The sequence below is a fragment of the Magnolia sinica genome, chromosome 2, assembly GCF_029962835.1.
Source record: "Magnolia sinica isolate HGM2019 chromosome 2, MsV1, whole genome shotgun sequence".
Classification (NCBI taxonomy): domain Eukaryota; kingdom Viridiplantae; phylum Streptophyta; class Magnoliopsida; order Magnoliales; family Magnoliaceae; genus Magnolia; species Magnolia sinica.
In genome coordinates, this window is record NC_080574.1 from 126,144,630 (window position 1) to 126,216,718 (window position 72,089).

General features: G+C 39.5%; 2 protein-coding genes across 5 annotated transcripts; both read left to right on the forward strand.

Annotated features, from left to right (window-relative positions):
- The first annotated feature begins 32,485 nt into the window (after positions 1–32,485).
- On the forward strand, positions 32,486–58,259 carry LOC131237569 (receptor-like protein 4). Of its 4 annotated transcripts, none has more exons than XM_058235402.1 (9): positions 32,486–32,628; positions 33,024–34,067; positions 34,517–34,667; positions 40,271–40,342; positions 45,950–46,018; positions 52,701–52,769; positions 54,010–54,087; positions 55,771–55,979; positions 57,782–58,259. In XM_058235402.1, exons 1-9 carry the CDS (start codon positions 32,568–32,570, stop codon positions 57,886–57,888), a joined length of 1,860 nt encoding a protein of 619 aa, XP_058091385.1. In that variant the 5' UTR covers positions 32,486–32,567; the 3' UTR covers positions 57,889–58,259. The 4 variants fall into 4 exon arrangements, with proteins under 4 accessions (XP_058091385.1, XP_058091386.1, XP_058091387.1 ...); XM_058235403.1 differs by having other exon boundaries at positions 57,791–58,259; XM_058235404.1 differs by lacking the exon at positions 54,010–54,087.
- Positions 58,260–64,878: 6,619 nt separating this feature from the next.
- LOC131237570 (large ribosomal subunit protein uL24z-like) lies at positions 64,879–65,602 on the forward strand. Its single transcript, XM_058235406.1, has one exon. The coding sequence runs from the start codon at positions 64,934–64,936 to the stop codon at positions 65,393–65,395; it is 462 nt and encodes a 153-aa protein (XP_058091389.1). The 5' UTR covers positions 64,879–64,933; the 3' UTR covers positions 65,396–65,602.
- Positions 65,603–72,089: the final 6,487 nt, after the last annotated feature.

Genomic DNA, 72,089 nt, shown 5'->3' on the forward strand with positions numbered 1-72,089 from the left:
ACACATCCAAACTAGGACATATAGTTTAAACAATTAATTTTGATTTATTTATGTTGTGAGGAAAATGGACTGACCAATAATGAGAGGCTAGGTGGGAACTTCGTGCCCTTCGCTAGGTTGGATGACAATTGAGGAGGCTAGAAATCCGCACCTTGATCTTAGACTAAGCCAGAAACAAGGATGAGCGCGGTCTCTCGTCAGCAGGTCAGAAGCATCTATCTGATGCCAAAAACAAGTTCGACTACTCGCCAGAATAGATAGGTTGGCATGACTCCAGGTAAGTCGACTAGGGCCACCTCGGCCGTCTACTGCATATCTTTGCTGATTTCGAATAATTAGATTTCATTCAAGAAGATCGTTCAAGAATTTCTCCAAAGATCTCGGAGAATATCTGTGACACGCTCAGAATCTCGATATCTTCGCCAAGATCTCAAAAGATTCTCCTACGCGTTCCGGATTTAAATCCCACTACAATACATCTATACTAAATAGTGAGATCTCATCTATAACATTGCGTCTCTTTTCTTATAAGTAGGGGCACCTCTAATAGTAAAAGGTACACACAATCTCTAACCTAAAATCCCTTACTTGACCAGACCCAGATTCCTTAGCTTGACTTTGGCATCGGAAGGTCTCCTGCTTTAGTCGGGGTCTTCTTTATCTTCTTCCTATGCAGGCACACAAAGGTTCAGGGAAGGCTAACCAGTTTTCTGCATCAACAACTTAACTTATATTAGGGATACATAATTTCTAAGTAATATATAACCACCTGTGTATCATGTGTCACACTCTACCAGAGCAATTGACCATGTTCTTACAAAGATAAAGTTGGGTGGGTTTTCGATGATATTATAGTCCATGCTTTAATGGGAAAGGGTGGACACAGGCACTTGAGGTGACTGATAGAAAACAACATTTTTTGGCCATTAATGGCCCACGGTGTTCTCTTTTATCAAAGTCATTGAACAAACCATCCACGGTCACCTTCTCATGGGTCCCATTTAAAACATCTCCTTGTCCAGACAAAATAAAAGTTTCACAATCCACTTCTACGGAATATGGATCCCAACGGTGGTTTGTGTTTAATACAAGAGACAATTTCAAGAGCGTCTCTAAATATAATTCCAAAAGTATTTAAACACTTCATAGACTGAAAAATATCAGCAGATATATACATTTATTTTGTTTATTATTCATGCTTTTGTGGAATAAATTTTGACAATATTATCCTTGGTTTTGTCATTTGTTTTAAATCCTTATGTTTTAAATTTACCATTGTCGGCATGGATAATTTTTGCAGTGGAATATAAGATATGCATGTAGAGCTGTACATATACAACTATATGTACTATACAGGAGAGCTGTACATGTATAATTGTACATGCGATTAGATAACCATATGAGTGAATTCATGTATATCATCTGTTGATGTTGATATGTCTGCTATATTGAGAGCTAATTCGCCGCCTATTATTTTATGTAAAATAGATAGTTGATTTCTTTGATTTTGTTGAATATTTTTCAGGGCATTTTTTTTGGGTTAGCTTTTTGGTATAAATGATTACTAATACGACTATGATAAATTGAATCGGATGTTACGCTTTTTTCTTATGACTTGATACGAAATGAGCATTGAAGAGGTTTAAGAATCAATTTTCCTTTTATAAGAATAAAAAATGAATTACTTATTTTCACTTGTTGACCAAATATTATTGGGTGAATCTCGAAATATATGAATATTCTCCCTCCAGGCTGTACAGTTGATTTTCATCTAATATGACTTTTCACATAATTCTATGTGTATTTATAAAATGAGTATAGAATTTTGTTCACTCACTTTAAATTGATGAAACGAGGAAGGGTGTAGGGAGGAAGATCATCATTTACTTCAATTATGTGAGAGCTTGAATGCACAAGGTTATGCTTGAATCCACAAGAATAAAAGGGAATAAAAGGAAATTTTGAAATTTTATTAATCAATAATACTTAGACTTTTCAATTATATCACTTATAAAGAAAAAATATGCAAAACTCCAATTAGGAGTTCTAAGTCAACTAAATTAGAATTTATCTAAAAAAGTAAATTTTAATTAAAATAAAATGTCATAATTTAATCATGTCAAATAATTCTTAGCATAATTAGAAGTAATTCTTCAAAAAAATTGCATATATTAAACTCTAAAACAAGTGAAATAAGTTTGAATCAAAGCTTACTAAAAATTGCAAGTTTTCTTAAAATTAGGATTTTGAATTAGAAGGAAGTGTTTTCTCGTGAAATAGATTTACACAACTTGCTTATGGGGTTGGTTGATCTGAATGACTTGTTATAGTAAAAATTCATAGGTGGTGCGTCCGTTCTGTAACAATTATGGTTGATTTATGATTCATACTTCAAACAACAATTTCTTCCCATTCTGAATGAATTTCTTCGAATTGCTTCTACTTTCATTTGGCCATCTTCTGGTCGAGCCATGTTAAGAATTTATCTTGCCTTCACTTACACCAATTGAGTATATACTTCCTATAATCATGTCGGTAATAATAAGCCTCTCAATGCTCGTATATATTATGAAAACTTTTATTATTGGTTATGATATTCTCGTACAATGGGCCATTTTGTGGACAGGAAATATTCAAATAAAAACTATGGTGTTCGAATACCATCTATTTGTTCGTTTAGTAATTGACAAGTTCATCCACATTTGAAGAGAAATGATTAAATGATCAAAGGGTTAAAATAATCTAAAATATTATCTCCCATTCATTGTGAGATCATCGTATAAACATCTTGTTCATCCAAACATGACACTAGATCCAAGCTTGACCCACCTCGACTTGAGTCCGCTCGACTTGATGTACAGCCCTATCAGTGGATGATCCGGCGCAATATGATAGTAGTCAAGATATTATTTTGTTGGGCTCGCAGTCCAGGGTCAAACCATGCACTTAGCATATCAGATGATGCACAATAAAATCCTCATACCTGTCTTAATCTAAACCACCCAAAATATGGGGCTAATCATGGTCATCCATCCATCTGATAGGCCCGATGCACATATACTCTGAAAACAATTGGATAGATAATTAAAAGAATGGTAGCTTCTTCATTTGATATTTTAATAAAATAAAGGGTGCCTGAAAATATGGGAGTTCTTTGATACTCTAGCTGCATACGAAGCTTGATACGCAAGAACTTAGACATAGTATAAGTTGTGTATATTAACCTAAATTAAACCAATTAAATTATCGAAGTTGTTGAGTTTTTTCTAAAAAAATAAAAATAGAAATTCAAGTTGATTGAACAACCCTAACAACTGAAGGCATTGGATGTTTCTCATGTTTAACTGTCCAATAAATGTATAGCAGTCTAATATTTTGATGCCCATTCCCAGCCCATCTACTAAATGGTTAGAGAAACTTGTCCCTAATTCAATGTGCAACCCGTTGCCAGTGACCCAACCTTCAAATGCCCAGGAAAATCCCACGTGTGCTTGCAAGCTCCACACGTGTATAGCCTATAAATGTGCAACATAGGTACACGTGAAAGACTCCAACGGACATTGGGTGCATGCAAGACATTTTAGTAAAAGTAAAAATATATAAATATATTCACGCTGTACAATGGAGACAAGTGCAACATCCAAACCGTCCAACATGTGGGACCTAGCTTTTAATATGCTCTCACCAGAAACGATTGGACGGCATTGAAAGCTGGAACCAGACTGCGTCCTGCCCCTGCCTGGACGGAAGTTGGTCTAGACAGGAGCTCTGTGGGACCCATCGTGATGTATGTGTTTCATCCATTCCGTTCATTCATTTTTACAGATCATTTTAGAGTGGTAACCAAAAATTGAGGCAAATCCAACGGTCAATTGAACCACGCAATAGGAAGATGTGATGATAATGATGCCCACCATTGAAACCTTTCTAGAGCTAACCGTGATGTTTAGTTTTCATCCAACCTGTTCATGAGGTCACAAAAGCATGGATGAAGGCGAAACACAAATATCAGCCTGATCTGGAAACTTCTGTGGCCCCAAGAAGTTTTCAATGGTAACCGTTCAATTACCACTTTGTGGTCCACATTAGCTTGGAATTTCTTTATATTTATGATTTCAGGCTAAAATTATCTTTTGTAATGGATTAACGGAGTGGATTGAACCTATACATCACTGTGGGCCCCACAGAACACTGCTTGGACTGATTCCGTCCAGACGGGGGCAGGACGCAATCCGCTTCCTAGAAAGCTTCAACCGTACGTTTTTTTCTGGTAAGCTTTGGTCCACTTGATTAGTGAACCAAGCTGATTCTTGGGCCAGGGTTGTAGGTACAGCTCACGCGTGTGCAGTTTTCTCAGTACAATCTTGAAATGTACGATAAATCCTCGACCTGAGGATATTGACAATATCCTCGAGTTTTCACCATGTAGAAGTGGGGCCCACAATCTATAATCCAGACCAAGAGCATCCCCGATTGGAAGATAATAGCCACTGATCATGGACCTTTTTTCTCAGTTTAACATGGACTGTTCCTTTATTTTTCTTCTCAACCGTCTATTCCGGCTAACTCAAACTCAGAAAGGCTAGAATCGTTGTATTGTAAACAGATTTCGAATAAGCTCCATCCACGGCAGTTCTCAGCGAACCAATGGTCTGGATCATCGAACCATGGGTCCCACTTGTCCAAAATTACAACCAACTAGAGCATACCATTCTTATCAGGGGATGGAGTATAGTAGGTGCTGGGACATGTTTGGACCTTTATTATGATATTTTCAGATTAGATTCTGCAGCTTCTGCTATTTGTTTGTCCGATGGAAATCAGACAATATAGGTACAATGAGGTGTCATTTCTATTGTCTCACTTTTGCCCTTTGATTCTACCCTTGCTCACGTGGCAAGATCTGAACGGTTTATTCGAGGGCTCTAAGTATGGATGGGCCACAGACCAAGAATTGCACTGATCAGGCAATTCTAACCGTAAAATTGAAGGATTTGTAGTGAGAAAATTATCACCTGTGAAGCTTTGAACGGCTTTTTATTCAACCATCCAGTTTCGTTCTCAGAAGTCCTTCACTCCAACGGTTGGGATTGTTCCATCTGTATGGTGTTCCACAGAGGCCCATCCAGAGGAATGTCACGTCATGCAAATGTAACAACAGGCAATGTAGTCAATGCTCATACTGAAGGATTATCCACACCGTTCATCTGTGTAGGATCCTCTATATCTTCTGGGCCCTACCAGTACATCTGTGTGCCACGTGTGCAGAGATAGAACGCTGAGATCTGTTATAGGATCTTATACGTTGAGATTTTTAGGTTCATGATGCGAATTGCTTAGTGCACCGGACAACAGGAAGTTTGCATGCTTACGATTAGAGCTGTGTACGGGACAACTCGACTCGGCGAACTCGACTAGTCCGACTAGTTTAGATCGGACTTCATCCGAAGCAAGTGAGTGAATCGATCCGAGTTGATTTGACTTCGTTCAATCCAAACTCAAACGTTCCCATTCGAGTTACCCAATAATTCGACTAGACACTATTCAAAACTCAACTGGTACATATATATTAGAAAAAAATAAAATAAAATTGTTAGATCTAAGATGTTGATGGAAAGGCTTCAATTCTGGCAAGTGAATCTAGGTCTTTAGTTGTGATTTCAGCCCAAGAATACCAATAGACCCAACACAACTCGGTGCCAACATGACCTGACTCGATACTTGTGACTGGATCAGACTGGTCCTAATTAATATAGACCAGATTCGAATTTGGATCGGGTCAAGCATGCTGGGCTCGGTATCGAGTCGGGACGGGTTTGAGTCAAGCATATTTCAAAATCGGATCGAGTCGGATCAACCCTAACTCAGTTTGGATTAATATAGGCCAAATCCAAATTCGAATCGAGTTAGGCATGCTGAACTTGGTACTAAGTTGGGTCAATTTTGAGTCAAGCATAATTCAAAACCAGATCAAGTCGGACCAGCCCCAATTCAATCGGATTCAACTCAATGCCCCACCTTACTATAGAATAGAAGCCCAAAATAGCGAATCCAAAACTCAAGTGGGCCATGGCACCTGAAAAAGTGAGAATGAAAATATCTACCATTCAAACCTTCCCATTCCAACCGTTCGTAAAGTTACTGGCACTCGATCAAAAACACAAATCACCAGATGAAAACTTCTGTGGCCTAATAAATGTTTCAACGGTGGAAATTCAACCCTCACTCTTTCCCATAATGTGATATATTGAGTCTTGGATCTACCTCAATTTTTTAGCTCTTTCCCATCGTTAGCTTACCAAACTGATTGAATAGGGTGGATTTATTACCGACATCACATGGGCCCCACATAAGAACTTACCGTTGGCGTTGGACACAGTCAATTCGCGTCCCTAGGTGCATGTCTCGGGTCAAAGATATGAAATGACAAAAATAAACTTGGATCGAGAAAGACTCAACAGCAGTCAACACATGCGAAGGGTAGAACATGTGCTTGTGATTGAGAATCTTGTCGTGTACGGTAGTAGGTGGTCTCCACTCTCATCCATTATCACGTTCTCGCCTTCAATCACGTTCGTTTATCTATTCCGTTTTTTTCTAGACAGGGAGTAATTTTTAATATTTTATACTCTTCCAAGTTGACCGTTGATGCGGCACGTATTTAAAAAATTGTACACGTGTTATGCATTAACTGAATTAGGCCCACTAAATCATGGAACCTACTTTCTCTGGGTCAGTGTGAAAATCAGATTCGTTGAATAACCCTTATGGAGTGGATTAGCTGTTACCCGGGTAATATCTTAGTGGGTGTTACCCTTACATTGTGGGGCCCACATTGATGAATTTCTTTCATATCCACGCCGCTCATCCGTTTTTTTAGATCATTTAAAGATGTTATGCCAAAATTTAAACAGATCCATTTCTCTGGTGGACCACACTACTGAAAAATGTAGTGAATAACCATTAAAAGCTTTTCGTATGCTATAAAAGTTTTGGGTTAAGGTTGCATGGTAAATAACTATCATGCATCTGCCTACCTTGGGCCTTGGGAAGTTTTTAATGGTAAGCATTGAATAATTACTGTTTCGTGTGGTTAGGTCCACCTTAAATTTATATATGATTAATTTTTGGGAACCTGTCTTAAAATGGGTTGAAAAAATGGAAGGACAGATTAGATATACAATATATAATCAAGGTGGGCCCTATAGTTTAGTCTTTTTTTTTTCTTTTTTTCTTTTTTATACACGCACGCACTCAAGCTGCAGTGGAATTTCACCACCTAAGGATACACGAACACTTAACCCAGGGTTGAAACTCCCGAGAGTCTACCACGAGAGTAAGGATCAGGTGGTAGACTCTCTGGAGTTCCTGTACCTGGTCAAGGGTTTCGAGTACCCATTAGTGGTGAAATCCCACTAAGGCGTGAGTATGTGGTGGTGTAAAAAATTTTAATAAAAAAAAAGGTGGGCCCTTTGTTAAGGATAACACCCCCAGCCCTAACCTATTATTCATGGGCACTTATCCCTTGCAATAAAGCAGTTAGGTGCATTTCATTTTTAGATGTCCAAATAAATATCTACCAATTTGATAGTTAGATAAGCAAATAATGATAATGGTACTTGGAAGGTAGCTCATATGGTTTCAAAAGTTAGCAGTTTTTAATTAATTTTTAAGCTTATGAATATCATCCATCATACTGCGGCTTGAAGCCTACTATATGTGTAGTCGTGTGTCTTAATTGAAGCCCAACGGCTTGAAAGTCCTGAGTATGAGATTCATGGCCCAATGAATTTTTGTATTAAGGGTTGGAAGGTTTGGGCTTGGGCTCAACTCATTTTAGCCTTACCATCCTTAGCCTAACCAGTGCAACCTGATTGAATATATACATGTGTTGTATCAACAATTCCGCCCTTTGCTCTGGTTCTTGACAGTGGGTTAATTATCGATTAGAAATCCATGCTTCTTAGATACATACCACTGGTTTCATTCCTCTATGTGTCTATTTCATGGTGCATAGGTGATCCACTTGATCAATGGATAAATTAGAAACATTTAAGTAATATATATATATAGGAATTTTATATTTTTGGATTGGGTTGGTCGGGTTAGGCCCAAACAGTTTTCCCAGTTTTAGGCCCAAGGCCTTTAAGGGTCAGTCCAAGCCCAAATATATATATATATATATATATATATGAATTTTATATTTTTAGATTGGGTTGGTCGGATTAGGCCCAAACAGTTTTCCCAGTTTTAGGCTCAAGGCCTTTAAGGGTCAGTCCATGCTCGGGCTTTGGTTTTTATTTATTTATATATTTATATTTTACCTGTAAGTATGGCATCAAAGGCTTGGCCAAGAAATGTAAGGCAGAGGGCTCAGAAGCCAGAGGTACGTGAGCAATCTCTAGAGCCGAGGATGGAACGCTAGGTTTGTATCGAAGTGGAAGAATATTAGGATTGATACATCAGCACTTTGAAATTACTTAAAAATTGCATATATATGTTATATAATTTTTAATACTTTTATAGAAAAATTCCTCATAAATTTTTTAATTTGCCAAAAAAAACCGTCACAAGATAAGTGCCTTTTGAGAAGGAAAGTTACCAAACTACTGTCATATCTTTTTTTTTTACTAAAGGTAATAAAGTCGAGCTACCTTGTTGTACATATTGTATGTCCACCTGATTCTTCTTCTCTTTTTTTTTTTTTATGTTTTTTTTCAGGTCATGCTATGGTAAGATTTCAAAAAACAAAGCGGATTCAAATCTCTAGTGAACCATGAAATAGGAAATAATAGATATTGAATGCTTACTGTTAAAAATGTTTTAAGGTCCGCTAAAATGTTTATTCATCACTTAACTTGTTGATAAATTTACAAAGATGTGGATGAAGGTGTATACACACACACACACACACCTTATAGCTTGATCCAAAATTTGTTATATCTACTTCTTTTTTAGATTCAAGTCCTAACATTACCTGAAAATACAGATGAACAACATGAATATACAATACGTACATCAGGGTAGGCCCCACGGTCAGGGATGCACCAGATTGTGTGAGCTCTCTCTTTGTTTTTTGACCCATTTTTTGAGGTGGATTATCCGCAAAAAGCTTTGGCTCCTTGGTTGGGAAGATAGGTGGGACTGCATAATACTCTGTCACCCATTCTTTCAGCTTATTTTATGACATAAGATTAAAAACAAAAAAAAAAAAGTCATATCCAACGCTCAAGTGGGGCATACCAGTTGGCATGGCCACATAAATTTTGTATCAAGCTAGTTTTTTATGTTTTTACTTCATGCCATTGGGAATAATCATATAAGCATTTTAAATGCATATAAACATCAAATTGTAGTTAAGAAGGTTTAAATAGTAGGAATTTATTTCAAGACGTTACCTTCTCAGATGTCTTACTTGAGTTTTGGATCACCTCCTTTTCAGTCTCATTTATTAAAATGAGTTGGTGAACTCAATGGACTAGGTGGATATATCATAAACATAACCATATATAAGTTTCACCTAACTTCCCATCATACGAATTTCCCGCAACCAGCTCCAACCACTTTTTTCAGATCCCACTTAAATGTGCATGTGAGATCCACTTCGAACATCTCTCGTGATCTCATTCTAAGTCTAGATCCAAAATATCAATTGACATATAATTCATGTGGACCACATCAATGGAATAATTGTGATAGAGACATTCACCCTCATTTTTATAGGGCCCATAATTATAACTACATAAAATCCACTGCAATTATTAGATGTCATATCAAAAGTCCGGTCAAAATATCAAGCTTATACATTATTTAGCTATATTAAGAAAATCATTCTAGAAGGTGAGATTCTTTTATATATACACTCTTTTCAGTTGTGTTAACACTATGGTAGGGCCCACTAGATCCCCAACCCTTTTTCAAGATATTTTTTGGAAGCTAGCAGGAAACAACTTGTCACTCTCCTAACTTTGATTAGCATTAATTATTTCAAGCTGTGAGACTTTGTAATATCTAATAATGGTGGCATTATTTTGTAACATACACTTTTCTTGAGGGTTTTGGGGTAAAAAGTCCTTTAAAATATCATCAACTAAAACTTAGGCTTCTAAGCACGTGACTACCGACACTTACTTCAACGTTACAGTGAAAAATATCCAACGTTCCATCAAACATGTGTCCACAACTGACTTAGAGACAGTGGGTTCCAAGATTTGGTTTATTTGAGTCGATATGTGCCACGTGTACAGTGCCTGAATGCCTGCTTATCAACTTTGTACTATGCCAGAGTATCAAATGCAAGGACGAGTGCATCTTGGGACGCGGTTTGCCTGCAGTCCTAAGCGTGTGGGGCCTACCCTACGTGATGTAAGTATTACATCCACTCCAACCATCCATTTCGCCAGCTCATTTTAGTGCATGATCCAAAACATAAGGCAGACGCAAAGCTCAAGTGGACCACACTACAAGAAAAGGATGGAAATTGAATATCTACCGTTGATACCTGTGTTTTCCTTTGGCGAGTGCTACGAAGGTTTAAAAGGTCGGCATACGTGGAAACGGATCGGCTACGCCACTAGCCAATGGCTAGTGGTCAGTGTTCTATGGGCCCCACCGTGATGTATGTGTTTCATCCATGCCGTCCACTCATTCTTCCGGATCATTTTATGGTATGAACCCAAAAACGAGGTTGATCCAAATCTCAAGTGGACCGCACAGTGTTGATTGAACGACCACCATTAAAAACTTCTTGGGGGCACAAAAGTTCTCGATCAAGCTGATATATTTTTTCCCTTCATCCAAGTTTCTATGAACTAATCAACAAGTTAGATGTTAAATAACCATTACAGTGGGCCCTTGGAGGTTTTTAATGGTGGACATTCAATCACTACTGTTTTCCCATGGTGTGGTCCACCTGACATTTAGATCTACCTCATTTTTGGGATCAAGCCCTAAAATTATCTTTTAAAATGGATGGACGGCATGGATAAAAAAATATACATCATGGTAGGATCCACATAGCACCAACCACTAGCCACCCGGTGGTAGCATTACTAGCCAAACCGCGTTCGGCATCTTTATCCCCACTATTTCCTGCTGTATGGACCACTACAGTTTTGGATTTCCCGATGAAACGGATGAACGGAGCGGATATAACAAACGCATCACAGTGGGTCCCATAGGCTTGGGATTGCAGAATCCCCTCGCAGGCAATCCACGCCCTATGTGCCAATGTCTAATTGGAAGATGACCACAACAGAGCGAGCAATGTTATGGATGCATGATCTAATAACCAGAACTGTCTATATTAATATTGACATAGGAAAGGACGTGAGGTCGAGCACCATCTTCCTTAAAAGGATAACTATGGAACTTCTCTAAACTTCTCACAGAAACTTTTCAAATTCATGAGGAAAGAAAGCAGAAAATAGAAATAGATTCTAATAAATTCAAAATTGATTAACGAATAAATAAAAATGAGTTCACAACCTTTTAAATAGCGGTACCAAGCAATGGAAAAGAAATCAGAATCAAACTACAACTAAGACTCTTAGAATTCGCGACTTACTATAAACAGTAAACTTACTATTTATAGACGCTCGTGATGTCTACTAGTGGGCAAGGTTTTCAGCCAAAAATAATAAGTGTCCTATTTGGCTTCATCAAACCGTTCTCCTAATTTTTCTAAGCTCTTTTCACGTTGGAGGCAACTCAATTAAACTAAAATTTACTATTTATAGTAAAAACGAAATTAAAATAAGAAAACGACAATCAATCTGACAGTATTTCATAAATCCGGCTTGGGCAACCCAACGTAGCAGGGTTGGTTGGCTAAAGTAGCTCGTTCTACCCCAAAATCATATATTTTACATCAGATAACTCATTCCGGATTGCGAGATATGCCTGATTTAAGGTCCGATGGTCTGGATCACTTCTATCATCAACCAGGCCTTTTCTGATCCATCTTGGCCATGTAACTGTCTGCGACCAGCTCTGCATCAGATATGGTAGAACCCCACAGTGGATGGACGATTGGTCGACATTTGGCGAGATATGACCCTCACAGTTTGATCTGCACCGTTCAAACAGAAGGTGGTAATGAAAACCGGTCAATTGTCCACGTTCAACTGGAAATATTCGTAGTTAAGATGTCCAATCGGCGTGATTATGGGACCACGGCCACCAGTGACAGATGCCAGATGGGCGTTCATCTGATATGCGTGAGGATCATAGTCTTGTCACTTTCGTTAGGTGTGATGTGTTTATCGTTTATTACTCTTTAAAATGATCTGAAAAAATGGATGGACAGCGTGGATAAACAAATACATCACGGTGGGCCCCACAGGAGCTCTGGTTGGACGGCTTAGTGTACGACCTGGTTCGGACGCAATCCGCTTCCAAAAATCTGAGGGCATGTGGAAAAGGTTGTTGGATAGTTCAACTAATGCTCTCCAAGCGTACAGTTCTTCTCTTTGCACAAGAACATCTGGAAAATCCAATCAACAGATCCGGACCGTCCATTTATTCTACCCATATTCAATGGGCCACCACACAAAAATCACGGGGATCAGATGATCCTATACATCGGAAAGTTCTGCATCCTCTTATTGTCGTCTATTTTCCATGCCATGGATAGAATGCTTAGATCATTATCTCATAAAGTATTTGTTTAGAAATTAAAACCACAATCGGCCATACCTAATGGATGGTCCAAACCGTTGATTGAACATTGTGGAGTCCAACATGTTTTGTATATACCATCCAATCCATTCCTACGATGTGCCCCACCAAGATGAATGGACATCTCAAAAGGCCCAAACCACATGATTTTATAGGTTTTAGGCATGATTTTACACATTGTGGCCCAAATGAGCTATGCATCACCCTGATTTTTTTGGGACCAACGCAAACATGATGGGTTCACAATTTGAACGGATTGGATGACATGCGAACAACATAAATGGGCCCACGCACTGCACTGTAGGTAAGCTTAACCTACGAAGCTCTGTAGAGGATCCGAACTCTACCGGCCCAGCCATGGGTTGCATGTCCAAGCCAAACCCAGCTGAGCTCATCCCACGAGCTAAAGGAATAGAACTGGGCTCGACCGTTCCAACCAATCAATAGATTCGTCTCAACGGTGTTAAATCCATTGAGCCAGATCACTGCCAGAAAGTACTATTTATCAGCCCTTTAGAAAGACAAGCCCAGTCCAGGCCAACTAGTTTTTTTTTTTTTTTTTTAAATTTATTAAATACGAGAACTCATTCCTGGGTCCCACCCACAGAACCTAAGGCTCAGCCCAAACCCTGACCATAGAGGTCTGGGCTTGGACAGGGCTGGAGAAAGTCCACCTCAGTAAAAACAACAGGAGAATTGCCTACTAAAGATTGGAAGAGAAATGGCCCACGGTGAAACGGGCAATTGAGGCTTAAGAGTTCAAATAAGGTCTGAGAGTGATGAAAATCTGGGGACCACTTGCTCTGCATTTCAGCATTTGATGAAATATTGGACCTTGCATCTCATTTCTGTTGAGTGTTTGATCAAATGGTGATGAGATCCACACTCACCCATTGCTGGAATATGATTTTATATATATATTTTGTGCTCATGAGCTATTAGATTGTAAATATGTATAAATCTATAAATTGATTTTGATTCATCTTGATTAGATTTTAAGATTTATAACCAGCAATTGTACAACATTCATAGGGCTTGTTTGTTAAATATGAAATCCAATGTCTGAATTGAAATCTGAATCTAAAGTTTGAATATGACCGGCAAATTATTAGTGAATCTAGAACAATCTATTTGTTAACTAAGTAATGAAATATTTGAAATAGGTGAATTTCACGCATTTACCCATATGAAACAGTCGTGATTGAATCCCTACCATTAAAAACTTTATGAATTTAACTGAAATGTGTATTTGCCATCCAACCCGTTGATAAGGTCACAAACAGTTAGATGAGGAGTCGAAATAAATATCATGTTGATCCAAAGCTTTTGTGGCCCATAAGAAATTTTAAATAGCCAGTCACCATTGTTTCCTAAACTATGGTCCATCTAGGATTTGGAGCTGCTTTATTTTTTGGACCATCCCCTAAAATGAGCTTTCAATACGGATGGACAGTGTGGATGTACTCACATACATCACGGTGGACCCCACAGTCAGGGTCCCACCCACCTCAGTGGATCCGGGGTCACACCTACTCCGCTCCCCATATCTGAGACGCGGATTTCCTGCTAAAGCCTTTCACAGGAAGTTACTGCGCTGAAAACCTAGGTGGGGCCCACTATGATGTTTATGAGAAATACACCTGTCCATCCATTTTGTGAGATCATTTTAGGACATGGGGCCAAAATTGAGCCAGATCTAATATTCAAATGGGTCAAAAACACGAGGATTGAACGTCCATAATTGAAATATTCGTGGGGCCATGGAAGTTTTGAATGAGGCTAATATTTGTGGTTTCAGTTCATCTCAATAGGAATGACATTATGAATGGTATTGATGGCATGTAAACATCACTGTCAACCCTAGGGAGATTCAATTGTAGGAATTTCCCTACCCAACTTAGTGCAGCCCACTTGAGTCTTGTATCCAGCTCATTTTTAGTCTCAAGTAGGGGTGTACACGAATTGAGCTAGCTCGGTTAGTTCACTCGACTCGACTCGAAAAAGCTCAATTCGACTCAGTTCAAAGCTGAGTTCGGGCCGAGTCGAGCTGATTTTTTTAGCTCAAAAATGAGTTCGAGCAGGCCCTAGCTCGACTCGACTCGGATCGAATCCAGCGTGAATTGAACCTGTTTGGTGACTCGGTTACTTTGCCATTGATGTTGCTCACCAACTGTTTGATAAAATGACTCAACGAAACGTGGCTGGTGGCAAGGAAGGTATGTACATGAAAGATAAGATTCTAATAAATATTTAAAAGCCCCCTAAACAAGGAAACAAAAAACACCAATAATAAGGTAGCAGAGGTGGTAACATTCTCTCTTCTCAGAGCCCCAATGTGGCCATGGAGCCCAACTGCAGGTCGGCCCGCTGCGATGTGATCCTTCTTTTTCTTAGCCGCTCGGCAATGATGAAGGCAAGCTCAATGGACTAGGAGACATTGAGCCTTGGGTCGCAGTGTGTGTAGTACCGTAAGCTTAGGTCATCAAAGGTCACAGTCTGGGACCCCCTAATGCACTTCGTCACATTCTGGCCCGTCATCTCAAGATGGATGCCTCCCGGGTGGCTCCCTTCTTGCTCGTGCACATCAAAAAAGGCCCGTACCTCAGCCCGAATTGCATTTTAAAAAAAAAATAGAAGGTATGTATATGAAATAAATACCCTTTTCTCTTTGTTTGTCTTGATTTTTATGTTGCTTAGAAGGTGTTTAATAAAATACCTGTAAAACCATTACTTCTATTTGTAAAACAGTGAGATTTTGAAGTTGCAGTTCAGGTGTTTGTGGAAATGCCTCAATGGCGAACTCGGCTCGATCTTGGCTCGAACTTGGCTCGAGTTGGCCTGAGCTGCTGACTAAACCAAGCCGAGCCAAGCCGAGTTCGAGCTGAGGTTAGCCAGTGGCCAAGCCGAGTTCGAGCTGAGGCCAGCTCGACTCGTTCGACTTGATGTACACCCCTAGTCTCAAGTCCTAAAATGTGCTCAAAACACAGACGGACATGTTAGATTTATCACAAATATCACGATGGGCCCCACTTAGGTTTCCAGCATGGGAACTTCATGCTAAATGCTTTTGCAGAAAATCCGTGTCCCCAAATCTGGGCAGGGATTGCCTACTACCCCACCAGAATCTAGTTAGAGATGGACAGTCAAGGGCTTTTTGAGGCCTACCATAATGTGTATGTTTTATCCATACTGTCCATCCATTTTGACAAATCATTTTAGAAATTAAGATAAAAAAATCAAGTTAGATCTAAGGCTTAAGTGGGCCACACTACATGAAACAATGGGAATTGAGTGCCTACCACTGAAAACTTCTTGGGGCCATGGAAGGCTCTGATCAAGCTAATTTTTCTGTTTTCCCTTTATACAGGTTTGTGTGACCTTATGAAGAGGATAGATGGCAAATAAGCTTTACGGTGGACCTCGGGAAGGTTTCAATGGTAGTTGTTCCATTCCCACTACTTTCTTTGGTGTAGTCTACTTAAGCTTTGGAGGTGCTTCTTTTTTCGGATAATGCTTTAGAATGATATAGAAAAGTTGATGGACAGTGTGGATCTAACACATAAATCATGATGGGCCCAGAGAAGTGTCATACATTAAAAGATGGGTTGTGTATTGAGGAAAAACTCTTTATGAACAAGCCAATTTTGGATTTTTAAACAAAGTTTTGTAGAGTGCAAGACTTTGGTTGTCGAAAAATTTCGGCATAAAATGACAGAGTACTTCCCTCGTTCAGCATTAACAAACACGGAGCACTTTTAAGATTTCGCGTTAAGTAAAAATGTTCAATATTAACAAACAAGCCCTTCGACTAAGAGCTTTCTTAAAATAATTTATACCTTTTCTATAAGAGACCATTTCTCTTTCAATAAAAATCATCAAGGTAAATTTTTCCACTTTAATTAGTATTAAGGCCACCCCATTCTGTGCTTTGATTTTCCATCAGAATTCAGTCATTTTCACCCTTACTCAAACGGTTTTCTAAATGAAATGATTCAAAAGCCATTTGAAAGTTAATCAAATTATCTTTCCAAAAAGCATAAGATCACCCCAATCCAACCTGCAACAAGGGAGATGACTATTTACGTGGGGACCGTGCCATACTAGAGAAACTGCGATCATGTTTTATCCAAATCACAATTGAAAAACCGTGATCATGATTGGGCAATCATGATTTATCCAAATTATGATTGAAAAACTGTAATCATGATTTTTTTCAACATGCCGTAGTCCCATGAAAACGGTCATAATTCCCTCGTTACAGGTCTACTTAGGGACATCTTATGTTCGTTGAAAAGACAATTCGACGAACTTTCAAATGCCTTTGAAATCATCTCATTTGAAGACCATTTAACCTTTCAAAAGTCATCCTAAAACAACAATTGTTGTTTAGGTAATGTCAAGATTACAATTTGGATAATTCATCATGCGGTCCCATGAAAATGATCATAACTCCTTTCTTAGAAGTAAGATCAAGATAATGTTATGTTTGTTGGAGAGATAATTTGATAAACTTTCAAATGACTTTGGAATCTTCTCATTTAGAAATTTTTTAGTCTTTCAAAAGTGGGTAAAAAAAACAACGATTGTGGTTTAAACAATGCCTAGATTGCAGTTTGTACTATGAATCGCACGGTCCATTGAAAATGGTCATAACTCCTTCAGTACATGTCGAATCAAAGTGATCTTATGCTCATTGGAAAGATAATTTGATAAACTTTTAAAAAAATTTGAAATCATCTCATTTGAAAATCGTTTAACCTTTCAAAAATAAACCCAAAGTCTATATGGCGATTTAGGTAAAACCTAGATTATGGTTGTGACAATGCATCATGCGGTCCCACGAAACTGGTTATAATTCGCTTATTACAAATATGATCTTATGATCTTATGCTCTTTGGAAAGATAATTTGATGACTTTTCACATGGCTTTGGAATCATATTATTTGGAGATCATTTGACCTTTCAAAATTGAGTCCAAAGTTTATATCACAATTTGGACAAAATTTATATCGCAATTTGGACGATGCATCGCATGGTCCCACAAAAACATTCATATATGACTCCCTCGTTATAGGTTGAGTCAGAACAATCTTATGCTCATTAAAAAGATAAATCGACATATTTCAAATATCTTTAAAATCATCTCATTTATAAATCATATGACCTTTGAAAAGTGGGCCCAAAATAACTATTGCAGTTTTGGACAATGCCCAAATCGTTGTATAGACAGCGTATCACATAGTCTTAAGAAAATAGTCATAACTCTCTCGTCATAAGTTGAATCGGAGAGATCTTATATTCATTAGAAAGATAATTAGAAGAACTTTCAGTTATCTTTAGAATAATCTCATTTGGAAATCATTTGACCTTTTAAAACTAGACCAACTCACATTTTCTCTCTTTTCCACCGCTGCACAATCATAGAAAAAATAATCAAAACTCTCTTGTTACAGGTTGGATCAAGTGGATTTTGGCCGTTAGAAAGATAATTCGAAAAAAAAAAAGTTTAAATAGCTTTATAATCATCTCATTTAGATACCTTTGACCTTTCAAAAGTGGGCCCAAAGTCCACTTCTTTGCAAAAGAATTTATATCAGTTTCTTTCCAAGCAGACCCAATCTGAGCATCATTTTTACAGAAAGAGGAACACATCTTTTAAAAGTATAGTTTTTGCTATTTCTTTTCTTTTCTTTTATCTTGACAAAAAACCCATCTATGAAGATTTTTTTCTTTTAAGAAAAAAGAAAAACCTATCTTTTAAAAGTAAAATATTTATAATATTTTTTCATCTAATTCCCTCTCATCTTTTAAAAGTAGAAAAAGAGTTTGTTGGAAAATAATAATAAAAGAAGGTAGATGTGCATAAAATTTTGAAAAAGGTGTTTAAAGGTATTTCTATTCAATAAAAAACGCAAATGATGCCTTGGGGCATATAAAAATAATGATTTGAAAAACAATGCTATTTCGCCTCTCCCACAAAACCATTAGTGTACTTGGGGTAAAAAGGGTTTTTACCCTTTGTCCCAAGTACATTATTTCGTGGGAGCTCTGCAATAGCATTGTTTTTCAAAACATTATTTTTCTACACATTAGGGCATTGTTTGCCTTTTTGTAAACAAAAATATCCATAATTACTTTTTATAATTTTCTATACACTTGTACTTTCTTTTCTTTTTTATCATTACTCCCTGGTAAACTCTCCAATAGAAACTCATACCTCAAAAAAAAGGGTACTTCTTATTATTTGGAAGGAAATAAAAAATGATAAATAAAACTCCACTTTTAAAAGATTAATTTTCTTTCTAAAAAAATTATGCTTAAATTAGTCTACTAGGAAAAAAAAAAAAAAAACTGACATATGAAGAATAACGATATCAAAAACTATACTTTCAGAAGATATGTTTTGCTTCTTTCTTTTAAAGAGTGGGCTTACATAGGTCTTTTATCAAGAGTTAGATTCTCGACACACTTTCAAAGGGTCAAACAATTTACAAATGAGATGATTCAAAAGTCATTAGAAAGTTTATTGAATTATCTTATTTTTTTTTGTCTATTTCTTTTTTTTTCAAAAATCTAATATATAGAACTTGTTGACAGCTTTTCAAAAACATATTATACATGTGAAATGGACGTTTAGCCGTAAAGTTATGGCCATCAAAATTTACATTGACAGCATACCTTTAGATCAAACTCTTTAACCCAATTTCTTTCCATCCTAGCCATCCATGCGATTTTCCTTGATCCTATCCTACATTATTTACTAACTAAGGGAAAAATACCGAAGATTTGATGACCAAGATCTTCCAGTTTGAGAGATTTTTTTGACAGGGTACATCCATGATAGGGTCATTTGATCAAAAAGTTTAGATTAAACAACTATGTGACTCACATGTACAAGCTCAACATGCATAATAAGAAAGTTCTATTGTGACCTCTTAGGACCACCTGTGCTAGGCATCACACTCTACCACATGGTGCGGTCCAGAATTAGAATCAAAAGGACAATGGACACAATAGGGTACAGCATCACTTTCATGTTTGATCTATTTTAGTAGATGCATGAAGGGTCCATGTTAAAAATGTGACCTTTTAACATAGGTTCCATCTTTTGCAAACTCTCATAAAGTATGATCATCCATGCAACATGCTGGTCTCCAATCCACACCATCCATATCGAAGAATCACCGTAATCTTCCTCGTGGCGAGTATTGGGAACGTTTGGATTGTGTTAGATTTGCTATTTGTGGAAGGAAATATGCATGAGGACTGGTCAGTTCTGTGGGCCCACAATGATGTATATGTTTCATCCATGCCGTCCACCCATTTTTCCAGCTCATTTTAGGGCATCATTCCAAAAATTAGGCAGACCCAAATCTCAGGTGGACCATGCCATAGGAAACCATGGTGAATATTGAACGCCCACCATTAAAAACTTCTTCGGGTCCACAAAAGTTTTTGGATCAAGCTGATGTTTGTATTTCTCCTACATCCATGTCTGAATAACCTAATCAACAGGTCAGATGGAAAATAAACATTACAGCTAGCCTTAGAAAATTTTTAATGGTGGGGGTTCAATAATAATTATTTCCTACAGTGTGGTCTACCTGAGATTTGGATCTACCTCGTTTTTTCATCCATGCACTAAAAAAATGAATGAACTGCGTGGATAAAATGAATGAACTGCGTAGATAAAACACATACATTATGGTGGGCCCACAGAACTTTTCCAGCATTGACTAGAGGGGCCACTACCGAATCCGAATCCCATTAGGACAGGTGTTCATTATCTTAATTCAAGAAACCCTCGTTGATGACATTGAGTACAGCTTGTGTTGACAGGTCATAACATTAAAATCAGATTAACCGAACGATCCTGAATTCTGCTCAATGGACACTTTGTCTGTTGAAATCTGATCGTTGAATTTTGGAAGTCAATCTGTTGTCTAAGCTGTGACCCCACTATGTGAACATTGCATAAGATGAACCCCACCTTGTGTATCACCATCCGCAAAGATCAGGCTGGTCAACTGTGTCAACTCACTATTAGAGCCACCCTTGTCTAGGAGTAGAATGTCTGGTTGCGGATTCGCCTTTCACAGGAAATTGCTGCAATGGGAAGCTAGGTAGGCCCACCGTGATGTTTGTGAGACCGTCCATCCCTTTTTCTAAATCATATCAGAACGTGGGACTAAACATGAGGTTGATCCAAAACTCAAGAGGACTACGCTGCAGAAAAAAGGGAGTTTGGAAATTCTTGGGTTGATATCTTCCTGTGTCTACCGTGATATTTATATGCCATCCATATCGCCCGTAGGGTTATTCTTATAGGAATAAACTTTGAGAAACAAATATTAGCCTGATGCAAAACTTTTGTTGCCGCACAGATATTTCAACTGTGGATATCCAATTCTCATTTTTTCCTCCCACTTAAGTTTTGGATTTACTTCATTTTTTGGAACATTCAATTCTCAAATTTTAGATCTGTTATGCCAATCTTAATATGATATGGCAAAATGCATGGATAAATGGATTTCTCACAAACATGTCATGGGCCCCACCTAGCTTCACGTCCAGAACGTATTGGTTTTTTTTTTTTTTTTTAATTTAATGGAAAACAAAAATGTTCTGTTTAAAAAACTTGCCAACGGCCCATATTTAAGAATCACGTGAGGTCTGCCTCATTATTTGACCAGCCCGTGTTTCGTATGACCATCTGGCTAACTTATGCACGGTACAGATTTCTGACACAATTCTCAGGTTAACACGTGTGCTGCATGTATCGTTGCGTGTTGGGCAAGGGCAATATTCATGCAAGGGTACGTGTCACGTGCCATGCAAGGTAGTAAACATACGCAGAGCTCGAGGACCTGCCTTTTTCTAATAAGGAAACGTCCCCCTAACGAAAGGAATCATGGCCAAGCGGTTTCTCTGCCGTCCGCGAGGCGAGGTAACGTATCGTTTGGTACCATTTATCTTGTTTTGCCTAATGGTTCAACGCAAAAACAAAAAATGGGGTGATCTTATCCGTTGATCAGGGACTAAAAATGGTTAACCATCAACTTTCATTTCAGATCTGACAAGTGAAAATAAAATAAAATCAAGACAGCCCAATAAATGCGATATTGAAAACATAACCAATCCACTCTAGGTCCCACTAGATGGACGATCGGATGAATACACAAATATGACACGTGTGCTATAAATAGCAGAGATGGCTCTACATTTCGAATCTTCCTCAAGAGGCTTGCTCAAATGAACCTCGAAGTATTGCAATGATCCAGGCCGTTTGTTTAATAGAGCTATCCTTAGATGAGGAGACCATTAAAAACTTTATAAGGAGTTAATGTTTCAACCCTTGGATTATACAGAAGTTACGGTGACCGTTCATGTTCAACAAAAAATGACTAAATTATCGAAGGATTAGAATAATCCGGATAAAAAATTCCTACGGCTCACAGCGATTTTTGACTTGGCATACAACCTGTATGATTTAAAACTCGTGGCCTCATAAGTTTTCAACGGTGGGCATTCAATCTCGATTGTTTTTTGTGGTGTGGTCCACTTGAGCTTTGAATCTTCATAATTTTTAGGCTAATGCTTTAAAATGATCTGTCAAAACTGATGGACGGCGTGAATAAAACACATACATCATGGTGGGCCCCACGGCGACGTCGTGCCACATGCAATCGGCTTCGGGTCAATGACCCTAGTGATAGTTGTACACCTTTCGTCAGTGCGTGACTCGCGGAAACACACCTACCTACTTTTAAAGCTAATCCATCGGGTCCGTGTTTTCCCTTGAGATCAACCTTATATTTGTGTTTTCTCTTCTTCAATGTCCGTGTGATCTTATCGACGGTTGGATGGCAAATAAATGTTACGATGGGTCTAGGGATCGAGTTTTAATGGTGGAAGCTCAATGAACACTGTTTAATGTGGTGTGTTTCACATGAGACTTGTATCCAATTCATATTTAGTAATACGCCATAAAATTGTCTATAAAAACTGATGGACGGTGTGGATATACAAAAAATTTATCATGGTGGGATCCTTGGTGAGGGAAACACCCACTACACTGTTACCCGAGTAACACCGAATCCGCACTCATGTTATAGTTACACTCCTTTCATCAGTGCGTGACTCGCGGAATTGCACCTACCTACTTTCAAAGGTAGGACTTAGCAGGTTCTCGAGGAATTAAATGATCCTCAATCAGAGGACAGGTATGTTGTCCTTTGGTCCTTAGTTTACACGACTGGAAACTTAGTTTACTAATCCGTACGGTTAATCTAGGTGCCACATCATAGATGAAGCATGGGCCAAGATCGGATGGCTAGAATCTTTCAAAATGGAATAAATTTGGGGAAGATATATTCCCTGTGGGACCCATCTTACTAACCGTCAGTACGATGAAATCACGGGAGATATTTACATTTATGATGGACGGAGAATGGCATTAGTTTATTGGGAAGGAACTTGCAAAATTCAACGGCTTTGATCGCAAACGCGTTTAAAGGCTACTTCACGTGCATTACTTCGGTGGACTTATTGCTGACAGATGTAAGTAGGAGCATTATCCTCCGTAGTTTCTGCTGAAATTTTTAATGAAATGATACCACGAATTAATATCAGGATGTTTTAAAATCTTCTTTCCTATTTTAAATCAAGGCAAATTTCTTTAGAACTTGGGATATTTTATTTCATAAATGGTGGTGACGTATAAATAAAATCTCCTCTTCCCATCCTTCGAGACAAATTTCTTTATAACTTAGAGATATTTTATTTCATAAACGGTATTAGTGGACAAAGGAGACCTTAGTAGTATAGGGGACTATTTAATGCCTATGTTAGATAGGAAGTACGGGTCTAGTAATGAACGAGATCTTAGATTAGAGATTGTGTGTACCTTTCACAATTAGAAGTGTTTTCATTTATAAATAAGAAAAAGCAGTAGCGTAGAAGAGATCTCCCTATTTAGAAGGAACATTGTGTAGACACCCAGATCCATAACTCAACTGGCAGACTGAGTGGAAATACCTCGTTTCAACACTTGAGGACTTGGTATTGATCGTTAGCAGGGGTAGCTAACATGAAGTGTGTGTATTGACATAAGTGTGTACTAACAAGTTAACCTAAAAAAATTAAAAAATTAAAAAAAAAAAAAAAGAATATTGTGTAGTGGGATTTGGATCCCGTGCGTATTTGGAGCATCTTCCGAGACCTTTGCTAAGATCTCGGGCAAATTCATGTTGCAGCCGCTTTCCTAGATTCTCGACTTGGATCTTGGATAAATGCCTTCGAAATCAGGTCGAAACCAGTAAAAGATGGATTATGGTATATATAGGGTTGTGTTGAACTGGGGTTTTACCAACCTGACTCATTCGACAAGTAGTGTTCGAGGTTTCTTTTATCGTCGAATAGATTAGTGTGTCTTCTGACCTGCTGACGAGAGACCGAGCTTGATCTTATCCTTTACTCGGTCTACGCCAAAGGTTGAACACATGGTCGTATTCATTATTATCCAACCTAACGAAGTGCACAAAGTTCCGACTTGACCTTCTCTTAATGGTCGGTCCATTTTTCCCACAACAAATGGTATTTAAAATTTTAAATAATTTTTTAATTTATAATAAATATTATTTGCTATTTTTTTAAACTAACATCAACTTCTTTTTTACTTATAAATCGTAAACTTCTTACTTTTAAATTATTTTCCAAATCTGAAGTAGGGATAGCAATGGACCGAGATGACCTATCCAGCCCGATACCTAACCGTATAGGTTCTCATTGGGTCCTTAAACCAGCTAAGGTATGAGCCTCGGCTTGGAATCTAGAGTAGATTGTCAACGGTGGGTCCTGGTTTGCCATGCGACACACGGTACCTTGGCAGTAGAGTCACTTGCAAGTGATATAAAAGGTAGTCTGCTTGACAGTGTGGACTTTCCGAGGCGACGCTATCTTATACCGTTCCCTCACTTATCATGAAAAATAGTACCTTGTTTTTCATTTACCCAAGAAAAGAAAGAATGGGAGAGTTTATTTGCTACATACGTGTGTGAGATCCCCACCATTCTTGAGGTGGGCCCAAGTAAACATGTATGGGAAAAACAGACGTTTGCAAACGAACGCAACAGCCCATGTCCTATTCACGTGGGACCCACCAGATTGTTTGGCACGTGGGTCAGAAGTTCATGGTACAAAATATGACTGATGGCTTATATTCAACGTGCATCAGCGTCCCACATGATGAGTGGGCTCGATTGATTAGTGGACCTAGCCATACTAAAAATGGGACCCACTTGAGGAATGGTTTGGATGTTGCATACGAATGATTTCTTTAACGTCTCGTCTTGCGAATTACATCACCATTTCTTCACTAGAAAAGACAGGATTGGGCCCTTGGATTTCATATCCAATGGGAAAGGCATGCTCATGTTTCAGCCATTTTATTCGATGCTTTTCTTTTATATTTTGGTTCACCACGTGTGCGTTTGTCACAGCACTAGCGGGTTTAAAAGGGAGATGTCACCCATTTTTTTTTCAAGCATGCAATCTTTTTTAGTTTGTAGTAGATCTTGCCCGTTTAAAAGTTGATTCCCCACCTGAAAATCACCTGTTTCAAATATCAAGCCGATCCAACGGTTAGGTTGACCAAACCTTAACCTTGAGACAGACCATAGGCTGCACAAACTGCCTGATGAGTGTACCAGCCTTGTTTTGGGGCCCACCATTTTCATGGCTTGGATGTTCCAACAGAAACGTGTGGTTCTGATTTATCGGCCATGGGCCTCATTGGCTTCACCCTCATTTTTCTTTTAAATTGGTAATCATGTAGCAAACTCACAGTTGTATAGCTTCGCCATCTCTTTCAAGTTTCATCGTCAGTTAGTCAATTTAAAACGAAAGACGTAGCGAATATAATATTTTTATACAGCGCGGCTGTATGAATCGCAGCTACGATACAGATGAGGCTGTCTTACCTTACACGTGGCATTACGTCAAAAATCAAACGGTTCCAATACTGGGACCTACTGTTGATAGATTAGCAGCCAAAAAGTAGATATGATCCTAACTGATCATCGATCGTGGACATATAATGAACGGTGAAAATTAAAGATGTAAACGGTCCATAATTAACAGAAAGATATCCACTGATCAGCGGTCAGAAATGTCTAATAAATATGAACATGAGCACGTGATCAATTGCAGTGGGCCCCACTATTTGGGCGGTTTGGTTTTGATGTTATGCCACATGTACGGTAAGGGAACCGGACCTGCATCTTAGGTACATCGCATTAGGCTGCATTATATGAATATCAAATAAATAAAAAATAAGGAAAAACCCAGGTGATTCATGTCATGTTGATCGATCGCTTCCTACCCATTTCTATTGCTATATTAGAATATTTAATATCCATTAGGAGAGATTCTTATGTGGGGTCCACACATCCGCCGCCTCAAGAGGGCCAAGCCTAGCTCTGAATCATGACAAACTCGGGAAATTAATCAACCTTATCCAAAATGGCACCAAGAAAATTAGATCCGAATCGTATGTTACGTGGGCCCTTGTGTTTATATTCTCAGTCGGTTAGATATTCTCATGTTGAACCTGAAATCATATGGTTTAGATCATCATATCAGTGTGACTTTTGAGATATGAGGTTGATCACTGTATTCTTAAAAGATAATTACTCTGAATTTATGGAGCTTTGTTCTTTCATAAACTAAGGATTAAATCCATGACAATACTGTCTGACTATAACTAAAACTTTTAGAATTGTCAACTTACTATAAATGATAAACTTATATTTATAAACAGCCATGATACCTACTACTGCACAAGGTTTTGGTAAAAAAATAGTAAATGCCCTGTTTGGCTTCACCAAATTGTTTTCCTAATCATTTGAAGTTCTTTTCACGTTGGCACAACTCTTAATGTTCATTGGATGCAGAGTTGTAATTAAATTAAAACTAATTATTTATAATAAAAGCATAATTAAAATAGAAAAATGAACATCAATTTAAGAATATTTTGCAATTCTGACTTACATAACTCAGCATAGTGGGATTGAGTGGCTAAAATAACTCATCCGTTTTACTCCAAAATCATATATTTTATATTCTATGCTGAATAAGAAAATGCGATTTGCATGATACACTTATTTTAAGACACGACGGTCTGCATTACTTCCGACGAGGCCTTTTCTTTTCTGACCCACTCTACGTCACTATCTTGCTACCATGATTTCTCCTCCTGAAAGTGCATTTTACCTACTCCTTTAGGACGTACCTGGCAAGTGCCAACCAGCTGCGCAGGACTCGACATTGGTCGGTCCCAATGCGGCTCGATGCAATACATCACACGGTTGAGTGACCTCCCACTCAGCTGAGTTGCGTGTGAACACTTTACCTTGTAAGTGACTTCCGTGGGTCCCCAAATGTGGGGCCCACTTTGATGTATGTAATTTTAATCCGCTCCGTCCATCTGTTTCCGAAGCTTATTTTGTTGCATGATAACAGAAATAAAGAAGATTCAAATTTCAAGTGGACCACATCATAGGAAATAGTGGTGAATGGCCATTAAAAACTTAATGCAGGCCACAAAAGTTTTTGGATCAAGCTAATATTTGTGTAGCCTCTTCATCTAGATGTTTGTGACCTTACCAACGGGTTGAATGATAAATAAACATTCAGGTGGCCACAGAGAAGTTTTTAATGGTGAGTATTTAATCACTAATGTTTATGTGGTGTGGTCTACCTAGGATTTAGATCTTCTTTTTTTTTTTTTTTTTTTTTTTTTTATCATGGCCCAAAATGATGTAAAAAAAGAATGGATGGCATGGATGTAAGTAACATAGATCCATTTGAGCCTCAAAGTCAGGAATCCACCGACCTCACCCTGTCAAGAATATATTGGGAAAATAAATATTTTTTATTTAATAAATAAATTTCAAAATAAAATGAATTATCTGTACTTTTAAATGTTTTATTTTTCCATTAAAAAACGTAATAAATTCACGGCAAAATGTGAAAATTTTAAAACTTATTATCATTATATTAATCAAATTTCCGGGAGAATATCTCGAGATTTTAAAAATCTCGGTGATGTTTCTCATATTGGCCACTATGGCCCTCACATGGGACGCAGATTTGCTGTTGGGTGGGGCTACTGCGATGTTTGTGAGAAATCCAACCCGTCCATCCGTTTTTCAAGTTCATTTTAGGGCATTCCACCAAAAATAAGATGGATCCAAGTCTCAATGAGCCACACGAGAGGAAACAGTAGGGATTTAGTGACAACGGTTGAAATATTTATATGGCCACAAAAGTTTTGTATTGATCTAAGTTTTTGCTATCTGCACTTCATCCCAGTGAATATGACCTTATAAAGGGTTTGGATAGCATATAAACATTAAGTTGGAGCTTAGGAAAGTTTTAACGGTATGAATTCCTTTCCCCACAGTTTCATCTTGCATGGCACAGTTGAGTTTTTGATGCTTCTCATTTTTCATAGAATCTCCTAAAATAAGTTGGATGGACAGTTGGATTTCTCATAAACAGCTTTAGCAGGAAATCCGAGCATGTGATTCAATCTAGACCGTAGGAGTTAGTCCAAGCTTTTTGTGGTTGCTTCACAAGCGATCGTTTGAAATTTGTGGAGATTTCATGCCTGACATTAGCAATGGGTGGATCCAACCACTGTCTCTGCAGGATCCGACGGAAATGGGAAGTGGGCCACACCTATTCCCAACACAAAAGCAAAAGAAGGTGGGCCCACCCCACTTGTACCAAAAGGTGCTTTGGGTGTTGGATCTTTCACAAAGGTTTCACATCTTTCATAGCTCATTGTAGGACGTCTGATAAAAAATGAGTTAGAACACAGCTCAATTGTGTCACAAAAGAAGGAAAATTGGGGAAAGAAATTTGTACCGTTGAAACCTTCCGGGGATCCATTCTGATGTTTATGGGCCATCCAAACCATTTATAAGGTCATTCTTAATAGGATAAAGTGAAAGAACCGAAAAAATATCCTGATACAAAACTTTCATGTCCATAAGAATGTTTCAACGGTGCTCACCGAATCCCCATTGTTTCCTCTCTTGTGGCTCACTTGAGTTTTGGATCCACCTAATGTTTGGTCACGTGTCCTAAAATGATCTCCTAAAACGGATGATCAGAGTGCATTTCTCCAAAATATCAAGGTGGGCCCCACCCAGCATTCTTACGCAGGAAATGGGAAGTGGGCCACACCTATTCCCAACACAAAAGCAAAAGAAGGTGGGCCCACCCCACTTGTACCAAAAGGTGCTTTGGGTGTCGGATCTTTCACAAAGGTTTCACATCTTTCACTCTGTACACGCACAAAACATGACCTTTGCCAACCTGTCCACACGCTCACCTACATGTCTGTGTCACATCTCAGCCGTGTATCAGATAAGCCCCAGGCCGAAGATTCGGATTCATTCACTCGTACAATAGCCCGCTCGTGTATGGAAACAATCAACGGTTTAAAAGCAATCTGCCAATGTTACACATCCTATGGGGCCATCTAATCCATTGGCGTGTCTGATTTTTGGTCATCTGAAGGTGGGATCACTGATGAGTGGTAGGGATGTCCTACACGCTTGCCAGTTAGCACGTGTGTACTAGAGTAGAGGCGGGTGTGCGCTTCACTAAATTTTCACAATGGCTTTGGAGAAAGGGAGAATCCTAGTCGTCTTTTTCTATCAGCTGACCTGAGCGGTCCCACATCCTTCACGGGCACAATCCCGACAACTCAAGTGCGCCGGTTAGGAAACAAACCCCACGGTGCGCATGTTAGTCAAACGTTACGTAACACTGTCTTTTTCCCTAGTTTCTTGGTTGGTCTGAATGAACCAGTCTCGGTTCATCTCATCCTACCACCGTACACGTGTCTGCTGGCCCTGATTCCTAAGGTCAACGCACGAAGCTCACACCGATTGGAGGAAATATACATAAACTACTCAGCCCAACAAATTATTCATGTGGGACCCGCATTTTGGTGATCTCAAAATTTGAGGGAGCTGGATCGGATATGTTCCAAAAATCTCGTCCAGTGGATGATCCTAACCGTCCAATCGAGCTTTACATTCTTTGATTTTACGGGATCATTGAGAGAGGCACCTTATCCGATGGTAGGATTATCTTAAGGGGAAGATATTTGGACATGGCCCATTCCATGATTGGGCCCACCAGCTGAATCTGACAAGCATGTAAGCCACACGTGCAGATCGACATCTCTTGACCCTTCATTTATTTGTACATGTCTGCCACCTGAAGATCATCATATCAACGGTCTGATTTTTTATTTAAGGCACCTAGACAGTGAGGCCCATCCAATGAGAGGCTTGAATCTTGGACACGTGCGCCATGTCTCCACGTGTGAGTGTCGAGCGCACAAGTCCGCTCTCTCGAGTTAACCAAGGAACACGGATTGCGTCCTATCCTGCCCGTCTCCAATTGGGAACGAGCAGGGGCTTTGAGTGGCCACCGTGATGTATGAGTTTTATCCAAACCGTTCATCCATTTTTAATTATCATTTCATTAAATACGACAAAAAATAAGACAGATTCAAGAAAAATGTGGACCACACAATGGAGATTAAACTCTTACATTGAAAACTTCTTGGGGCAACAGAAGTTTGGATCGAGCTGATATTTGTATTTTCCATTCATCCATGTCTATATAACTTTATGAATAGGTTAGATGGCAAATAAACATAATGGTGAGCCCTAGGAAAGTTTCAACGGTGAGCATCAATATCACCGCTACTTCCTGTTGTGTGGTCCATTTGAGCTTTATATCTGCCTAAATTTTAGTTCTTTCCCTAATTTTCATGGAGAAATGAATGGACGGTGCGGATAAAACTCATTCATCACAGTGACCGCTCAAAGCTCCTGCCCGTTCCCAGGTGGAGACCGCCGGGGGTTGGACGCAATTCGCGTTCTTAACTAAGGCCTTCGCAGTAATTGTGTTGTGAGAGACGTGCACCGCACCTCTATACGACATGCAGGCATTTCTAATTCTGGCAATTACAGCTTATGGTTCGGTAATCCAGGCCATTAATCTGCTCTTCACCAACCTCGATGGGGTGCGCGTAGAGAATTAGGTGCGGTGCCGGCCTCACCCAACACGGTGCGGCCCTGACCGTAGGGTCCACTTTGATGTATGTATTATATATCCACGCCGTCCATCTATTTTTCTAGCTCATTTTAGGGCAGGACTTAAACAATGAAGCAGACCAAATCTCAATTATATCACACCACAGGAAACAATGGTTATTGACCATTTAAAACTATTTGTGGGCCACAAAACTAAGTCTTTGATCAAGCTTATATTTATTTTCTTTGATCAAGCTTATATTTATTTTTTTCCTCTTCATCCATATCTGTGTGACCTTATCAACAGGTTGGAAGGCAAGTAAACATTACGGTGGGCTGCAGGAAGTTTTTAATGGAAGGCATTCAATCACCACCATTTCATATGGTATGGTCCACCTGAGATTTGGATCTGCTTTGTTTTTTTGATTCATAGCTTAAAATGAGCTGGAAAAAAAAAAAGATGAACGGCGTGGATATACAACGGATATATCAAGGTAGTCCCCACGTTCAGGGCCGCACCTTTCAGTTTGTTTCTTATATTTAGACGGTTGGGAAGAGAAACAAAGACCGGCCCACGCTCAGCCTGGGAGAACTTGTAGTCTTCCTCCATCTGCCGTTGGACTCAACAGACCAACGGCCTGGATTATCGAAACAAAAGACTGTGGGGCTCATCTTGATGTAAATGACATCCACTCCAATCATTTGCTCCATTTCATGTTAATACATCATCCCAAAATTAAGGATGATCCAAAACCTAAGTGGGACACACCAAACGAAGAGAGGGGATGAAAACACTTATCATCGCGACCTTCTTAGGACCCACCAAAGGATTAATCAAGCTGATATTTGGTTTGATCATGTAGGAATCACGTTATGAACTGTTTGGATTGTCTATAAACATCACGGTGGGCCCAGGAAAGTTTCAATGGGGGGTGGACGTCCACGTCCTCATTTATCCTGTGGAGCGGTCCACTTCAGCTTTCGATGGCATGATTTTTTACAGGCATGAGCTTTTACATCAATTCATAACAATGAGCTGTCGAAAATGATGGAAGGAGTGGATGTCACACCCACATTACGGTGGGCCCCACACAGCATTTCGTTGCTCGTAATCACTACAATAAGCGGTGCAGATGATTCTAGCCCACTATCCATACAAGACCAGTTATAGCTTGCTGGATGAGGCCCCTGAAAGTGGGGCCCACTTTGCTATATTTATTTCATATCCACATCGTACATCCGTTATTACAGCTCAATTTAGTGCATGAGCCAAAAAATAAATCAGACCCAAATACCAGGTGGACCACACCACGGGAAACAGTGGTGATTAACCATTAAAAACTTATGTGTTTTCCCTTCATCCAGCTTACATGCCAAATAAACATTACAGTGGGCCCCAGGAAGTTTTTAATGATGGCCGTTCAATCATCATTGTTTCCCATCGTGTGGTCCACCTTATATTTAGATCTTCTTCATTTTTGGATAATGGCCAAAACAAAGCTGGAATAACGGATGGACGGCGTGCATATACAACACATACATCAATGTGGCCTACTCTCAGCTGCCTCATCCCGAGCTCACCTAATCCGCTGCCAAGCCGCAACGAACCAAACGCCAGTTAATCGCGACGAACAAAAACTAGCCACGTGTAACCTTTAATCTCGCCTCATTCCATTCTCTTTCATCTTCTCTCTCTCCTTCCAGTCTCGCATATGATATGTGTCCGAAGCAAGAACAGCGATAATCTCTCTCCCTACACGCAGCAACATGTCTTTCTTCTTCCTACTCTCTCTCCCCATTCTCCTCTCCTCTCCTTCCTTTCCGTACGGTATCTCTCTCTCTCTCTCTCTCTCTCTCTCTCTCTCTCTCTCTCTCCCCTACTGAAATATAAACACCCATTTTTTTTACACAACACCCCACATTCTTCACATTTTCTTTTATTTCTTTACTTCAATTTCATATTCGCATTCTATTTTTCTAACAATGTAGTAGAAATTTTATTATTCATTTTTATACTGAAATAATATCTACTAACCAATTTTTCCACTAGTATTGATATTTCAACCCATCTTTTTTGATAGAAACACCCCCTCCTTTTTTACTTCTCAAAGTACTATAGTACAATCTTTTTACTAATATAAAAGAGAGGGTGTGTCTATCAAAAAGCACCCCTTTTTCTGATTTTTCTGAAAGATGGTATAATCCGTTTCTTGGATTTCTTAGATACTACGTATCGGATCGACTGCGGTGGGGCCGACAACTTCACTAGCGAATTCAATCAGTCATGGATTGCCGACCGGTTTTACACTGGTGGGGCCCCGGCCATCGTCGCCGGGCCCCACAATTTCCGTCTGCCGCAGGAGAAGACCCTCCGGTTCTTCCCAATCTCATTCGGGAAGAAGAACTGCTACAACGTGGCTGTGCCCAATGGGCGGTACTACATTCGGACGTTCACCGTCTATGACAATTACGATAGCAAGCTGCATTCGCCGAGCTTTGACATGTCTGTCGAAGGGACGCTTGTATTCAGCTGGCGGTCCCTGTGGGAGGAGGAGATCAGTAAGTTGGGGGCCTACTCCGACGTCTTCACCTTCATCAATGACGCGGAGGTGGCTGTGTGCTTTTACAGCATTGCGACCGATGCGCCGGTGATCGGGTCGCTGGAAATTGTGCAGGTCGACCCACTGTCATATGATTCTTCCACCACTGGCCACGATATGATATTGGTGAATTACGGGCGCCTGACATGTGGGTCTAATTTGTTTGGCCCGGGCTTTAGCAATGATATGGATGAGTTCGGGAGAGCTTGGCAACCGGATACGAAGTTCCGTGACAGGAATTCGAAGGTTAAGCAGGTGTCTACTACGGCCCATGTATACGGGACCAATCAGGCGCCAAATTACTTTCCGACCCATTTGTACCAGACTGCGATCACAGCTATCGGTGGTGGGAGTTTGGATTATGAACTGTCAGTGGATACGAGGTTGGATTACTTGGTTTGGTTCCATTTTGCGGAGATTGACCCGAGTGTCACGGCGCCTGGGAAGCGTGTCTTTGATGTGTACATCAATCAGAATAATGTGAGTAGGATTGATATATTCAAGGAAGTCGGGGCTTTCTCTGCATTTAATTGGCATTACACAGTTACTAACTTGAATTCTACGCCTTTGAGTGTGAGGCTTGTCCCGGTTGTGGGCCCGCCATTGATTAGTGGCCTTGAGAACTATGCGATGGTCCCATTGGACCTTTCCACTGTTCCTAGTGAAGGTATAGCGACTGTGATTCTTTGTAGTTGGTCTATTTCTTTTACTTTGTAACCTGAATTTTGCTTGTGGTGTTAGTCTTAATGATCGATGCTCGATAGTAAGAAATAACATTTTTTCCTTATCTGCAACCCAGCAATGGGACTGAAGGGGCCCACCTTTTGTAACCTAAACTATTGATCAGGTGGGCCACATCATGTTATGGGCTGTGCTTTAGTATCTACCCTATCATATGGTCCTTGAAATCCGATGAAAATGGACGATGATAACCAATTGTTCCAGACAGTAAGAACCATACCATAGTGGGGATTTTGGGGCATCCTTAATAACAATTTGGATTGCCAAAAGGTGTTTCAAGTACAATTAATCGAGCCTAGTAAATGCTTGTTATATTTCCCCATTACACATAGTTTCAAGTTTCATATTGATAAATGCATATATACATTTTTGCAGTGACAGCAATGAGAGCCTTAAAAGAGTCACTCCGGGTCCCTGACAGAATGGGTTGGAATGGAGATCCGTGTGCACCTTCCACTTGGGATGCTTGGGAGGGAGTTACTTGCCATCGTAATGCGAAGGGAAATGGCCTTGTAGTCACTCAATTGTGAGTACCATCTTGTGTTTTATATGAGAATTGGGATTGATTTCACAAATAGCATCTTTAGGACCCATATTAATTTGTAATGTAATGACTCGCATGAATTGAAATCTATCCATTTTAGAACACCTCCAAAACGAGGTACTTGTTGAGTACCTCTAAGTCTAATCGAATGCTTAAGGTGTGTTTTGGATGCTCACTGCTCAGTTGAACTGATTAAGCAGTCTGTTCAATTCATTATGGGTGTGTTTGGAAAGGAGGTGAATCCCAACTTTCTGCATTTTTTGGATTTTCTATTGGAAAATATTTGAATATGAATAAGTTGGGCATTTCGTTTATTCAGAACACCCATGTCAGAAGCAGAGAAGGGTTTTGCAATTAGTTTCTGTTCTCTTCTGTCTTGAAATCTGGATCGGGTTAATCCAATCCAATTCGATTCAGAGCTTCCTTCATGCATACAAGTCCTAGATAGGAAACAACTAAACTGAGATTGGTGCCATTTTAATTTACATTGACAACCAAAGCCCTAAATGCAATCCCATGTTTTCAGTTGGATTTGAGACAATGGTACAATTGCACTTTGAGTTATAGTTCCTAGGAAGGGAGTAGTGCTAGGCTCAGTTTGATCAGTTAAACTTGCTCTTTGCTGAAATGAGGTATTGCAATTCAGTTCAATTGAACTTCGAACTACAGTCTCAGGACTAGGACTGCAACTTCGACATGAACCCAGTTGACCCAACCAGAGTTCAGCTCAGGTTGTCAAGGTGTTCAGTTGGGTTGGAAAACGTCATCCAGATTTGAAATTGGCTTGGGTTCGCGTTGAGCAAATTCTGGTTCAGTTGGGTATTATCACATCTATCCGGTTCGGGTTTGGGTCAGGTCAGGTTGGGTTGGGTCGAGTATAGAAGAATTCAGGTTGGCACCTTGGGTTGGAATTAGGTCGGGTTGGGTCCGCTTGAGTTCAGGTCTGGTTCAGATTGACCCTCAACCCGACCCAAACTGCCCAAGTTGCACCCCTACTCATGACCTCTTGCTTCTGCTGTTCATCATCTACAAGTAACAACAAATGACAATAAGCTAGCGTGGTCGACCATTTTATGACTTAGGTCCTTTGTAGGGAAAGACTGCAACACCTGGTTTCTAACTGTATTGACGAACTTCTGCTCACCCACAGGCCGACACTACTATTGTGCAGGAAGGTCTGCTTGGAACCTCAAATTAGACTTTCAGATTGTACAAACTCTGTCCCTTTTCAGCTTTACTCATCATTAGTCTTCATATTTTTTCCTGGGTTATCTTTAGGATGCATTTGATGGATGCCATCATGCATTTTGAGGCTTCTCTTTCTATTGGTGCTATTTTAGGAGATGGCAAAGTCTTCCATCCAAATCATTCCCTTTTGAAATGTAGACGACTTATTCTTACTGGCTTATTATTATTATTATTTGATAGAGAGCAACAACATTTTTGCTAGTTGCTAGTGACTAACATCGTACTTCTATCTACTTTTGTTGAGTTTTATGCGGTATTTGTAGTGAGGTATTTGTACGAGTTGAGAAGTGATCCAAAACACTCATCTGATAGGGTTCGCTCTGGATGGCCCATGCCCCCAAATCCCCCAGATTGGAGATCCTAGGCATTGGATATTTGTCCTTTTTGGTCGAATGTGGACAATTACTCGTTTCTCTATTAACCGTTTGCCTGATTTTTGAATGGTTTGTATCTTTTATCTGATAGATTCTTGGTGCATGGGCTCTCCGGAGTGGATCAATCATATCAACGGTTTGAATAACTGAACAATGGACCTCGCTTGTACAAACTGAAAGCTCATATGCTATCGTAACTCAGGCTGATTGTTGTACGATTCCTTATTTGTAATTTTATTATTCTGGTAGCTAGTTGCACTCCATATTCTTATGTTTTTGCAGGGAACTTTTCTAGCTTATTATTACTGTTTGACACTTAAGACATTTTTAAAAAAAAAAAATGAGAGAAGACACTTAGACACTTAGATTTGTTTTGATGGATTAGTTCCAACGATAGTAGTTTATGGTTGTTTCAGAAGTTCAAATCCTAAACAGGCAATGTTTGGTTTCTTTCCGGTCTGTTAGTCCCATCAATTTTGTTGGAAGTTTATGACTAAAAATATCTTTAATCTGTCATCCTTTCCTACAGAACCTTTTCATTGATTTGTGGATTGGGTGATAAGTGAAAACCAGCCTTGCCACTTCCATCTGTGAAAAATCCCCCAAATTCGAGACCCTCATCCAAGTGGCTGGTAGATAAGATAGAGTGGTACTGATCAGTGTTGTCATGTGCCATATGCAAATCGCATATGCAAATCGTATATGCGATCGCATACGTGGCATATGCGAAAATATGAGATCGCATATGTAATGTATGCAATCGCATACAACATATGCGATCACATATTGGCCATGGCACATTAAAGTTTTTTTATTTTTATTTTTTTTGCAAAATTTTTTTTTAAAAAAAAAAAACATTTTGCTTGTAAAAAGGCTTCCAAATCTCCTCTATTTGCAATATTCTCCCTCCAAAACTCTCTTACTCTCTTCTTCTCTTACATTTCTTAATTACAAGTGGTCTCTCTCTCTCTCTCTCTCTCTCTCTCTCTCTCTCTCTCTCATATTTCCTAGTTCCAAGTGATCTTAATCTCTCTCCCTTCTACATTGCCTCTCTCTTGGAAGTTGGAAGATCAAGATTCAAGCACTTTTAAGTTTCAAGGAAGATAACTTGTTGATTTTCTACAATAATAAATAAATAGCTTGTTGATTTTGTTGTTACTTCTTGTTAGCTATATTGTTGAATGTCGATGATTTGATGTTTAATTCATTGTTTCTCTCTCAAATGTATTTTAAATATGTAAAATTAGTTATCTATTAACTTAGAAAATTTTCCCTTAGTTTCCTTTTTTTTTTTTTTTTTTTTGAAAATTTCCCTATTATATATATATTTATTTATTTATATATATATATATATATATATATATATATATATATATATATATATATATATATATATATATTATATATATATTTATTTATTTATTTCAAAAAATAAAATAAAAATGCGCTCGCATATGCGATTGTGCGATCGCATATGCGCATAGGCATATGCAATTGCACATGATTGCATATGTGATTCGACAACATTGGTACTGATCAAACAAGGCTGAAGAGCAGGGGTGTCTTTGGATGCAATATTGAATTGAGTAGCAATTATTAGTCCAATAAACTGGTCATAACCACATTCCAATTTCCTCAGCATTCATCTGAAGACCCTCACCCGATTGGCTGCTAGATAAGGCTGCTTTGGCTGATTGCCTCATGGCCATTTCAGTAATTTGTTATTTTGGAATTTCTACTCCTAGTAGAATTTCCAAAAATCACAAAATGGGGCTCTTTTTTGTTGTACTGGAAAGAAAGAGCTCTATCACGTGCACAAGATTATCCTTTAATGATTTTTGGATATTCTAGTAACCATAGAATTCCCAAACATTGGGAATTATTTTTGAAAGATAATGATTTTATTTATGAAACAAGGCCAAAAGGCCAGCAAGAAGAATAATTACATGAATATGCAAAACCCCCAGCCACAGGCCGACACAAGAACAAAAAGATTACACTGCATCCCAAGCAGGGATAGAAACAGGGCACTCGTTAACAGTGGAAGAAGAAGCCACAGCCCACTTGAGAACAAAATTTTTGCCATAGCAAAAATTCCTGAAACAGGCCTGAATGACTGTTGAAGCATCGGTTGTTCCTTTACCGCTATGTTGCCCACAACCCTGCAAGCAATGCCAATCTCCATATATGTCTTCCAGAACCTCCAACACTGGTATCATGCCAAGCCCACAGGAGGTCAGGGATGGACTTGGGCATCGCCCACAAAATACCAAACAGAGATAAGAATATATCCCACATGCCCTTAGCAAAAGGGCAATGCATGAGATTGTCAACTGATTCACTCTTTCTCCAACAGAGAGCATAACTTGACTATAACAATGCTCTTACAGAGATTGTCGACTGTGAGGACTTCGTTCCACCCCACCAACCAAACGAAAGCTGCAACCTTAGCAAAAGGGCCAGCAAGAAGAATACTTACATGAATATGCAAAACCCCCAGCCACAGGCCGACACAAGAACAAAAAGATTACACTGCATCCCAAGCAGGGATAGAAACAGGGCACTCGTTAACAGTGGAAGAAGAAGCCACAGCCCACTTGAGAACAAAATTTTTTGCCATAGCAAAAATTCCTGAAACAGGCCTGAATGACTGTTGAAGCATCGGTTGTTCCTTTCCCGCTATATTGCCCACAACCCTGCAAGCAATGCCAATCTCCATATATGTCTTCCAGAACCTCCAACACCGGTATCATGCCAAGCCCACAGGAGGTCAGGGATGGACTTGGGCATCGCCCACAAAATACCAAACAGAGATAAGAATATATCCCACATGCCCTTAGCAAAAGGGCAATGCATGAATAGATTGTCAACTGATTCGCTCTTTCTCCAACAGAGAGCATAAATTGACTATAACAATGCTCTTACAGAGATTGTCGACTGTGAGGACTTCGTTCCACCCCACCAACCAAACGAAAGCTGCAACCTTCGAAGGGGCATCATAGGACCAAATAGAGGAGGTGTGAACCGGGGCTTCGCCTAGAGAGGACCCATCTAACGAATGATTTAACCATCTAACAAATATCGTGAACTATTCTCACACCCCGGGCCAAATGCAGTCTAAGATACAGCACTACCAATCAAACAAGGCTGATGAGCAGGGGTATGCTTGGATGCAGTGGCGAATTGAATTAAGATACACAGCACTACCAATCAAACAACTGTGAGTTTAATAAAGTGGAAACAACCAAATCACAATTTTTTTTAGCATTCACATTCAGCTTTGAATTGCGATGAAGATACTTTCAAGTTTGATTTGAAAGAAGTGTAACTGCATTTAGAGGGCCAGATCCTTATTATGAATATTCATCTGGATTGAACACAATCCAACTCGCTTGGATGTCTAAAGAATGTGCTGGCATCTTGTGCATCTCCGTCACAGCATTGGGGAGAAGAGGATTTTTTTTTTTTTTTTTCTCTTTGTTTTTTGAGAGGTAACAAAACTTTTATTAAACAAGCTCACCAAAAGACGAGAAAAAGAATACAAGTGGAGAAGAGGTTATGCCAGAAGCATTTTCCTAATGCTTTGCTAGTTGACCAGCACTTTTATAATGCAAGCCATGTGAAAGCTCCCTTTTTGTGAGGGTTCCCAACACCATAAAATGCAATCCTTTCATTTGATTCATCTTATCAGTTCCAGATTGTATCATCCATTGGTAATCATCCTATATTGCTAGTGGTTGTGATTGTTAGTTAGAAGTTTTATTTGGAAAAGACTGACATTTCTAATTTCATGGAAATGAAGCTTCTTTCTTGTTGTCTATTTTCTCTTTGATAGATGCAAATGGTTACACTCACACTATCAGTTCAGATTTTGTTATTGTGTCTTAGTTCATTTTTAAGACTGTTGGACATTCATTTTTCTGTCATATCCTTTATTTATGGAGGAGATCTTGATGTCAACAGGGATCTTACAAGTCAAGGCTTGAAAGGTTATATCAGCGATCAGATAAGTCTTCTAACGAACTTGGTAAGCCTGTAAGTATCTCCTTACTTTATGTCATACACCATTCTGTGGTTGCCATTTATTTTCTCTACTTTAGGATCAGAATCATGTAGATATAGACACATTATTCAGTAGTTGGTGCAAATATTAACATCTACGATGTGATAGGGATGCAAGTGCTTTTCTTATCTTTGGTTATCAATGCATGTTTTCATGGATATGCAAGTAAATAGCTTTGACATGCATTGTGCATAAGGAGATGTCTTTGAAAAATATTCATCAAGACAACCATCATCTTCATCATCTAAGCCTTGTCTCAACTAATTGGGGCCGGCTACATGAGTCTTGTTCCAGGATTCCACATTTCCAGTCCATCAAGGACCATATCCTTAGTTAAACAATAGGTCATCAAGTCCTTTCTTACTACTTCCACTCATGTCCTTTTGGGACTTCCCCTCGCCCTTTTAGAGCCTTCAACTTGAACCAACTCACTCCTAACCGGCAAAGTTCTTAGCCTCCACTTCACATGAACAAACCATCTAAGTATACTTCCATCATCTTATTTACCTATTGGTGCTACTCCTAAATTCCCTCGAATGCATTCATTTCTATTTCTATCCTTCTTTGTCTTGCCACTCACCCATCTCAACATCCTTATTTCAGCTACACTCATCCTATGAACATGTTATTCTTAATTGCCCAACATTTTGCCTGAAAAGCACGGGTGATCATTTGGCTATCCTATAATTGGTACATGGAGGTAACATAAAACTCTAGAGGCACATCTCCAATTCTTCCATCCAGTCTGAACTGTATGAGCAACCTCCTTCTCAATGTCTCCACTCATGAATTATTGACCCATGATATAAAAAATGGTAATTTTGGAATACATTTTGGTTAACAATCTTCTGCTAGTGGGAGATTTTGCATTCTCATTGCTAGTCCCGTGCCTGAATGGAGGGTAGTGTCAGGTTGGCAGCTGGCATCAAACTTTTAGCCACAACTTTTTCAACATGAATCATCAAGACAATCATCATTTTTATTTATTAGCATGTTGTCATGTTAGAGGACCAAATCATGTATTGGTCTCTTATCCTACCCTATTTGATATCACTTTTTCATGATGCAAACCATTTTGTACTAAGATGCTGCCACCTGTCTTCTCAAACGCTTTCTTCATGCTTGTTTTCGCCTTTCACCTTTTCAAATATCTTTTGTCTTGTCCTTGGCCTTGTTTTTTTTTTTTTTTTGGGGGAGGGGGAAGATCATTGAAGTATTGGAGCTTTTCAATAACTTCAATGATGTGATCAATAAAGTGGGGACCAAATGCTGCTTTCATCATGCTCAGAGAAAGCAAGAAGCAAAGAAATTAATGACGACAGATCGTTAGCCAAGTGAGGAAATCTTGGCTGAAGTTCACAGGGATATAAAGTCTGCTTGAAATTCATGACTTTAGACCTAGTAGCATAGTGACATGCTTGTATAAAGCTGGGCCAAAGTTCTATTCCTCCATCATCAAGAGTGTTAGGGAGTTTAGTCATGTTGCTTGCAAGGAACCTTTGTTAGTGTGAGATGGATACTGGTTGGTCCTTTTATGGCTCAGGTGGTCAGTTGCTAGCTGTAGGGTCTCAATCCCAGGTCAACCCAACCTGTGACCGATCAATTCAAAGTGCTGGTTTGGAAACTATTCTTTTGGCAACTAATGGAGGAAATGCGTAGCTTCAGCAACGGTGAAAATTTTTCCCTGGGGCTTTAGATGTTTTCGGGGATTATGTAACTACGACTTAATCGTTCAAAAAAAAAATAAAAAAATGTAACTATGACTTACTCCCTCTTTATCTCTACGGTGTACAAGATGTTGCATAGATTTATCCAGTTAGCAGGTAGGTTCCTGAAATGTTGTTGTGGAGCTGGAGGTAGAAGATTGTCTCCCAAATGAGATGTTATGGTGTCAGAAGGGTTTGACTTTGGTGTGGTGTCATGTCATGGCTTCCTTGTCTATATTGGGAACTAATCCATGTCATATGAAATCTGGTAGTGGAGCAAGCAACATAGGAAGTCTATATATTGGTGCAACCCGATTATCAAGTTAATGAGATCTTGAAACCTGGATTGCAAAGAAATGGACAAAGCGTACACCCACAAGAATATTAGAGTAGAGAAGGAGAGAACTTTATTGATATCAAACTTCTTTTCTTACAGTATTTAAGAAAAATTCACACTTAGAAATATTGGAACACATCACCCTCCCCTATATTGACTCTAAGTGAATCTCTAATGAAAGTCTCCCAACTAAGAGCTTGATTTCAAATCAATCATAGTTGACTTCAAATGTATCTAATCCACCTAAGATGGTAATAACCTAACAATAAAAAAAAAATATATACAAAGTACTCCAAATCAGCCCCATATCTTCAATCAAGTCTTTAAATCAGCTTCCATATCTTCCAAAAATAGTAAATTTCAATCATTGATCTAAGCTCCCAAATCTATAAATAAACAGTAAAAATATCAACACATGTTGGGCCCTACAGTGGGTTGTGGGCCTACATTACATACAGTGAGCCTAGGTGGGTTGAAGTGCACTGTGGGCTTAGGTGAGCTATGGGCCTACATCAATTCTCCCTAGCTTTGAAAGAACTTGTCCTTGAGTTGGAAACAGTGGAAGGATTTGATCGTTGGTGTCTTTATAAGCTAGGGCCACTCATTGTTGGTTAGAACCTTGGTGGGTGCCTTCCTCTACATGTCCACGTGTTCCAACTTCAGTCTTTGGATTTCCTCCAAGCTGGAGCTCCCCCAAATAAGATTGCTTACTGCATGCATGAGTTGATCTACCCACTTTGCAAGTGCATGTATTAATTGGATTACTTGCACAGACTCTTCTTGTGTCACCCCTTTCAAAGCCATTTGGAGATGATGTAGAATCGGCAAGTCCCCAACGATCACCTGCTCTGATACCAAAATGGTGGAACACAGTTATCAAGTTAATGAGATCGTAACACCTAAATCGCAAATAGATGGACAAGAGTAAACCAACAAGAATATTAGAGTAGAGAGGGAGAGAACTATATTGATATTGAACTTCATCTCTTAAAATATTATAAATAAATAAATAAATAACTCACACTTGGAAAATATTAGAATTAACTACCTCTTACCCACCCACACCCACACCACACCTCCTCCCCCCCCCTCCCCCCCTAATGAGAATCCCACCAACTAAGAGATTGATTTCAAGTCAATCTAATCAATCTCTAATGAGAATCCCACCAACTAAGAGATTGATTTCAAGTCAATCATAGTTGACTTCAAATCAATCTAATGAACTTAAGATGGTAAAATTATAACAATACTAAAAACAAATATAAAAAATCCTTTACATCTCTAAACCACCCCATATCTTCAATCACATTTTAAAATTAGCCCCCATATCTTTAATCACATCTTTAAATTAGCCCCCATATCTTCAATCACATCTTTAAATCAACCCCCATATCTTCCAAAAATAGTAAATTGCAATCCTTGATTTTAGCTCCCAAATTTATAAATAAACAGTCCAAAAATCAGCAGATGTTGGGCCCTACGGTGTGCTGTGGGCCTATATTATTGTTGGGCCCTATAATGGGCCTAGGTGGGCTGTGGGCCTGCACCATCTTTCAAAGGGCATACAACTCTCATTTAGCTGTTGTATCTATTTTTCCTGAGTATTTCATGGAATTATTCTGCTGGCCTAGGACTATGTATCATTTAGAAAACTTGTAAAATTCCTAGGGAATGGAGGTCTGAATGTTTCACCTAGTTGAGCAGATCATGGTTTGTAGATCCAAGAAGTATGACATATTAGACATCAGAAAACTGTTGGGCTGTTCTTATGCTGACAAAATGATTTCCAGACATTTTGCCGCATAAATTTAACTGAATGTATTGATGTACAGAGGAAGTTGTCCTGTAGCTGTCTCATCAGAAACGAAACTGGGCCTGAAAAATGGGATGTTTCCCTTTTCCTTGGCCAATTTTTGTTTCACCGAACAACCATTTCCTACTTCTGAGTTCAAGCCAGTCAGCTCAATGGAAGATTGTGTGCTTCAACATTGAGGTCTCGGGTTTGAGCCTATCTTACCTATCAGAAAAATTAAAAACAAAAACATTTGTCAGGTGGTTGTGCGCCTACCATTCCCTTCTCCAAAAATTATGCTCTTCCACTCTTCAAGTGGGCTACCACCATATGTAAAATGTGGGCTGTTGATCAAATTTCAGGCAAAGCGGTAAAAGTCATTATTGGTACTCCTGTCACTTCCAATTCACTTTGAATTATTTTCACTGGAATCATTTTGGCTTAGCATCCAAATAGACCCTAAGAGTGTTGGATATGGCCTTCCTGAAGCAATAGCTTTAGAGAATGGGCAGCGGATGCTATTTTATGGCATAAGATCGTTGAGTTATTGGAGTATTTGTCTTTTATGCTTTTCTTTTCTTCAGAAGAGATAGCTTATCACCTTTTTTTTCTGATTAGTAGATTGCTTCTAACCTTATTACCCATTATTATGCAGTTTGGACTTTGGATCGGTGTGAAGTTTTTGTTAGGTCTATTTAGAGTAGAGATTGTAATGCTTGCTTCAATCTTGGACTTGAATCTCAATAGATGATTAGTGTCGTGGTGTGTTCCCAGCTATGGGCTAAGAATTGTGGTGGTTGAAACTATATAGAATTACCAGAGTGGCCTTTAGAGGCTTAGTAGATTTTTTAATCAATATGAGAGAGCATGTTAAGGGACTTAAACCATGGGCCCTAGTTCATTTGGAGTTGCATTAAGTTAAAAGAAATGATCTTCATAGCAAGTTGCAGGGTGATTATGGTTCGCTGTTAGTAAGAAAATAGAATCTCTTAGAGAGGCGAAGCTAAAGTTTAACCTTGACAGAAACTCACTAGGACTTGGGTGCTATAGGTTACAGGATCCTATTCACACACTTGAAAAGGTTTAAGATGGCTTTTCTTGTGTCCCAATGGCATTAGGGATTTGAATGAGGTGAAGGTACATGCTCTTTTACAAGGTCTTTGTGTTTATACTTCTTCCGCATGTGGTGCTTCCATTCATTCAAGGGGAAAGGTGATCAAAAGACAAATCATTTCCATGGATTAGCAGACTCTATCATAGTATTATCAGAGTTGCACAGTAATGCAATGGTTTCTTTCCATCACATATGGATGCCAAGGACTAGACGGGTTGAGGTCAGTGTAGAGGATAACATAAAACTAATTGTTTCTGGCTATTTTGAAGATTTTGTTTCATTTCATAGCATGTACAATACAGACCACTATTTGATGCTATTTGTTCCATTTACTGGTGACAAGCACCATCACCAACTATGAAGGGTCCATGGCTAAAAATCATGTATTTGTCACATGATCCTTGTTGTCTAGTTTACAGATATTAATTGTTTCATTTATTTATGGAGTTGATGTTTACACCCACCTTGTTGATGGGAACTACTTTTTATTGGTATAATTGAAGTTGATAGTTATCTCTACTACTAATCTCAACCTTTTACTTCTGCTTTATTTGTACATCAGGAATTGTTCTTAGTGAAAAATAGTGCTGCGAGTAACTAATAATTTTGGTTGCACCCTTTCTTTTACAGGAACTTAAGTTCTAATTCTTTGGGAGGTACTCTGCCCTCAGGGATAGGCCAAAAATCTCTTGTAAGATTGTAAGTTGGAAATATGTCTTTCACTACTCCACCCAATTGTGCTTCTAATTCTCATTATTTTATGAAAATGCTTCCTATGAAATATTGCATACTTTGTTTTAGACTAATTTCAGATTCGTTTTAAATAATTGTTGCACTGCATTCATATTCTCTATTTATTATCCATCGTCATCATCATCGTCATAATCATCATCATAGCCTTGTATCAGCTATTGGTGGCTGGCTTTCTGAATCCTGCTCCACCAATCAATCCTACACAAGGTCCTAACCTCGGTAACTAAGCAATCCTTCATATCCCTTCCCACCACCTTAATCCGAGCTCGTTTACACTTCATAACTGATGGTCTGATAATATAGTACATTATTTGGATTAAGGGCCTCTTAGTTTGACTTCGTGAGAGTCCCTATCACAATGACATTTTTTATAGTTGCCGAATTTTCATCGCTATTGTCATTTCTAGGCTGAAAAAGTTGACGTTTGTGCGTTTGAAGTTCTCTGGCTTGATTTCTGCCACAAATCACAAGCAAGCTAGATTTTTTAAACTTCCAAAGTTATCTCATCAACAAACTTGAACCCAGAGCTGCTTTTTATTTTTTTAAAGGATACCCCGGAGTTGCATTTGGAGCAACAAATTTCCCAAAGATGTCATGGATGTTTAGTCCACTAACTGTTTTTTTTTTTTTTTTTTTTCGGTCATACTATCCCATTTATTATAAACTTTCGTGTATAGAATCGCGTGATGTCATGTGATAAGAATATGCATGAAGCATGAAGTGCAGCCGCAACATATTTGAGTGCAAGAGCAAGGAAGCGTCTATCTTAAAATGTTGGCAAGTATAAAACAGCTAGGAAGTGGATGTGGAAGCGCGAGTATGAAGCACAATTCAAAGTGGGAGAAGCACCTTGATAGAAGGATTGTGCTGTTTACACCCAGTTTTGGCTAACCAACGTGGACCAATAAGATGTTGCCACGTGTCGGTACTACGGGTTCAATACTGGCAGAATTATACTTGCACCCGAAGATATCTTTTGCCGCTTTTCCTTCGGTGATACGTCTCCCGTCATTAATGTAATGGCACAAAACCGTAGACATGCCTTTCGAGAAACGATGCGACAAATGACACGTACCCTGTGGCACGTAATGGAGGCAATGTATGTGACACTTCTCACGAAGCATGTGCCGCCTGATTGACATGCCCACTGACAGGCCAGGTGTTTTCACCAGTCAAACCTTGAACCCCTAAAGATGGGTGGATGATGTTGAGGCCACTACCAGTTGGTTGGACTAAAGGCGCCTGAACTGGAGTAGTGCCATGGGGATGATAACCTATTGCAGCAACAGGACCACGCGAAGGAGCGAGAGCCTGGGGAGTTGGGCCTCATCTAGGATGAGTGACTAGTTCGTGAATGCGGGAATCCTGAGGCAACGGACCCATGATCACCCACATTAGAAAAGTGATACGAATTCCAATACACCCCCCACCAATCATGAAACCTTGGAAGGGAGCATGTGCAGAAGGATAAGGGAGAAGGAAACGCGAGGCGACGGATCACATGCTCAAAATCACGGTAGATGTTCTCGATATCACCAGGGTTACGAAACACTTTCCTCAAAAGCGGCTAAATGTTCTTCGAAAAATGGCACGAAGGAAGTGGAACCCCTTGAATTAACCCGAATTGGCGGGCACACAGAAAGGAAGGGTAAAACTCAATCTTGATCTTTGCATTAAGATTATGGGTTGGTAAGGCCCCACCATTTGGAAGGTCGTGGGCAATCAGGAAATGGGCCCATAATCGACGTAGGAACCCGATGTCCTCGGCTTTAAAAGGGCCATACGTGGTGCGCCTGAACCAAACTGCACCATGAGATATGACGTGAAAAGGGAAGAAGCTAGTGTCTGGAAAGTTTCTTAGCCCCCAAAGGAAGAATTGCAAGCACTCCCTAAATGACTGTTCTTAAGGCAATGATGTTGTAGTCAATGAAAGCCATAAGGGGGGGGGGGGGGGATGATGTTTCCCTCAGCAAAAGTGGCAGATTAGGATGCAGAGCCATAGTTGTTAGAAGAGGAGAAAGCCATGGAGCAAGACGACTGGAGAAGGAAGAGGATTGGACAAGTGGCATGAAAGAGGGAAGGAATGATTGTGATGGAAACGGAATCATATAAAAATGAAACAACCCATCGGATTTAACGTCCTCATTAAAAGCTGGAAGGCGAATTTCGACACTGACATTAATGCACACATCTGTCAAGTGTGAACCCCATGCCACCACGTGTCACGCATCGAAACGGTCGTCGAAACTGAACGTCAAACATTGCGTCACATCTCCCGATGTGAAAGGATGTGGGGGGCATGATTTATACCCATTTTTCACACACCGACGTGGACTAATAAGATGTCACCATGTGTCTCCACTATGGGTTTGATACTGGCAGAATTGTACTTGCACCCGAAGAAACTTTTGTCGCTTTTCATTCGGCGATATGTTTCTTGTCATTAATGCGGTGACACAAAACTATACACATGCCTTTTGAGGAATGCAGCGGCAAATGACACGTAGCCCTAAAGCGTGTGATCGAGGCAACATATATAACACGTCTATGAAAGACCCACCGACGCAAGGATCATATCACAAGTTCGGATATGCTCCTTAAGGCCGTCTCTCATAATCCTTTTGAAATGGGAGATCTTCTCAAAGATGTTTGGAGCTCTCGCAATGATTATAAACATTCCGAGGATTAGACCAATATCTGACCGGATTGACACTAATGGATTAGGACCCGATTAAGATATGGTGGATCCAGTCCCATCAAATCCACAAATATTCAAGGGCACGATAGGCGAAGGGTAGAGATGGCTCGGATTGAGCCAGATTTAGATGCAACGGTCTCTTGAAAATTCCGACCTATAGGATCTATGTAAAAGTGGAGATCTGAAAATGGTTTCAGATTTACAAAGATCTCCTATTGGAATACTACATAGAAGTCGTAGTTGCGAAGGATTTTGTACCAACAAGGAACCCAGCGAGGGTTTTGCCACCTCCAAAAGCTCCACGCCACACGCCAAACACAACCTATCTTCTTTACATTTACCTTGATCTTGGCATAGCCTTGTTTAGCCTTGGTCTTAGCATAGATCGCTACTGTTTAGTGCCACTGCTATAATATTGCAGGAACGGTATAAGCATCCACAACCTTATATTGTTGGATCCCGATTAATCGAGTTCTTACTTGGGAGATCAAACCTTCTAATCACATTCTGCTGACCATCCACCTGGACCATCTGTTCATTCGGACAGTTTCAGGTATTTATCTGTTTTATATTTCTCTATTTTTAAAAATTATGTCGATTATAATGAGCATCATTCCTAAATTAATAAAATTGGCATTATTTTAGCCTCTTTTTTAAATTTTTTTTTTTTTTTGCTCATCTTTATTTCTTCGAGAAATACAGTGGTTGCAATTATTGGCGAAAGAGAAGTCATGAACGTAAGGCGAAAAGAATCTATCAGGATGGACGAACCCTACCCTTCTGGAAATTGCTTAATCGCTATTACAACCAGTGGTTGAGAGGGCAACTGGATCTCCGGGTTTGGTCTTAATTGGTCCATCTCGGCATGGGGGGCTCCAATGTTTAATCAGACATTGAGTCGAGTTTGACTCTGGCACGGCCACGCTTCCTAATCTCACACACAAACCGAATACAGGCCCTCGTTCACACGTGTGTCCAAGTGTTTGATTGAATTACGCAAACAAGTGCAACTAAGGATTACAATTATTAGATGATCGAAATCAAAGATCCAAGTAGGAGGTAAAGTTCCTGCAATTGTAGATCAGGCAAAAGGAGCACTAGTTGATGGAGTACTAGGGTCTGTATGACTTGTTGAACTTGATCGCAAACTGATTAGCAATCATCAACTGGATATCCTAAGAAGTAAGCAGGACAAACAGGGTATTAGACAAGGTGTACCAAAATACGTTTTGGCTGTAATGGCCGATACGTACCGATAATGACTAAGGTCGTTATGTAATACGGGGTCACATAGACCTTGATGAAGGGAAAACATAAATAGCAGCTTGATCCAAAACTTTTTTGGTACCTATAAGTTTTTAATGGTGGGAATTCAATCCCTACTGTGTGGTCCACCTGTGATTTGGATCTACCTCATTGTTGTTGACCATGCCCTAAAATGAGTGGGCAAAACGGATGGACGACATGGGTATACAACACATATCAAGGTAGGCCCCACATTCAAGGCCTCACCCACTAGTGGTCCACTTGAGATTTGGATCTGCCTCAATTTTTAGACCATGCCCCAAAATGAGTTGGCAAAACGGATCGACTACATGGGTATACAACATATACATTGAGGTGGGCCCCTTGTTTAGGGCCTTACCCACTAGTGATCCACTTGAGATTTAGATCTACCTTGTTTTTGGGACCATGCCCTAAATGAGTTGGCAAAACGGATGGACGACATGGATATACAACCCATACATAGAGGTGGACCCCACATTCAGGGCACTAAAAAAATTATACATTAGACGTATATTAACTCAAAATTAACCAATTAAGTTATGGGACCATTGCTGCTAAGTCACAATCCCAAAATCAAATTCTTTGAACGATTTTAATTGTTGACACCTTTTTTTTTTTTTTTTGGAAATAGGACCATTTGATATTTTTCATTCTTCACCATCCAATAAATGTCCACTGATCCATTAGTGGGATAAGTGCCAATAGATTGCATTAATTTGAGGCTGATTTGGGGTATCGAGTTGTCCGCCAAACTAGTCCCAAATCTCCGATATAGTGGAGTCACATGAAGCTGTAGCTGATGTCCCACGGATGGGACCGGATCTTCAAGGAGCCAAAGAAGAGGAAGATGGGGGTGTCGCAACAGGTGGAATCAACCTCACTAGATTTTGAAATGGCTAGAATGGATCCAAGTTTCTTCAATGATCAACTTAGCCAATGCAGCACCAGCAGTGTGAAGTGGTGATTGAAGTAGAACCAAACAATGGATTTCTTCATATACCTGCCGTAATGCCATTAGAAACTGAAAGAGACGTATCTGTGTCCTGAACGCTGAAAATTCTGTTCGTTATCAGCTGTAAATTGTGTTCTGTCAGTGCCAACTGATCCCAATATTCAGTCATAATCAAGGTACTCCGAAACGGTTAACGGTAACTCTGGTAACCATTACACATTACGGGTTGTCACGGCCATAACAGCCATTATGGAAAAATGCCCCGTAACGGTCTGTTACAGGTCTGAAATAGTTTTTTTTTTTTTTTTTTCGAGGGGAAAAGAAAAAGGGGGGAAAACATAATGGCATTATGAAATGCCTTGGTCAATAAAACTCGTGCACGATGCAATCTTCCTAACTAGTGGCTTTGATATCTATCTCTAACTTATCAGCCTTCGCAAAGTTCGACTGCAGAAACAAGCTGCTTAAACAATCTCAGGATTCCTTGGCACTCTGCTCCAGCCTATGACAAGTTCAGTTTGGAGGGTTTGAGGAGTTAGCGATTACATTATTAATATTCCTTTCCATTTTCTTGTCAGAAAAATTTTCATCTATTTGATCAGTTTAGTTCCACAACCATCAGCTGGCCTATCTCCCATAGACTGTGGTCCTGTCAAATAGTTTTCATCATAAAGGCTCGATAAGTAATTTTCTCATCTAATTTAACCTTTATGGCTTCTATAGGATCATGCAATGCCAGTAGTTTAAATGATTGTAGGAAGAAAGGGGAAGGATCTAACAGTTACTTGCAGAACACTGAGTGAAGGTGAACAGGTCGTGACCACCTGACAAGAGATTTGGAATTTATTATTCTGAAGGAAGGAATGCACAACATGGTGTGGGGAAGTAAAACCAATTCCATGTTTTTGATGCCTGAACTCAGAAGAACATCGCCATGTCACTTGAAATCAATCCAAATAGCTTCATATTGTTGAGCCTGTTCAAACCCTAATAACCTCCAAAGAAAGCCTCTGAGTGTTTTGATGTTTTTCATGTTTTCATGGGTCGAACTCTGAACAAAAAACCCTTTTTTCCCCTTTAATGAATGTAGATTGGATGCTTTAAAACACCCTTCAAAAGATTCAGCAAAAATAACTATATAAACTTCTAATCAGTATCTGATTTTCTTCTCCTGAGATGATGTCAGTAGCGCAGATGCTGACATCAGCAACCTGTACAACAATAGCTATGTGGTTCAGATCAAGAAGAGAAATGATCTCTTCCCTTGAAGCACAGTTCAAGATCTACCAAGCAGATATCCTTGCAGGAAGAGGCAACAAAAATAGCATGAAGGGCCACAAAAGACGATGGCATGTGCCAGTGCAAACCTTGTTTCTTTATCAGCTGAAAAACTAGAAGCCCGAAGCTTTGATACTGTATAAACAGTGGAAAAAACTCTTCCTTCTCTAGAAGGCTTATATTATGTACAATTATAAAACAATTGAAAAGGTCCAAAATAGCCTTGAGGGGTGGTGGACAGCTAATCGAGACGACCCATTAAAATACTGATTATAAATAGATTACAAAAATAACCTTTTTGTACTTCACATTTGACATTTCTAAATATCGCCATCTTTCTATGACCATTGATTCCTTATTTCTCTGTCCTTTGTTGTTATTTTATAGTTTTATTTTTTATTGGTTTCGTGTAGGGATTTGTCAAGTAATATGTTGTCCGGGACAATTCCACAAAGCTTAAGTTCTTCAAGTCTTCAAGTTGCGTAAGTAAATTCTTTATTCTGCAAACATACTAGTTCGATGTCAATCTTGTTCTTTTGCAAACTGATATATTCGCAGTTGCATGTCAATTTTCATACCTATTACTGGGGTTAAGTTAATTTATTGAATGGAGCTTTGCTGAACCCAAATGCATCTACAAGGCTCTTAAGCACACACCACCAAATTTGCTAGCCTAGCACATTGATACATGATCTATTCCATTCATCAGATGCATACCGCTATTTAGATGCTCTTACTCAAGAATCAGGTTGGCCCAATCGTCAGGTGGGCCACAGTTTACAATACTATTTTGTGGCTGAGAAATAGTTTGCTGAAGTTTCTAAAACCATCCAAGTTCCAACTGTTTTGGACATTGTGGCCCACCTCCTACATGGACCAGATTTGTTTTGAGGATGAACATCATTTTTTCTTCTTCTTCTTCTTTATTTATTTATTTATTTTATTTTTATTTTTTACACACGCACCCCCACACCCACACCCACACCCACACTCACGCTGTAGTGGGATTTCACCACCTATGGGTATCGAACCCTATACCTCGTGTTGGAATTCCTGGGAATCTACCACCGAGTATGGTCAGAGCTGCCTGAAGGATAACTTGGATATTGCACCTGTCAACCATGCCAGCAAATGTGGTGGCGTCATGTGTGGACATGTCATATAGGTGTCCTTCAAGTGGGTCCCTCTCTGTGTATGTGCTTGGCTATAAATGAGGCCTGTCCACTAATCAGGTGGGTGACAGTTTATGAAACAAATGGCTAGAAATAACTTAGCCAAGTTGTTTCTAAGCCATCCATTTGTTTCGAATGACCAGCCCAATTTTCTGGCAAGGGAATCTGTTCATTCCGGACAGGGGAATGATAGATGTTTTGGATCTCTCACTCATGTGCCACATCTGCGAATGTGCTGATGTGTAGGTTGGCTTCCTTATACATTCTTGGTCTCGCTTGAAAAACGTCCAACTAATGTAACATTAAATCATTCAGTTTTTTGGTTTTATTTTATTTATTATAATTTTAAATATCATAATGCAGAACTTAATGTTTTAGGTTGTGGTCTAATGAACTTCTTATATCAAACAAAAAGCTGCGGCTATTGTTTGAAATATCTTAACTGATTAGTGTTAATCGTGCTGTTTACCTTATGATCTTTTATTGGTTTGATTCTTTGATGTCATGGTATACATCATGTTTTATTGGTATATCTTTACTTATATTTTAGGCTACTGAATGGAAATCAATTGGAAGGACAAGTACCTGAAGAACTCTATTCAATTGGCGTACATGGAGGAGTGATAGAGTACGCTGCATTCGATACTCCCGGCTTTCATATTTCATGTTTAGTTGCTTTTATATGATATCAAAGGAAATATATGCATCAATGTAAATTCCAAGTAGATGATGTATTAGTTTATCTTCTTTTTTGTTATTTATTTATTTATTTGTTTATGATCTTTATTTTATTTTTATTTTTTTACATGAAGATTATTTCATAAGAGGCTGTCAAGGGAGGGGACCATGCTCATGGGCTTTGACCCATTCCATCACATTTTTAGGCCTATGGTACAGGCTTGGAAAATAACAGGCCATGCCTGGGCACAGATTTGATATGATTTTCTATTGAGGCAGGCCCAATCCAGATCCATTTATGGATGTCATTGGCTAGGCCTGAACCCAAATCTCAGGCTGCACTATGTACAAATTGGATATTGCGGAGGGTGAACCTATATAGTGTGTCCTACTTTATAGAGAACTCAATACATTTTTATCATAATGACAATGAACATCTTAAAATTGTTCTCGCGGATGGATTCTGATTTATTCTAATCACCGACATGTACACAAGTTTTGTAATTCTTGTCTTTGAAGGACTTTAGGTGAAATTCAGCCCAAATGTGTTTATGTTCATTTAAATGATTTGAATTGGGATATGATAATTGTATGCTTTTTCATGTAAACCAGCATGAGAAAAACAAAATATTTGGATCTCTAGAAAAGAAAAAAGAGGATGTTGGATGCCATTTGTTTGATTGTCCTCATTTTCCATTTATGAAATTCAAATGATGAAGAGTTACTGGGCCTGCCTGCACATATGGGATCTGTGATTCAATAATCCAATCCTTGATCTTATAGATGTCATGGTGGAATGGGTAAGGGCCACCCCATGAATATTCTGGACTGGACGGTCACAAGTCTCTGATACTCGGCACCTTTTTCATTGAGTGGAAGCCATTTCTGCATCTTTTCCCTTGACAATCTATTTTTGTGGCCATCAATAGAAGGGTTGGGTTCATCCAATCTGGGTAATTTCTGGGGAATCCTTATCCTGCTGGGGCTCGCAAGAGTAGGATTCTGTATCTATTGTTGCCACATCTGCATGTGTGCAAGATCTGGGCTGTTCATCAAGCCAGCCTCACCATGTAAGTGCTTTTGCCTGAGGGGCAGGTCCCCCGGGTGGGTTTCTGGAGCAGCATCCTGAACCTGAATTTGAGGGATAATCTTGGAATAGAAAATATGGTACCCATTTTGAGTTGGATTTGGTTAAGCGTATATAAAAGCTTGTCAAGAGGTAGCTACTATTGTACTATACATTTTCTTTTTCCCGTGGAGAAAACTGTCATCGTCTTCTCCAGTGGACATAGTCAAACCCGTGAAAAAGCACATAAGTCAAATTTTCTTGCATGAGATTGTGCTTTTCTTTTATTGCTTCTCTGTTACCATCATGATGTAGTAGTCTAACAAAACTGTTTACATGCATGCTGCTAAGAAGAAATAATTGCGATTTGGTCATTTCCACATTATTAGATAGTAATTGCAATTCAATTCAATGCTGTATCCAAATGCATGTTGACCATGAATTGATACTACTGAAGGACATATGCTGTTAATGACAATGCATCAATTACTCATATCTGCTCTAACGGTTGTTGATTTTGTAACTATGTCAATCAGCTTATTCTACTTTTTATCTTCTATTTTTCAGCCTCTCTAGTAACAAAGGCCTGTGTGGTGTTCCTACTCTGCCGGCTTGTCCTTTCTTCTGGGAGAAGGGAAACCTGTCCACCAGTGGCAAAATCGCAATTGGTCTAGCATGTGCAGTTATTCTCATCTTGCTACTTTTGATGATTTACATATGTTGCATTAGGAGAGGGAGAAACGATTATGATTTTGGTCTTCCTCAAGATCTCATCTGTGAGTGTTGCTCTCAAGAGCCTATAATTCCGTACATTTTATTTTGTTTCTTCCTGTTGTGTGTCATCAAAGTCACTAAATTCTCAGACTTGTTGAGAATTCATGAATAATTCATGCCCGAATCATCATTATCATCATCTAAGCTTTATCCCAGCTAATTGGGTTTGGCTACGTGAATTGTGAATAATTCATGAATTAGTGATGATTCTGCAAATTGTTGGTGAATAATACATATTTATGGTGAGAATAAAATAGAGCCAGTAGAACTGGAATATGGTAATGAATTGATTGGGTCCGTCCATCTAGGTGCCCCTACTTTGAATGGATAGTGTTTCCAAATACTGAAATATTCGATTATCCATCTGAAAGGTGGCCTTAAAATCGACAGTATGAGGTGGCAAGAATTAATGGTCAAACATTCATCAAGGGAGGTTGGAGAAATGTGGCGGGCAGGATTATCTAATTGGTGTATTTTTTTTGAAAAACAAGTCATCTATAATAGAGCCCCCTAGATGGATGGTCCCAATCGATACATCTCCCCTGCGTATGTAACTGCACATAAGAGGAATTATGCTGTCCTGCTCATAAAAAATCTTGTTGTCTGCTCACACATAGGATTATGTATGAGTGGGGCCAACTGTTTGGTGGTCTAAACTGTGGATCTGATGGGCTCAAATTTGGATGGGGCATGCCTGGAAATCTTCCAGATTTGAAGATCGTAATTGTTTGATATTTGATCCTTTTTGTTGAATGTGGACCTCTGTTGTTCTCTTAACCTTCTACTCATAAGCCACCATATAAAAGAGTTCGAATCTTCCAATCTGGAAGGTTTCCAGTACATTACCCATTCTTGCTCAAGCCAACAGACTGACAATTTGGATTACTATATAATGGCTCCACATGAACAGAATCCTGCATCAGGCAACTATCCGATTGCAGATGAGCTGGACGCCATCATTCCTCATATATACATGTATGCATGCAGAGGAACACTAGTCTCATGAACTAATAGGGAAAAAGTGCCCATGTACTTGGATTGGTTACAGAGGCGTGGACCCGAGTAGAAAAAAAGAAGAAGAAAGGGCACCATACTCAGATTTGTGGGTTCCACGGTCTGTATGTAACAGTCAAAAGTGCACGAAAGTTTTTTTTTTTTTTTTTTTCCATGTGTGCAGGTAACATTAGCATTCATGTAGGGATATTATCTAGTGAAAACGGTTGCACTGTAATTATAGTGCGAACGAGTTGTTTGGGGTCCACTGAGATGTGCTGATGGCATCCCACTCCAACCATATTACTTGCCCTGCATTGTTTGGTGATGGGCCCACAAATCAGGCCAATCCATGAGTCAGGGAGGGGGACTACGAGCAAGAACGGTTGGGAGGGGAACACCCAACATTCATTTGCACTCAGGCTCGCCCAAGTTACAGAACAGCCTTTTTTCATGTGCCGTCGTCTGGGGCATATGTTTCATATCAATGGATTGGATGGCTGGCATATACACAACATGATGGGTCCTCTATGAGAATCAAGGTGGGCGTCCCCTCTCAACTGTTCCTGCTCCTGTGTCTCACCCAAGTCATGGATCAGCTTGATTTTTGGGCCCATGGCTAAACTAGGCATGGCTTGCAAGATGGTAAGCGTGGATGTTATCAACACATCATGGCAGGTTCCACACAACTCATTTACTCTGTAATATGGTGCATATGTTTGCACTTGACATTTTCCTTTGTGTGTGTGTGTGTATTGTAGCTCCAAATGTATGATTTGCCATTTATCTTATTCACTTGGTTCTTTCGCAGCACTTGCAGCAAAGAGAAATAGATATCAGAGGCAGAAGTCTTTGATGCTGCTGGAGATGGAGACTCAAAACGCGAACGGATTTCCAGCAACCATGAATCACCTTTAACTATGGTAGTCTTCAAAGGAAGTGTTTGAACCATGGATCCTCCCAATGTCCCATGCAGTTACAATGAGAAATGGACAGACAATACATGAGGAATGCCGGCATAAAAAGGTTTGATCTTATGCCGTTGGACAGGTTATACAAGTTCACATTCTATTCATTTATGTATTTAATCATAAATTAGATGTCAGAAAACCATCTTGTCTGTAAAATACAGTTCATGCCATCAAGCAGGGATGGCTGGAATTCGTCAAATGCCCAACCTGTGTATCTCCATATCCAAATTTTGGTAATTTTCAATACGATGAGTGAGCCCAAGAGGGCTGAGAAATGTCAAGCACTTATGAGTGGTCTGATCATATGAGATTGTTTCATGTTCATGTGTTTCCTTTCGTTTCACTAGCCTGGGTTTTGAGACGTAGAGAGACTCACAGTAAGGGAATTACATATGGTCCTAATGCAATTTAGACCATTTCTAATGCAGCCTGCCATTGATGTTGATGTCCCGAAGAAGGCTCTTTAAAAAAAAATAATTGAATGTTTGGAATTGTTGAAACTGGTTCCATCATGTATAGCAGCAGTGTGGATGTGATGATGCAGAATGCGAGCTGTTATTCACCATCTTAGCATTTTTTTTTTTCAAAGGTAACCATCATGTAAGGTTTCAATGCATTTAGCCCACTGGATCATCCCTGCTACCATATATGATGTTAGCAGCTTTTGGGCATTTAAACCCCTGCAATTAGTTTCCTGTGGCTTTATTTTTTATTATTGTTATTATTATTATTATTTGTATATTCAAAGAGCATAGGAGAACATAAAAGGCAGGGATATTTTGGTGACTGAAAAATATGGCTAACGGTTGAGATTTCAACTGCTTAGATTTTACTGCCAGAAACACATTTTACTCCTCATACCCGAAGTCCTTGCGATACTACCACGGAGCGGTGCAACAAAGGTTGCAAGGCCCACAATGATTACCGTCTAAAATCTGCTCCTTGTATTTATTGTACCACCTCGTGTGTGTAGAGAGAGAAAGAGAGGCATGCTCAAGTGCACACCTTTGCACACGTGTCATGGGCTGAAAATCCGAACGGTTCATGTGATGTGGCACCCCATGAAACCCCAGGATCAATTTTCGTCTTGATCCAAAACTCTGGTGGACCATAACAAAGAAATGCAAATCAAGGGAGCAAATTGTTTTATTTTGTCATGGTCCACCAAAGTTTTGGATCAGGGTAAGGTGCTGCATCACGTGTACTGTTCAGATTTTGGGCTCACATCACGTGTGATGAGTTCTCATGAGAACTGGTGCACAACTATGTATACGTGTGTGTGATGAGTTCTCATGAGAATTGGTGCACAACTATATATATGTGTGTGTGTGTGTGCGCGCGCGCGTGTGTGGGCTCACCATGATGCATGTCCAACATCTACCCTATCAGTCAGATGCAGCATTCCATGGTGGGCATCGGTCTTAAAAATCAAGTCAATCCATGACTTTTGTGGGCCACACCACATACAAAGGTTGAGAGGGGCTACCCTCCCATTAAAACATTCATAATCATTTGTTGGCCCCACCAAGATGTGGTTCACAAATCCAGTCCATCCATTATCCGTGTCCCACTTGGATGAGGGGTTAAACCAAGTTTTAGACGCGTCCAAATTTTAGGTGCGCCCCACTAAGTGCTTTTATATGTTTTAGGCATGTCTCACATGATTTTAGATAGTATGGGCCTCTTGAGTTTTGTATACAGCTGATTTTCGGGATATCCCATAATTTAAAGGGGACCCATCAAATGCACAATGTTGATGTTCAACACGCATCACGGTGGGGCCCACATAGCTTAACCTCATGGGGAAGTTCCCATGAAGTCGATGGCATATATATATATATATATATATATATATATATATATATATATAGAGTAACGGTCTCTTGCTCACTCTACTGCAAATAGTTTATATGCGAGCCTTCATGTAAGCCGTAAGTTGAGGAGAATGGGTAAGATTCAACTTCATTGTCAGAGAGAGAGTTTTATAAAAAAAGACTCTATCCTCCACTCACGAAGAGAAATTTGGAATTGCAAGAGGATTTTCCGCGACATTTGGATCAACAGAAGTTTATATATATTTGGGAGCCACAGAAGTTTTGGATCAAGCTTATATTTGTGTTTTACCTTCATCCATGTTTGTATAATCTTATGAACATGTTAGATGACAAATAAACATCACTATGAAGCCTATAAAGGGTATGATCCAAGTGATCTGTGTATGTGCTTCAATTATGGGCTCAACACCTTAAAGGTCACTAAATTCATATTGTTTCCTCTCATGTGTCTCATTTAATTTTTGGAACCTCCTCGTTCTTAGTCACATGTCATAAAATGATTTCAAATAATGGATGGACGGGCTGGATTTATCACAAACATTATAATAGGCTCCACATAGAATCCTTTCGCATGATCTTCATGCGAGAGGCTTTATCGGAAAATCCTCTTGTAATTCCAAATTTCTCTCGTGAGTGAAGGAGAGTCTTTTTTTAAGACTTTCTTTCTCTCAATGAAGTTGAATCGCATCCGTTCTCCTCATCTTACGATTTACATGAAGACTCACATATAAACTCCTTGCGGTACAGTGCGAAGAAAACCATTACTTTATATATATATGAGCATTGAGTTATATATATTGTTGGGGAAGAATGAACAAGTCGATAAGTCGGCTTATGTAATGGACCAACTCTACTTAACCAGCACGAGCCCAATGAAACTCAAGCCTAATAAGGCGTCTATGTCCAGAAATAGGCCGATGTTCAAGAAGGTCAAGGCAACTATAAGGACACTCAAAGAACATGATAACGAGCCCATTCAAATAAATCGTGTTCTGACCTAATGAGTCAATTGTAGATCGGCCACTGTTTGACCATTGGTCGGAGATAGGTCGATCCTAGATCTACCCCAAATCAGTCATTGTTCGAAGATAGATCGGTCAAAGCTCATCCATTGGATGGTCATAGATCGGACAATGTCCGGTTACAAGTTAAGCAATGTTCCATGGCAAGGTCAAGGACTATTAGCACCCAGCTAAAAGTAAACACGAATCTCCCAACCCAATTATTGGTTGAAAATAGTGAATGCTGATCTATCGAGAAGGTTGGAGTTGCTTACTCTCAAGCCTTCACCCGTCTATGGGAGCTGACCTAAATCTGAGCTATAAATTCAGGGAATCTCCTATAAATCCCGAAGATCTCTCCCCAAATCTTCGGGGGATAAGATTAGATCCCGATAATGTTGAGACCTAATAATCTCGTAAAGATCCCGGATTCGGATGGATCTCCAAGATATCAGGATGAGTCCTCATATGATGGGACTCTCTTCCCTATATATATAGAGGTATCCCCAACCATCAAAGGTACTAACATTCTAACCCTAACATTAAACAAAAAGACCCCGTTCTTAGGCGTTGGAGAGTCCCTTGCATTAGCCAGGGTCTCCCTTTCACACTTGTGCAAGTGCAAGAGGGTCAACCTCGGAACGTCTGCCGGAAAACCGCATCAACATATATAATTGAAGTGGCCACACATACTTCTTTTTCTTTGTGTAGCCCTTACCCTTCTCTCTTACCTAAGCTCATGTTAGGATGTCAGCCTAAAATTTGGAAGATCTGAAATGTCGAGTGGATAAAGTATTAGAAGAAGTGGGGAAACGTTGTTGTGAATGCCATGATGTGTGTGCCCACAATTTCCTTTCGCCTTTTGTGCCTTTGGTATTTGGGTAGATAACAGATGTGGCAGAGTTGACTTAGATATTGAATATTTTAGATTGGAGTTGCTATTAGTCAAGTGAAACTCTAGAATCTACCGCCAACTAGAAAAATCATAGAATTGATCGTGGGTCAAAGAATAATAGGATTCTCCCACTCTCGTGATTATTGTGGTTGATGTACATCGTAGATTCTAAACAAGGGCCTTGTTATAGAAATGAAGAGGTTAAGCATCATTTCCACCTGCATAACATGCAATCTCTATTTTACGAGGTTATATGATTTTTTTATAATTTAATGGAGCTTTAATATTATTACATTAAGACATATTCTGCAAAGTATCAAGACCATGAGTAGGTAGAAATAAAAAATAAATAAAGGAAGAGAGTAAACAAGAGTGTAGCAACAATGTGTGTGCATGTGTGAGTGAGTGTATTGCCGATGTCTTGGGATGTGTGGAGTGGAGTACAAGTTGACTTGAAACGTGAGAAGGAAAAAAGGAAAATCAGATACAATTTTCTTACAAAAGTAATAGTCGGATGTCCTCCATTCCAACCTTACTCTTTTAACTTTAGTAGCTTATTCTATTTTAACTTGTCACACTTTTCAATTGAGTAGGGTGATGACGTTGCTAGGCTTTTTAGGACTTAAATGGATGTGGCAAGTGCAATAGCCTTTCGGCAGTCTCATGTTGACTCACAGTGGCTCCAACTCCCTTTGAACCGACATAATAACCTTAACAAGTTACTTATGCCACAACTATTGCTACCTAGATGGTCTGTTGCTGTGGGGTTCAAATAAACTTTCAACCGGTGGCTCAGACATTAGACCTATAGGTATTATTTTTATAGCTTTGCTAAGCTCCTTAGGCTGCTTTTCATAACCGATACCCTAATACATACAGTCGAGTTTTGTCCTTTTATGCTATAGCCATTGTGTTCGGAGGTTATGGGATTCCTAAGGGTCTATCTTTCTCCAAAATTAAGCGTCGTTTGATCAGGTCTAGTAATTATCTTCGAGAGGTACTAAGGACCCATTTGATTCAACTTTCGTAGATTTTTCAATACCGCTGGAGTCTGTCAAATGTGATTCAATTGAAATTGTGGTAATTCGCTGCTCCTACATTCTTGGGCAATCGGTCAATATTTGGTTTAAACGAGTTGTGGGCCTGCTAATATGACCTGTTAATCATCTATAGGTTACGTCGAGGACCTTTTTTGGATAACCTATCAAAATTTTAAGACTTTGTGGGCTTGCGTAGAGGTAATTTTATCAGAATGATGCACACTTTAGCTTTGGGAGGGTCCTAACGATTTGGTTGACCCTTTGATTGGCCGATTTAGTTTGTTAGCTATCCCCATAACTTGACTAAAACACACCTTGCCTCACTTGTATAGTCATTTGATGAATATTGACTCTTATGAAGGCGTTTTTATCAAAGCATTACTAAAGTTTAAGACTAGTTTTAATCTCATATCAAGTGAGGTGTCTACATTTGCCCATTGTTAAATACTTTGCATTCTCTGTTTTCTCTTTATAACTAGCACCCTGGAGCATTGGCATCACTTCCCCTTTAAACTCTCTCCCTCTTTCTCTAAAACACACCAGTATTGCACACAATAGACAACTTATGATATGTTAAAAAAAGAAAAAAAGAAAAAAAAAAAGACCTCATTTACTCACGTCACTACTCCGTCCTCCAATTGGACCACCCTGGTGGCTTTAGCTTGGAGTTGGACTATTTTGGCTCGTCATAGGTGTAAGTTATTCTCGGCTTATGTTAAATAATGTGAGCTGGGATTGGATAGAGCTTGACTTGACCCTAACTTATCCATTAAGGCCTGTTTGGCCAGTGGTATTAAATTGTATTAAATGTGATTACGTTACTAATCCCACTTTAAAATTGGGAATGACATGTTTGGAAAAAGTGTGAGATGAGATTACAATTAACTTTATAAGCTTTGGAAAATGAGCTTTGTATTGGAAAGTTTGAGATGGGATTACGAATCCTATAGATGATGAATTTTTGCTTTATCCAAGTTCAATCCAAGTATGATTTGAAAGTAAATCCTGATATTTATTTTTTAATGCATACATTCTAAATATGGTATTGGAAAACATGAAATATACCCAATTCAGGGAAAATACTTTACACATACATTTATTGTAACTTTTATAATTCCTTTACCTTAATCCCACCTAATGCAGACCAGCCTTGATACTCCTCGGGGCATGGTCAAAGCTTAGCCTGAGGGCTGGGCCGGACTTGAAATCTAAGCTTTGTCCAAGCAAGGCTAGTGCTGATGAAGGATCGCCTGGCCTGGCCTGGCTTAATAATCCGGGCCAATCACCAAGTAGGCCACCATTGTATGATATGAATGGATGGTCTACGATATAAGATGGATTGGATGGTTCTAGCCTCTGATAAATAGACACTTCCGTACTGAAATCAAACGGTTGATATTCTTCTATCATTACAATTGGTCAGGAATTACCGATCGTCCATTTATGATCTTCAATACACTCTATTTCGAAATCATCCATATAGACTGGTTTCCACGTATTGAGCAGATTAATTGAGGCGTATGTATTATTGAAAGCGGCATTTTATTAACGCACGAATATGAACCTCAAATTCAAACAGAGTAGTCATTCCGGACGCGAATTGCCTGTCACTCGGCCAGCAGGAAGTTTGTTTAGGGGAATTATGTAGGGCCCATCGAGATGCTTTTATGACATCCACTCCGTCCATCAGTTTTGCAAGGTCATGTTGGGGATGAATTCAGAAAATGAAACATATACAAAATTCAGGTGGGCCATGCCACAGGAAACAATGGGAATATAATACCTACCATTGAAACTTTTTGTGGGGCCAAAAAAGTTCTGATCAGTCTAATATATGTTTTCTCTGTTAATCCCAGTGGGAATAGACTTATGAACGGTTTGGATAGAATATAAACATCACGTTGTGCCTCATGATGGTTTGAACGGTGGGCGTTTCCATCCATATTTTTTCTGTTGTGTGGCCCACTTGAGTTTTGGATCAGAATCACTTTTTCTTTTTATGCCCGACTATGAGATGGAGAAACGGATGGACGGAGTGGATTTCACACGGATATTTCGGTGGGCCCCACGTATCTTGCCACACCCAATCGCGATTTTCTTTCGCATTTTATTCCTGAAAAATTCCAAACCCTAACTTCCTTTCTTTCTCCATATAAAGCCCTAGCTTCCCTTCAGATCAAAACCCTAATAACAGAGAGAGAGAGTCGCAGCAGCAGCAGCCATGAAGTACAACCCGCGCGTCTCAAGCTCTCGCCGCAAGTGCAGGAAGGCGCACTTCACCGCGCCGTCTAGCGTTCGCCGGGTGCTGATGAGCGCCCCCCTCTCTTCCGATCTCCGGAACAAGTACACCGTCCGGTCCGTCCCCGTCCGTAAGGACGACGAGGTCCAGGTGGTTCGCGGGACATACAAGGGCCGTGAGGGGAAGGTCGTCCAGGTATACCGTCGCAAGTGGGTCATCCACGTGGAGCGCATCACACGCGAGAAGGTGAATGGATCCACCGTCAACGTCGGCATCCATCCGTCCAAGGTCATCATCACAAAGCTCAAGCTCGACAAGGATCGCAAGGCCCTCTTAGATCGGAAGGCCAAGGGCCGTGCCGCCGACAAGGCCAAGGGCAAATTCACAGCCGAGGAGGTCTCCGCTGCCGCTGGATCTGGCCCGTCCCTCCAAGAGGTCGATTAGATCGACGGTCATAGTAATGCCTCTTCTCTCTCTCTCTCTCTGTCTCTCTTTCTTTATTGAAATACTATCGACGGTTAGGATTTGATGCTGTTTTTCTTTTATATTTTTGGTTTTGTTTAGGGGACTAAATGTTATGGTTAATGCCGTTTTTGGTAATTTCGGATTTTGTTATGCTATCATGCGCGGAATGGATTAGACTGTTTTTTCGATTATCGTTCTTTTGTCTTTTTCTCTATTTCTGTCGTTTGGAATTTGGGTTTCTTTGAATGCATGGAGATCTGGAAATGTATGCGTTGATGTTAGTTATAAGCACCCTATATCTATATGGATGTTTCACATTTATGAGTTTAGACCGTTCATCTGCTAGGCTGTGCTGAAGATGGGCCATGCCCCAACAAGCATGATGGGTGGATAATCATACACACTGATTGGACGGGTTTTGCTTATTGAATGTTGATATTTGGTTGGATCTTGCCCCCATTAAAAATGTTTTTCAATTGTTTGAAGGATCATACAATTGGTGTGATTTTTTTTTTTTTAAATCCATTCTAGGGCTATGCTGATTAATGGTCTGGGTCTTGCATATTTGAGCCACATGTATGGATATTGAGGTCTTGATAACTTAGTTATAACTTGGTTCTAAGTCTGGTTTTATTGCTGGGATGTGTTTGGAGGAATTGGATAATATGTTGGCGATATATGGTTCATCCATTGTTGATGAGATATGGCCTAACATTGCGGTGGCCATATGATTGTAGGCTTCTTATCAGCAGACATGAAATGGATAGTTAAAAAGATAACTGGCCATTGGTTGAAATTCAGTGGGCAAAAGTTTGGTGATTGGGATCATTTGCTTGATTTCATTTTTGCACAATTCCCCAACCATATTGGATCCCACATTTGAATAGTGTGGATTAACATACATGTGTATCGTCAATGTTGTTAATGTTTATGTGTGTGTAAATATATGATCTCCCCCACTTCGCTAGAGTATCATTAACAATATTTTCAAGGGTGAAGGTGAAAACAAGAATTTGGAGGGCGTAAAAAATCGATCATACCATACTACTGCCTTTAGGTGGAGTTCCCTTTTAGGAATGTGTGACATAAGCATTTCATTCATATTGAAGTGGATGATGGTATGCATAAATTTAAGTTTTTCCATCATTGGGATGGTAATAACACTTAAACTATTTGAATAGAGATGCGAGGTTGTAATCTTACGACAAGGGTTATCTTTTCAGAATGGTTGGCATACAAAATTCCAAACAGCTGTAAATGATCGTGCATATAACACCCAGATCCATAGCTCAACTGGCAGACTGAGTGGAGATACCTCGTTTCAACAATTGAGGTCTTGGTATCAATCCCTAGCGGGGGTGGCTAACATGGAGTGTGTGTACTGCCATGGGTGTGTACTAACAAGCTAACAGCCCCCCCCCCCCCCCAAAAAAAAAAAAAGAAAAAAGAAAAGAAAAGAAAAAAAGATCGTGCATATGTAGGTAGATTTTACATTCTTGTGCGACTTGAGTTGGGCCTTGAGAGTTTTTTCAATCTTGGATCAGAATGAGGGTTATGGCGATGGTTATATTGGTTTTTGGCCTTGAGGTCTCCTATGGATCTGAATTTGTTTTATATATAGCTAAAAGCATGCGCAATGCATTTACTCATGACTGACAAATCCTCTCCAATCTGTCCAGTGAGGCGTATATGGTTATCCAAAGCCATGTGTTTGTAGGAAATGGAGCAAATGGATTGCTGGTCATAGTTTTATAAATATAACTTCACTACGAATATACCTTGCTAAATGATAGGTTTGAGGATAGGGTCTCATCATCGTAGTATAAGTTCACTGACAACTAGGGAGTATGACACCTGCAACGAATGTGGAGAGAGGAAGTGAAGGAGAAATCAGGGAAATAGTTTTGGGTAGAGGAACATGCCCTATAACCTTAAGCTCTGTTGGCCTGCCCAATGTTTGTGCGAGATCCACTCTCTCCTTTTCTGCCCGATCATGTTAGGGCATAGATCCAAAAAATGAGGCAATTGAAAACTTAAGCGGCTCACACCACAGGAACAATGAAAGATGGTAATGCCCACTGTTGAAACCTTTTTTATTTCCACTGAGATGTATGTACGCCCTCCAAACTCTTCATAAGATCTCCCACCTGGATGAAGTGAAAACACATATTTTCCTGATTCAAGACTTTATTATCCTCCAAAAGGTCTCAATAATGGGCATTCAATTCCTCACTGTTTCGTGTTGTGGCCCCCTTGAGTTTAGAATCTGCATGTTTTTTCAGCTCACATCCCAACAGAAGCTTAGCATAACTGATGGATGGAGTGACTATAACACAGACATCATGGTGGGCCCCATAGAGCTTAAGACTATACGTTGTAAGGACCGTCGGAGAAAAGTTGGGGGAGATTTTTTTTTTTTTTACTAGAGAGAATCCGGGAGAAAAGTTTGGCCTTTTCTGGGTAGAATCTAAGCTGTTGCTGATGTTATGCAGGTGAAATGTGGAATGTCTGTTGGACACTGGCAGCATTTTTGGTTTCCAAAATACCCCCTTGACTTGTTGAGTTGTCTTACCACATCCTTCGAATTGTCTATTTCTCTCCCATGGGAAAAGTAATTGCGGGTATAAAAATGTCCACACTCTGTCCCTGTTATATAGAAGCATAGGTATAGATATTGGTTGTATCTATGATCCATTCCTAAAAGGATTTAAGCTTCAAGTGAAGATCTAATTCTGATGCGGTTCTGAAAGTGGTCTGGTTGTTTCAAGGCCTAAAGGCATTGGTTTGAAATTGACATTGGCAGATCAACTTGGACATTTAATTTTTCTCCCAATTCCAGTTTTCTATATTTTCTGCTGGGTTGCTGTAAGAAATATGTTAGGTATTTCTCCATAAGCGAATTCACTTGTCAGCTTGCAAGTAGGTTTGTGAACCTAGCCGCAGAAAGGTGATACACATCATAAGCTTGAGAAATTCTGCGGTCTCTTTTATAGATGGTTGTGGAGGTTCTCAGTGATTCATTTTTCCCTTTGGCATACCAGTACTACACATTGGAGGAAGTTGTGTACCATGTACTCTTTCCTGAATTATGTACTGGAGTGACCCATGATCCAGGTAATGCTTTTTTCCAGATATTGGTTGTGTGTTTGTTCTGGCGTATGAATGCTTCTGGTTTTAGGTCTTTCTTTAGGTACCTGTACCCTCTCTTTGCTTTACGGACCAGTGCCAAGGTTCCACCACTGTCTGGATAAGGCATCCAGATTTTTAGGCTCCTATCACTTGTCAGCTTGCAAGTAGGTTTGTGGTCCAGGTCTAGATCTCTTTCCTTATAGAAGAGAAACCTCCACCTTTGAGATAGTGTAGTCCCCCTTTTTTTCCATTAGTGTTTTTGGCATATATCTTATCCTGAGGAGCTATTTCCAGCTTGCTTCTTTTTATGTAAGTGGTCATTCCAACAATATTTGTTAGGCTTTTGTTTCGGTGGCATGAATTAGGGTTGATCTGATCATTTCCCTTCTTTTTTTTTTTTTTGGGTGTTTACCATTTTTAGCTGGAATCAGTGACTAGTAGGTTGGTAGTTACATCAGGGTTATGATTATGTGTGTGTGTGTGTGTGTGTGTGTGTGTATGTTGGTTTTTTAGGTGTATTGGAGTCATCAGGGGAGATTGTTTCACTCGTTTTTTGAGGATGGCTGTGGAAATTGAAATATATTTCCACACCGTTCCTGTCTTTTTGCAAACAGGTCAAACTGTCATTTCCTGAGTTTCTCAGAATTTTCAACCTATCCAAACAGCCCTGATAATAGAATTATCTCAGCTATATATTACAGAAGTAGCAATGGACACTCCCAGTAATTAGTCTTGAGAGAGTACTGAAATTTTGTATTTGAAAGGACATTGTGGGCTCGTTTGGGAGCTTGTAAATGAATGTTAATGGGAAATGGAATTGGAGGTAAATGAATAGAGAGTAAATTGCTTACTTAGTATGTGTTTGGATGGGGGTAAATGGAATGCATTGGAAATCCAAATACTTTGTTTGGATAGGAGTAAATGGGAGGATTTGGAATGCATAGGAATTTTTCAATATATTTCCGGTAACATAGCTGATATCCCAAATCAGCTTTAATATCTCAAATTAGTGTATTCATGTGATATTTAATAGATTGATTGTAATAAGCCCATTGAAATATACAATTTAGCCAAAAAACAAATCTTGAGCCTTGGGTGGGCCACGAACATAAGGATCACAAACAAGCAACTCGCCAATGCATTTTAACTGTCCATTTAGAAGGCCAACCTTAAGATGGTTTGGATCATTTTATTGGTGTGATTTTAGTTATGTAGTTGATATTTGAATGGTTTTGGAGCATCACCAGCATCTCATGTGTATGGTGGACATGTGCATAGTGTCACCATTGTTTAGACGCATTACTCTCCAAGGATGCTAAAAAAGGCATGTCACCCCCATTTACTTGCAAATCCTCTCCGTAGGGAGGATTTCAGCCCATTTCATTTCATTTGCATGCATTTACCTATATCCAAACACAGTTAAAATACCATTTACCTTGTGAGGGTACCTAGCGGAGTTTGCAAATTGGGCCTGCTTTGCAACGGGGGCCTGCCTTGCAACGGATGACTCAGATTTTACCTTCTCCGTGTGAAGTAATGTGGTGAATTTTTTATGCTAAGCCCACACGCAGTCCCTTTCCCGTCTGCACCCATTCTCTACTGGTTGTAGCTGACACACATTCTCTGCTGCATGTAGCTGGCACCCTGTGTGCGTGCAAGCCTCTAGCTGCTTTCTCTACTGGTTGTAGCTGGCACACATTCTCTGCTGCATGTAGCTGGTACCCTGTGTGCGTGCAAGCCTCTGGCTCCACCTTTTCCCTGCATCACTCTAGCCACCTAACTCTACCTCTCTCTTTGTTTCTGAGTTCCAGACTAGCTATTTAGCATAAACTCCTGCCTTTAACTCACATGGAATGCATGACTGACTGGAATGGTTTGGTAGAAGTCTTTAATGTAAGTACTCGAGATCCATGATAATCCATCAAAGAAGATATCTTTCAGGTAAGTAATCCGTTCATGGAAGTCTTGTCTTTCAGAACTCTTTTGGATTCATGAAAGAAAAGATCTGAGAGAGCTATTTTTATGGAAAAGCTAGTAAGATTGCCAACAACTTTGCTGTATTGCAAGATTGTTTGTTTGTTTTGGGGAAGGAATGCAAACCATTTATTGTCTCTCACAAAATAGTTGTCCAGATGATGTTAGTGATAAAACCTCATTTTGTTTCCTTGGAACTGAAAAACTTGGAACGTAAACAAGGCTTGTCAGTGATAAAAATGCCATTGAATAGAACGTGTATTAGCTGCGACCCTGGATCCAGCCATGTGGGACATGGCGCGACCCTGACATGTGGGCCACCTCAATGTATGCATTTTATATCCACGCAGCACATCCATTCATTTTGCCAGCTTATTTTAGTCGATGGTCCCCAAAAATGAAGCAGATGCAGATCCCACGATGGACCTTGTGAAGTTTTTAATGGTGGGCGTTCAATGACCACTGTTTTCTGTGGTATGGTCTACTTGAGATTTGTATTTGCTTCATTTTTGGGACCATGCCTTAAAATAAACTGGCTGCATGGATATATAATGAATACATCAAGGTGAGCCCCACAGTCAGGGTTACACCTGCCTGGCTGGATCCAGGTCACGGCTAATCTGTCCCATTGTATAACACGCTACAACTGCTCCCACCAACGACTCTGTAATATATAGAACACTTGAGTCAGCCCATTATAAGATATATTGCAGGCTGTTTGTACTTGTTCATTGTGGAGCCATATTCTGTCAGGGTGCACTCGGAGGTTCCTGTATTAGCTGCCCAAATGGGTTGGGTTTGATTGAGGGGAGTTCATTTATGATTCGGGTCCAATACATTAAAATTAGGGCCAGGTTTTGGTTGGGTTGAAGTTGAGAATAGGTGGCCCGTTAATTTAATGGGTCGGGTTTAGATATACAATTTGGTTTTTGTACCAAATGTTCCATGCCATATAATTAGTGGTGGCTAGTAATTTTGATGGTAAAAAATAATTTGGCAAATGGTCCAAATACAGCAGGTAAAATCAAATCCTCAGGGTACAATTAGTGTGATTTCTGGTATGTTATTCATCTTGCATGGTCTATATTGTCATATAGTAACCATCACAAAGTAGGGGATGGGAAGCCATTTTTTTTTTTTTGGGGAAAAAGTTGGATTGTTGCTAGTCTTAGCCCAAATACAATTAACTACTACTTGGGTTTGGCTTGAGTGTAGATTGGGTCCATTTAGGTATGATCCAAATCAGGTCCATTTAATAACTGGGTCTGGGTCGGGTGGATTTGAGATGATCCAGGCCCCAACATTTTAGTAATTTGGGTTGAAAATTTGGACCCCATGCCCATTAGTTTTCAGGCTGAGTCCGAGGGCCTACTAGATTGACTTAGCCTCAAGTATGATATGCATCACTTTGTGTCATACTATAATCTATTTCATAGACTAGTTTGACCATTGATTTAAATTACCATTGTTGCTCAATTCTTATATTTGAAGGGCTGAGATGGCATTTCCATTTGGAGCTGGTTTCATGGCCCTTATAAGGGGTGAAATTGCTATTAGTTCCTGCCTTTTC

Coding starts and splice junctions, on each gene's coding strand:
- LOC131237570 (XM_058235406.1), top strand. CDS start 64,934: ATGAAGTACAACCCGCGCGTCTCAAGCTCTCGCCGCAAGTGCAGGAAG.
- LOC131237569 (XM_058235402.1), top strand. CDS start 32,568: ATGTCTTTCTTCTTCCTACTCTCTCTCCCCATTCTCCTCTCCTCTCCT. Junction 40,343..45,949: donor CTAACGAACTTGGTAAGCCT/GTAAGTATCTCC, acceptor TTTCTTTTACAG/GAACTTAAGTTCTAATTCTT. Junction 54,088..55,770: donor GTACATGGAGGAGTGATAGA/GTACGCTGCATT, acceptor TCTATTTTTCAG/CCTCTCTAGTAACAAAGGCC.